General features: G+C 38.0%; 2 protein-coding genes across 2 annotated transcripts; both read left to right on the forward strand.

Annotated features, from left to right (window-relative positions):
• Positions 1 to 28,643: 28,643 nt before the first annotated feature.
• On the forward strand, positions 28,644 to 32,025 carry LOC100891202 (low affinity immunoglobulin epsilon Fc receptor-like). The gene is made up of 5 exons (XM_003729482.1): positions 28,644 to 28,713; positions 29,298 to 29,452; positions 30,118 to 30,233; positions 31,299 to 31,453; positions 31,904 to 32,025. The coding sequence occupies exons 1-5, from the start codon at positions 28,644 to 28,646 to the stop codon at positions 32,023 to 32,025; spliced, it is 618 nt and encodes a 205-aa protein (XP_003729530.1).
• A 2,582-nt stretch (positions 32,026 to 34,607) lies between these two features.
• LOC115925005 (collectin-12-like) lies at positions 34,608 to 42,696 on the forward strand. The gene is made up of 4 exons (XM_030988119.1): positions 34,608 to 34,803; positions 40,767 to 40,918; positions 41,650 to 41,765; positions 42,693 to 42,696. Exons 1-4 carry the CDS (start codon positions 34,608 to 34,610, stop codon positions 42,694 to 42,696), a joined length of 468 nt encoding a protein of 155 aa, XP_030843979.1.
• Positions 42,697 to 60,948: the final 18,252 nt, after the last annotated feature.

Genomic DNA, 60,948 nt, shown 5'->3' on the forward strand with positions numbered 1-60,948 from the left:
TAGTTTCATACTTTGGTCTACATATAATTAGTCAAAGTCTGAAATCAACTGAATTTAAAAAGAAAACTTAAAAAACGACATACATTCAGCAATTTATTATTCTTTTTCTAATCAAAAGCAATTTCCCGCATTGTTAGTACTATGAGCTAAGGGGCACTGTCAGTATATTTTATAGTAAAATGCCTCACCAATGATGGCATCCACCTTGTCTTGGTCAAGCAACTGCTTGCCTTATTCTCCTCCTTTAATCTAAATGCTGAAACTATGCTGTCTGCCATCTCCGCATAGGTAAAGAGCATACCCATTAGTGCAAGAACAGCACATGACCAGGATTGCTTGTGTAGCTCCAGCATTCCCAGCTGCACTTGGGTCAAGTATGTCCGAACCTCATGTATGGAACTGTGGAACTGAAAAGAAATGTTAAGTATTACTGTAAAGAAAAGCATGTTTACAGATTTAAATTTAATCAGACATACGCAGCCTAAATTTGACATACTCGGTATGCCACACTTCGCAACCCTACGCAGATCGAGTGTGAAAGTTGTAGTACGACACAGTTCACAACCAATTTGTTTGCATATCTGAACCAAATCAACCCTAGATTCTAAAGAGAATGATCCCATATTCCGAGTCATGTAAAAAAATAGTCGGACGAAAATGCATAAAAATAAGATATAGGCCTAGCTCACTAGAAATGACATATGTTCAATAATAATGTCCAAAAAATGTATGAAAATGTGTCTTCGTAGCGTTTCCTTGAGCTAGGAGTAGTATTTTTTGGACATTATTATTGAACATATGTCATTTCTAGTGAGCTAGGCCTATATCTTATTTTTATGCATTTTCGTCCGACTATTTTTTGCCGACAGAAAACATGTAATAAATTGTAGCAAAATTTGTTTCTTACCTGAATTGTTACATGACTCGGAATATGGGATCATTCTCTTTAGAATCTAGGGTTGATTTGGTTCAGATATGCAAACAAATTGGGAATATCTGCACTTTTCTCGGCAGAGTATTGTGATATAGGGTCTAGTCCAGAGCCTAAATGCCGACATGGGTCCCCTTTTCATAAAAAAAATCCTTAGACATGGGTCCTCTTTTTCATTTATTCCTTTCCCCTCTTTTCTCCTTCATTTTCTCTGGGATTTTGGGATTTGCTCCTAAATACTAGAGCCTACATTGTAAATGCCTAAATCTCTCCCATCTCTAAATAAATCCGGGGCCTAAACAATGCCGGGGAATCCTTCTGTGATTGCATTGCCAGTGTGTACGTAGCTCGTAAACTCAACTAGACCCCGGGTACCACATATATCAGGACCCCGTTCGCCCTATAGCGGGTACTCATATGGCATAATGCGCGCTAGGTATGGTATCCGCCCGTATAGGGGTCGTACCCCCGGGAACTTGTAGCGCTTCGCGCGCTGAAAATGATATGATCGGCAGCTATACCCTGCGTACCCTCTGCCCAGCAGCCGGGCAGCAGCGGGGCTCAAGCAGGGAGCTATATAGCCGATGCTTGAGAGCTCGTGTACGGGTACGTTGATTAAAACAGGAAAAGTCCAATTAAAACAGATGCTAGAGGTGCCAGCGCAGTATAATTATGTTGCATGGTGTTTTCATCTTTAATATGTGTAGCCTACTTGTAAACTACATGTAGTATGGTACAGTTTACTAATAAAGAATTTTATCGAGAAACTGCAAAATGATTGGCCATTGTATTATTACACACATAGGTGCATTACTATCCTGGCTGTGTATTAAAAGCTGTGCTATTGATTCTCAACATTTCAAACACCACTGTACAACACTCAACCGATTTCTCTCAAAATTGGTACTTTAGTGACGATTGATGACACCTAAATAGCAGTAAGATACATTTTTCAACTTTCTGATGTTAGAAGGAATAATTTTAAAAAAAATCAAATTGTGAGTCCACTGTCAAACTTTGCGATCAGCCGCATCGGCATAATTGTGTGAATCTGTGTGTTATGAGTGTGTTGACTATTCATGTATTTAAATGCTGCCTATTAACGCGTAAAGCAGTGCTAAAGGTCAATACGCATTAGCGTTAACTCTCTTTATGCTTTGCTGGAGTGTATTATTACACATGGGTCCATTTTTCACAAAAAAATCCTTAGACATGGGTACCTATTTACAGCAAAAGGACTCTTGGATGTGGGTATGGGTTCGGAGGTCTCAGCCGCACACCTCCGTCCGACTATAATCTGAGTACCCCCCCCCCCCCCCCCCCTCCGGGCCTAAAATGACCGATATACACTACTTAACAGTTTGTGTGTTTAACATGCTCAATTATAATGTCAAAATTGTTTTAAAAAGGGTCTTCCTAGCGTTCCCCTGAGCGAAGTACGTACAGCAAAAATGATACTCACCATTCAATGACAGCCACACAGCAGCTCGGCAGCAGCCCGTCAGCACCCTCGCATGATAGCTATCCTAGCCGTTGGGAAACTTCACCATGCAGGCCATGTCCGCCATTCCAAATGGCCCGAATTCACAAAGCAAGGTTTGAGCTCAGACCAGGGTTTGAGCTCAAACCTCCTTTTGTTTCGCCAAACCTCCTTTTGTTCTTTACAAACCAGGTTTGTAAAAAACGCGTAAAACGCGTCATATGACGTACGAAAACCAAGGTTTGAGCTCAAACCTCCTTTGTGAATTCGGGCCATTATGTTCTCATCCGTCAACATGTCTGTAGTTGTAGTGTACATATTCGTCTGATATCACGGAAACTTGTTTGGCCTCGATCCAATACACGAGTATTCGATTTTTTTCTTCAGTTGTTGTCATCTTATTTAAAACTATACCGGAACAAGACAAATTACGAGCACAATTGAGGACCACATTCCTGCCACATTCTTGAAAACGAAGAGCGCTGCATGCACGCGCACGTGGTATGCATTGTACGCTATACGGGTAGAGGTCAGTGTATACGTACACAACAGTCAACAGTATGCTCCGCGTGGTACGGTATGGTCTTTGAGCAAACACATATGCAAAATAAAACTGTTATATGATTAGGATTCACAATGTGAATGAGGAATTCAATATGTGTACTGTATTTATAACACTGACCACACTATGCAAATCTACTGTTTCATACTGTGAAATAGTTTTCAAAGAGCGGCCACATTATGAATGATACCGCTCACACTGTGAAATATTTGTCACAGCTAGAGTGGCCATACTGTGAAATTTGTACAGGGCGGCCACACTGTGAATTTTACTTTTCACACTGTGAAATATTTTTCACAGAGCGGCCACATTGTGTATTTTATAGTTCACACTGTGAAATATTTTCCAAAGGGCGGCCACACTGTGAATTCTATTTTTCACAGAGGGGCCACACTGTGAAATTTACTGTTCACACTGTGAAATGTATGTCGTAAGGTATTCACACTGTGAAAATCTATTTATCACTGTGTGAAATATATGTCACGGTTTGGTCACACTGTGAAAAAATTTTCACACTGTGAGCGGGTACATTCACACTGTGAAATCGAATTTCACAATGTGAATACTGTGTGGTTTACCACAATGTGACAGTGTCCACCCTGGAAAACACTCCGTTCACAGTGTGAACTGTGTGTTCACACTGTGTTCACAGTGTGAGCTACGTTTTCACACTGTGTTTCACACTGTGAATGAGTGTGAATGAGTGTGTTCTTTCCAGCAGGGAAGTTCTGTTTAAATGTGTTATCATTACAAATCCACCATTGCTCTCGAAGCGTTACTTTCTGACGTAGCAACATGTGAGGGTGATAGTTATAGTAAAAAGAATGAATGCAAAATGAACGGTGCATTGATAATGATTGCATGATACTGGCGCATGCTATAATTATACAAATAATACACATCAGTGAGGGCATTAGTAAGAATTACCCACACGAGGTACCTTTGGAACAGTTTAACACGCCCGAGGCGATAGCCGAAGGCGTTTGGTCTGTTTTGAAGGAACCAAGTGTGGGTAATTTTACTTACGAACAAAATGATGTGTATTATTTGTTTTATAAGATTATGTTTTATTTTTGTTTATAAAATGATGTTTTCTAACATGATTTTGATAATGACCGGTCATTACCATTTGATAATGACCGGTCATTACCCAAATTACGCGCGATTACGCGTTAGGCAAAATAAATGCCTGGTCACGTGTACGCTCAACCAATCATTTTGATTAGGATCCACGTCATCATCTTATCTTACACACGACGATTGCGCATTATGGATTGCGTCATAGAGCCTACGAAGGCAGTTAGTGTATGGGCGAGTAATACAGTGCGTCCCAGAAAAAACGAAACCGAAAATTATATATGTTTTATCATAACTTTATCATAATTATAATTAATAATTGACACATATTTGTAAAGCTTAGATTTTCCTCTTTCATGTGATGCATGAGTGATTAAAATCAATTTGAAGAGAGGAAACCAAAAAGTCATTTGGCGGACGGTATCTGAATTTCAAAGAGAAAATCACATTTCCAGAAAGTTGATTATCTGCCCTTTCCAATTTTTTAGCTTGTAGCGTGATAGATATACAGTTTTTAACTTGTTCTAGCCCAATAAACAAAATCACGTGAAAATCACGTCAATATCAAGGTATCGACTTGAGGAGAGTTACGTTCTACAAACACCGGATATTTACGTAAATGTGTTAATACGTTTATTGCACTAGGTAACTTGAAACACACGTACACTAGATCACGCAATTGTCACTGCAATATCACCATTATAATAACGTGATTATCCCTACCTTGGAGACCATGGTTTGTAAACCTAATACTCCCGTGTTTGTTTGGTTATGAAATTACATCTTCATAAACGAAATTATCGCGTCACAGAAACACGTGAAGCGTTAGTGATAGTTTTAGTCAAAATATCTGCGTGAAATTCACGTGAATATTACGAGGCTGACTTGAGATGAATCATGTTCTTCATTCACGTGAAATTTACGTCGAAGAGGAAATATGTTACCGTAACCCGCGTTCAACCCAATAATAACGCAAATGTTACACAATAAATGAACCAAAATAATGACGTTCTCATCCCGTTTCTGAACATCGTGTCTTGGATCTTCCATAATTACGTCGGAAGCAGTTTTAGATTAGAGGAGATTGGGGGGGGGGGGATGCAAACATGCCAGAAGAGAAAGCTAGTTACAACTGGTCCAGTTGATGAACCAGTTAATGCCAACTGGTAACCCTGGAAATTGAAATGGGCTAAATGATCCAGTTGATCCAGGCCAGTTAGAATTCAACTGGTCTAGCTGATCCATTAAAACCATTTCGTAAAACTTCCAACCAGTTTAACAGCAACAACACTTCAATACTGGTACGTCTGTATTTCCAATGTAAAGGCATTGGTAATAAGTAGACTTACATAATTTAATTAATCGAAATTTTTTCATATACTTGTATTTTATTGAACTTATTTAGTTCATAGTTAATGTTTCCCTTATTCATGTTTAACTAAATGTAATTCATACGAAGTAGCGAAATGTCCTAATAACTGGAAATTTATATATGTAGTATTTTCGAAATGAATTGCACATAACTAAATCATCAGTAATTAAGAAATATGCTGTTAATTCAGATGAATTGTCAAAAAAACATAGATCTGCACGCACCCCATATTCAATATGCAAATTAATTGGTGTCAGCTGGTTCAACTGGAAATATGCCAACAGTCAGTCATCAACTGGTGCAACTGGAAATATGCACACTCCAGTTATCAACTGGTGGAATTAAAAAATGCCAACAGTCATTTATCAGCTGGTGAACATAGAAATATGCCAACAGTCACGGGATTATCACCACGGAACTTAAATGGTAACTGTGAAACCATCAAGACACCAAATAATAACTCATTTTCACACCTGGAAAACACGTATGGCCAGCTTAGATTAGTAATCCGTTTGAGTCACGAGATCATCACCGCGGAATTGCTGGCAACTTTGACTACCATTTAAATAGGTGTTTTAAGACACCTAATAATTACTAATTTTCTCACCTAAATATCACGGATTCACAGCTTAGATTAGTAATCAGTTTTAACTACGTGATCATCACCAAGAAAGTTATGGTAACTTTGAAACCATTTAAAAAGGTGTTTTAAGACACCTAATAATTACTAATTTTTCACACCTAAAAGTCACGTATGCCCAGCTTAGATTAATAATCCGTTTGAGTCACAAGATCATCACCGCAGAACTGCTGGCAACTGTGACTCCCATTTAAATAGGTGTTTTAAGACACCTAATAATTACTAATTTTCACACCTAAATATCACGGATTCACAGCTTAGATTAGTAATCAGTTTTAACTACGTGATCATCACCAAGAAAGTTATGGTAACTTTGAAACCATTTAAAAAGGTGTTTTAAGACACCTAATAATTACTAATTTTTCACACCTAAAAGTCAAGTATGCCCAGCTTAGATTAATAATCCGTTTGAGTCACGAGATCCTCACCGCGGAACTTATGGCAACTTTGACCTCCATTTAAAAAGGTGTTTTAAGACACCTAATAATTACTTATTTTCACACCTAAATATCACGTATTCACAGCTTAGATTAGTAATCAGCGTGAGCAACGTGATGTCGTGATCATAACCAAGAAATGTATGGTAACTTTGAAACCATTAAAAGAGGTTTGTAAGACACCTCAGAATTACTAATTTAATATAACCAGAGATTCACGGACAGAACAATAAGACGATTAGCCGGTGTAAGTAACGTGATTATTACCATCAACCTTGGATAACCTGTGAAACCAATCGATAAAGGTGCTTACAAGACCAAATAATTACGTATTTATCACCACCATCGGTTAACGGACAAAAAACTCGTTGCTTGGTCAAGTGGTTTTTTGGTCATAAACACTTGATTTACAGAGGTAAGTGGAATCACGTTACTCCAGTCGCGTGATTATTGGTGGTTTTTAGGTTAGATGAAAACGTGAACAGGAGTACCTTTTTTGTTTAAATGAAGGCACGTTTCGATAACGTTTAAATCTAGTTCAAAAGGCACCATACTTTAAAATCACTTAAAATACACTCCCAAAAGAGGTTACTTTTTAGTGTTTTGTTTATTGGGAGGTTCTGCTGTGTTGCTCTGGAAGCGTCGCTTGCAGACGTAGGAATAGCTGCGTCGGCGACTGACACGGTCCTTTGATGCAACATGTGACGGTGATAATTATAGTAAAAAATGAATGCCAAGTGAACGATGCTTTGATAATAATTGCCTTGTTACTGGCGCATGCGATATTGTATATTACCTACGAGCGTTACGCATTATGGATCGCGTCATAACCTACGCTAGTAGTGTCTATGAAGGCAGTTAGTGTATAGGCGAGTAATATAATGCCATCTTAGCACGATTTATCCGTCAACGTAACTCGCATATGAAGTTCAAACACTGCGCCAGTCGCTGACGCAATCTTACGTCAGCAAGACGCATCGTGTCCAAGGGGTAATATTTATTTAAAAGAAAAAAGTCCGATTCTAAAAAAATGGTTCTAAATCATTGCACATGTGTACGGTTCTTCATTCGAGTAATGACACTTATATTATAGAAAGATACGGATAATATTTCACTTTTGTTAAATGGTTTCTAGTCAATTTCATGTTACGCTCAGTCCAAATATCTTTTTCTTTGTTAATTTTTATTCCACATAATTGGTTTTAGGAATGAGAATTGAGTCGTCTGTTTTGTATTTGTCAATATTAATGCAGGTTTTCTTGACGAGTGTCATCTCTCCGCCCTTACAAGATACGCGTTACTTTTGGATTGGTTGCAATGACAGAGAGGCCGAAGGTCAATTCAGATGGCTTGATGGCACACCAGTGATGTAAGCACTATAATCACGATATCGACAATAAAATAAGTGCATTTCTTTGATTAATCTTGTAGGACTAATTCATGTCGGTTGACAGTTATTTGTCATTGGACGTTGGATCTCTATGTGGGGCGATGAAGTTTGTCAGTATTCATGAGGGATGCACGTTTCTAGATTTATGTCAATTAAAATACCAGCAAACACAAAACGTTCTAAAGGCGTTCACAACACTTTTCCAAATTCGTTAAGATGGTTATGTCTAAATGGTTAGTTATGTCCTATAAACGATTACTTAACCGGCATTAGTCTTGTAGGAGTGAATATTCGACACTACCAATAATAGTATTTGCTCACCATCAAGCCTGGGTATCTCATTGTTTTTTTAATTGTCGTGCATTTTTTTTAAATTATTAGATATGACGGTTGGGGGCCAGGTCAACCAGACAATTATGGTGGAGTTGAAGATTGTGCTTCCCTTCAGTCGAGCAGAAGGATTGACAGACATGGTCAATGGGACGATGGCCCCTGTACAGCGGACAGAAACTTGATTTGCCAGAAAGGAATTTGTGAGTCAAATTACATTGATCAATAGGCTTATGTGTCTTTAGATGTCACTCTAGTCTTATGTTCATTGCACACAAGGCGTTATTAATAATACCTGACGTAGGTCTGCGTCAACGAATGAGGTGCGGTCTTCGATGCACAATAGCGAGCTTTCGATTTAGGCACCCGACGTCGGCTACTACGAGGTACTGGAGCGTGGAGACGTTGCGCAGCTCACGTCCGTTCCCTTTGCGGCAGTGCTTTCGATTTTTCACGTCGGTGCTTTCGTCGGTCACGTGACCATTTTCTTTAGATCAGGTGATTAAATCAGGTAATAAATTCACAGTGCGTGAACATCTGATAGGAAGAATAACATGAGGATGACAGAAATAGAAAGTTAAAATGATAAAACAAAAAATAACATAAGAAAAGGTGATAACAGAAAAAAACAAAGGATAGGATTGAAGGATTTTATTGATAATTATCCATTCTCGCAGTCCAAAGACTGAATTGCAATGGTTACAAAAGTTTACAATGTATATACATGATAAAAGCAATTATACAATAGTATATTAAAACGGTCTAGGCAATCAACATTTAAATTCAAATAAAAGTGATCAAATGACAATTATAATGGCAACTTTCATTAATTTCAATTAATAAGCATGAAATTCGTAACTGAAACATTCTAAAAATATACTATTGAAATTAATCATTAAAACCATTACTATTAAGAATATGACATGCCGAAGGGTTGATTATTGTCATTGGTAAAACATATTGGAAAAATTGGAATTGGATTTCATGATGGGATTAAGAAATAAAGTGAATTACATTGCAAATTCGCGAAGAATATTGAAATTTGTTGATAATAAAAAAAAAGTTAAAATAAACATATTGCACTGGCTAAATACTAGGTGAACGGTGTGAATTCATTAATATTCAAGTATTACTCGTTCTTTAAAATTCAATGCTATTAATATACATTTTAAATCACAATTAGATATGAAATAATTGAAAAAATTGATTTAAAAATTCAATGATTAAATACCTATTGCACAATTACTGGCAAATACTCCCCACATGGAGTGCATTACATTTTATATTACAGCAGAGTGAATATCAGACATACACAATTATTGGCATCAGAAAAAATGTTCGTTCAAATTCCTTACCAAGTAAGGAAAAGTGTTGTTTCTCAGTCTTTCTGTTCGGCATTTAAAGTCTCTCAATCTATCACTGTGTCTCAATCGTCGATTCGTGCTCTACATCTCTGGAAGCCAGTCGCGAAAGTGCTTGTAGAGCGATTCTGCGAACCTTAGGCACAGATGTTCCCTTCTGTCAGAGAGGGATTGTAGACCTGAAATCTGGAGGGCATGTTCATAGCTGTGGTATCGATCGTGGAAAATAATACGGAGTATTAGGAAGAGGATATAATAAAACAAAGAATAATATAAGAGAAGGTGAATCTGAGAATGGTGTCGTGCAGAGAATGGCTGCGAAATTAACAGTGCAGTACTTGTTTAGCGCAGGTAATTGACGCAATCAAATTAAATCTCGAGTACAGTGGGCTTTACATTTGAAATCATATAAACATCGAACTTATGTATCAATAAACATTTTATCATTTACTGTCATATGTATTGGTAGATTCATTATTTTATTGCCTTTTTACCACTCCCATTCTTTCTTGTATCTCATCCTACAGATAATTTCCACCTCACGACCCCTCGAACTAATCCCGGTTTCGCTAGTGTCTACTGCGCCGTCGACGTCGAAATCGAAGGAGAAACACTGTCTCCTGATAACGTCACGATATCCATCGGTCAAACTCTTTTGTCATCGAGACCGATTACTTTCTCATCGACGAGTCTTGACGGTGAATTCCGTAATAATAGTTTCCTCCTTTACAACGTGACCGAAGGTGACCAAATCTTCTGCTACGAAAGTGAACTGCCGGACCAAAATAGATCCTTTTCACTGGCTACTATTTCTGCTGTCTTTGATTTTTACGGTAATACTATTTTTGTTCTAAACATTTTTTACCATATTTTTGTTAACTGATTGAGTAATATTGTATATGATAGTTAACGATGAAGGAATCCATACCCTTAACAATTTTTTTTTTTAATCGATTTGTCCCAATGAATGTGTCTTGAGAATGTGACATATTAAAGCTTACATCTAAAATTATTAAACCTAATCGCTCTTTCATTCTTGAGTTACGAAAAACAAAATAATCATCAAAATCTTGAATCTTGAATCTTACAAGTATAGGCATAATTGATTTGTTCACTTCATGCAGTTCATAACAACATACATAAAGTCCATGCATGGATATTATACAAAATACCTATTTAAAAAAGCAACGTACTTGGAGCTTTATCATGTCAATTTAAAGTAGGCCCTAAGAGATTACATATTGGGATGGCTTTTTTGCAATTGTTTTATTTGTTTATTTCTCTTGGTTTTTTTTTCATAACATAAATACAATTTACACATAAACGAGTTATTAACAGGACAGCTTTATAATTTCCAGCTTTACCGGAGCTGTCATCCGGCCCAACAGTCGGAATGATCAGCTCATCATCAGTCTCTGTCTTCTGGAGCTCTTGGATACCTTTTCCGGACTCCGGCGACGGACCAGTTGTTGGCTACCTTATCTATCAGCAAACTATGGGAGAGGAATGGATAGTGGTTGGTAAAATCGACTCGGGTGTGGGAGAGGGCGATCTTCAACGAATAATGGAGTTTGTATTGACCGAGTTGGAACCAGGAACAGAATATTATATCAGTGTGTCTGCCGTCAGAGAAGGTCTCGGCGGAGAAGGACCAAGAAGTCCACTTGTGACTGTTACGACTCCTACCCTCGGTAAGTCGTGATTAGATCAATATTCATTAGGATGTCGTATACATATGTAATAATAATAATAATAATAATTCGTCCTTATATAGCGCATTTCAGGACCGCAGGCCCTCTCAATGCCCTTTACAGATATATATTATTACTCTGGTCATCGGATTCATGCTTACCCGCAGACAAGGTATGCACATTCTCCACTCCCTTGGGAGCATTCCAGCCAGTCGCCAACGTCCAACCATCAGCTAGACATGCATTAGTCACAGCCTCATTTTGCGGTTAATCCTGCGTCCAATTGACATTAAGCCATTGATCTTACACTATTGCCCCTACAATCGACCGACCCACTCGTCCTGAGCAAGGAGCCGGATCGAGGAGGAGGGCTGGTAGGATTTTTAAATAACTTTATCGGGTAAAAATGCCGGATCCATCACTGATTATCGACTACGATGTTGCAATTGCTCCTACAGTTACCCTCGCCTCCTATGACAATCATGGATTTGTCCTTGATCATTGTACAGAACACCTTAATCTGGTCCAAGCACTATCCTGCACACCATTATTATGCGCAGTCTAGGATCTATGGCTAAGGGAACCAAAATGATGTAGGGCCACTGATATCAAATGTCTCTATGAAAATGTATGACATTCTTTGTTGTAGCAATAGGTCTATTCTTCAACTATTTATAAACTAATACATCTTCGCGATTAACGCTTATATGTTCAATGTTGCAGAGAGTCAGCACCTAAGGGAAACTACTGCTGTTTGGATGATGATTTTATTGGTAATATCATTCTTGGGGAACATCATACTTGCTATTGCCATGGTGATTGTATGGTAGGAATCAAAACCATTTTAATATCTCGCATAAGAGTAATGCCCTTTTCGAAAACATTTTGAATGCAGAATGTGGATTTGCAATATTGACATTGTTTGTTTAATTGTCTAAATCCTAATTTTAACTAGTTTATACAACAGAGCTGTCTCCAATCTATTCCCCTTGTACAGCCTGTATTACAAAAATACATTTTTGGGTAAAAGAGTAACAAAAATCATGTTTATCATAAACCTGAATATTTGGATATTTAAATATGAAGTAAAATACCATTCTTGTATTCCCTCAAAGACCTTAAAATGTGAATTTTCTTAAACCTCTTTCTTTACACTTATATTATAGTATTTGAAAATTCCGAATATGATATTAATAGTGATGGTAATAATGCTGGTAATGACGAGGATGATGATGATGATAATGATAATGATGATTAACAACTATTTCTGTCTGTCATTTCTAAATCGACCATGCAGCAAGCGGAAGCAGAAAAAGGCAGACCTGTCTCGTTTACGTGTTGTCCCAGAAGGAGCAGGCGATTCACAGAGCCCTCATTACGAGCTGCCTCAACCGAGTGCAGTCAGGCTACATGTCTACCAGGGCCTCAAAAGAACGGGGGTTGGCAACATCCAAGAAGGGGTTTACGATGACATCGCTGATCCAGAGAAATTGGAATACGTCAATATTTCATCTCAAGTTCGAAAGAAGTAATTCCCGTTGAACGTAAGGCGTCTTGTAGTGACCCCAGACTGCGTCAACGACACGTGTGACCTTTGACACGCAATAAGTGACATCGCACAAGGAATGGATGTAGAGCTATATCACATTGGGCTGCAAAAGTATGCAACTTGTTTCAGACTCAACATTTAGAGATAATACTAGAATTAGCAACAATTTTTTACTTGGAATCACACTAAATTGGTTTAGTTTTGTTCCCCCGGCGTGTCTTTTTCACCTTTGCTATTCCCAAGTTCATTATTGTCTTCCAAGTTTCAGTAGGCAGGTGTTGATATCGCAAAACCAGGATCCAGGATAGGGGCAGATATATCAAATGCCCCCTGGCAAAATACAAGTAAAAACACTCTTTTTTAAATAAAAAAAGAAGATGGGCCCCCTCTCCTGGCCCTCAAGGGGGAGGGGCGGATGTTGACTAGCAATATATATGACAGTAAATGATAAAATGTTCATAAATACTGCACACGAGACATATTTGTGTATGTCGCACGAACTCCCCACAACATTTGGGTAAAACATTTGCCTCGAGTTCGCAAACTGCATTTCCATAATTTTATTAAACTAATTTATTTTCACTGGCTACCTGCCGTAGCAATAAACAACAAACTCCATTTCGTTGACGATCAGCCATGCATGAAGTATTTCGTCTTCTTTGTTGTTAGGGCAGACAGCCAGTGGAACGGATTCGTTTAATAAATTATGGAAATGCAAGCATTGCTTTAAACAAATAGAACTTTGTTATTTCTCGCTCATTTTTCCTGAGTGAGGTGTCATATAAAAAGGCAGAAAATGAACTTTCTAGAAATGTGATTTGTCCTTGAAATTTAGATACCATTCGCCAAATGACTTTTTGGTACACTTTCTTTAAATTGCTTTTAATCACTCATGCGTGGAATATGCATCATATGAGTTGCATCAAATGAAGGAGGATCTAAACTTTCCAAAATATGTGTCATTTATTAATCATACATGTAATTGTGATTAAGTTACGATAAAACATTGGATAATTCTTGGTTTCTTTTTTCTGGGACGCACTGTATATTCATTCATGCGCAGAGTGTTATACGTGGATGTATACGCGGATCCAGCCGGCGGCAAGATAGGGGGTCCCAAAAAGGGGCACTTCGTGCGAAAATGTGAAAATCGCGCCGGCCGATTTTTGCTCGGGGGTGGGGGGAGTGGGAGGGGTAGTGAGCACTAATTTGTTTGGGTTTGCTCAATTGGGAGGACAATGCTATCTTTTTTTTTACTCAACATCCGCCCCTCCCCCTTGAGCGCCAGGAGAGGGGGCCCATCTTCTTTTCTTATTTAAAAAAGGGTGTTTTTACTTCTATTTTGCCAGGGGGCATTTGATATCTCTGCCCCTCTCCTGGATCCTGGTTTTGCGATATCAACACCTGCCTACTGAAACTTGGAAGACAATAATGAACTTGGGAATAGCAAAGGTGAAAAAGACACGCCGGGGGAACAAAACTAAAGAAGAAACATTTGAATTAACTGATGAAATTAGTTCGGGTAGTGAACATGTGCTTCATTATTTTTCTAAAAAACAAAGGGGACTCAATATAGCACACCTCAATATATGTAGTTTGTTAGCTAAAATAGACTCTCTTAGAGATATTCTCAAACATGGAACTGTTGATTTATTTACAATATCTGAGACTGACACTGTACTCGATTCTGAGATCTGTATAGATGGTTATAAATATGAACGAAAAGACAGAAATAGAAGGGGAGGAGGAGTAGGTGTATTTATTTTGGATAACATAATGTATAACCATAGAAATGATTTGGAAGAAAATGAATTGGAATCTCTTTGGATTGAAATTAAACTACACAACACTAAATCCATCATGGTTGGAACTTTTTACCGACCACCCAGCTCAAATGTGCAATATCAAAGTAAAATTGAAGAATCAATAACAAAAGTTTGTGAATTGAATCATGAAGTTATCGTACTTGGAGACTTTAATTTTAATATGAACTCTACAAGTGAATCAAAGTTCATAAATGGTATCTGTCGGCAAAACGGTATGAAGCAAATGATAAAATCTTCTACAAGAATTACTGAAACTTCGAGTACGTTGATTGATATAGTTTTAATAATTTTTCGTAAGAATGTCAAACAAAGTGATGTCCTCTCTCTCGGACTGAGTGATCACAATCTTGTATACATTGTTCGTAAACTGTATAGACCATTGTACAACCCATGATGGTAACATATAGATCATTCAAACATTTTGATGAGAATGTGTTTTTGCGGGACTTACATGACATCGATTGGTCAATTTGTATAGGAAATGCCGACATTTCAGTTGCATGGTCTATGTGGAAACGGAAATTCAGTGAAGTTTGTGATAAACACGCTCCACTTGTAACACATAGAGTTCGGGGCTATAAGACAAAGTGGACTACAAATGAAAATGTATCTCTCACTAGATTACGGGATAGGCTAAAACGAAAAGCTGACAAAAGTAGACGGTTATTGGATTGGAAATATTATAGAGGGGTTCGAAATCCCCTTAATAATTTGTGAACAACCTTGAAAAAGAAGTATTATGAAACTGGTGTTCGAGAAAATAGAACAAACCCCCGGAAACTTTGGAAACTCCTAAAATCATTTAATGCAAATGATAAGTCTGTAAATGATATACAGGGTTTAAAGATCAATGGAGTTGTTGAAACTGATAAATCAGTTATTGTGAACGAGTTAAACAAATATTTTGTTTCTATTGGTGTAAGTAAAAATGACTCCCAGAGTGGTCATGGTGATGCTGGTAGATATTTTCAATCACTTCCTACCAGATTTATGTTTGATGAAATAGGTGATGATTTTGTCCTCAATGAGTTGAAAAGATTGCAAACCAATAAATCACCTGGCCTTGATAAAATAAGTTGTCTACTGCTAAAAATAGCTACCCCGGTCATTTACAAACAGCTGACTACATTCTTCAACTTGTCATTGCAATCGGGCAAGCTACCACCTGAATGGAAAGAAGCTAAGGTTATTCCTTTGTTTAAGGGTGGGGAGAGATCAGACTTGAATAATTATAGGCCCATTTCGATAATACCTGTCGTTATGAAGATCATGGAACGGGTAGTACATAATCAATTGCAAGAATATCTAACAAAAAATTATGTTCTCTCTCCGAATCAATCAGGAATTCGTAAAGGTCATAGTACCCATACTGTTTTAACTATTTTTCTGATTTTATTTATAGACAAATGGATTAAGGGTCACATGACAGGGGCGGTCTTCATAGACCTGCGCAAGGCTTTCGACTCTGTAGATCGTAAAATACTGTTAGAAAAGCTTTGTAAGTACGGTATACTGGGTCAAGAAGTTAATTGGTTCATGGAATACTTGAGTGATCGGAAACAAAAAGTTGGAAAATTTGAATCAGATTGGGGTACGACTTTGTTAGGCGTACCACAAGGCGCCAATTTAGGCCCGCTGTTGTTTACTGTCATGGTGAATGATCTTCCTAATGTAGTATCAAAATGCCAAGTAATGTTATATGCAGACGATGCTGTACGATTTTTTAGTAGTAAAAAATGAGGACATTGAATCGGCCTTGAACTTTGATTTGAAACTAGTTTATGAGTGGGTAAAAGAACAAAATCTGGCATTAAACCACAAAAAACAGAATTTATGTTATTTGGTTCACAAATAAAATTGGCTAAACTTGAAAAATCTATATGCATTCAACTCGAGCAACACCAAATCTCTCAGGTTTATATCTATAAATACTTAGGAGTCTGGCTAGATCCAACATTGAGCTGGAAAGAACACGTGACAAAAACAAGTAAAAAGATAGAGTCAATGATAGCGTTACTTGGTTGTTCAAAAAGATACCTACCTTTGGAGGGACTGAAGCTTCTTGCCAATGCATTAATTTTGCCTTTATTTGAATATTGTTGTTATGGTCTAATTGTTCACAAAATCACAAGAAAATGGCCAGAGTAATCTTGGGGGCCAATGTAAGAACCCCAACTCAAGAAAATTTAAATAAACTCAAGTGGGTAAGCATTCAAAGTAGGTGGAATTATTTCAAATGTAAAATGATTTATTCTGTTTTTGAAAATCAAACTCCCGTCTATATTTTACAAATGTTTCAAAAAACCCAATCTGTACATAACATTAAAACACGCAGTGCACAAAACGCAGGATTAATTTTACCCAAAATAAAAACCCAGATGGGGAAACAAAGTTTTTCATTTAATGGTGCGGCTTTCTGGAATACTTTACCTAATTTTTAAAAAAATGCGCCATCAAATTCTTCATTTACTCTTTTGTTTTGGCGCTATAATAATTTAAATCATTGAACTGGTCTATTGTGTTGTGCTTGTTTCTTTTCTTTTGTTCGAAAATGTTGTAACTTAATTCATTTTGTTTCGATTTGGATTGTTTGTTTTGAATATGTTTGTTAATTTTGTATTTATGTTGAAGGGCCTCCACGAAAAACAGTATTGAACTACTGATGGAGCCACCCTACTAAAAAAAGACTAATACATAAATAAATAAATAAATCCGCCACTGTCATGTATCTCCCCACCCCCTTCCCATGCTTATGATAGTTGGCCTCTGCATTTATCTTGATTCTTTGACTTACCTCCATACTTTCAAGTTTTTCAATTATACATGTATATAAGCATTTTTTTATTGGAGGGGGGTATATTTTATTCGTCACTTTTTATGTAATTCAATTATGTTATATACTGTTATTGTTTTTTGAATATTTTGTATTTGATTTTTCAATAAATGCAGAAACATCTGCTAAAAAAAAATGTATCATGGTTTAAATCAACGTGTGTGTGCGTGCGTGTGTGTGTCTGTGTAATTTTTGTACATGTAGTTATATCGTTATGGTTTTTTTCGGGTAGGTGGGACGCGGTCTTTGTTAGGCCCAGAGAATTACATTTAAAATATTAATAATAGTCTTCAAAGCTCTAAATGGTCAAACTCCTAGTTAAGTTACTGAATTGTTGCATATCAAATCTCAAACTCATGGTCGTAACCGTCGTAGTACACAAGACACATTTATGTTGCAAATACCCCCATATAAAACCAAAGTAACCCTCGGGGACCGGTCATTTCTCTGTTCTGCCCCTAGATTATGGAATAAATTACCACTAGAAATAAGGAAAGTCCCATCACTAAATAATTTTAAATCAAAACTGAAAACTCACTTGTTCATATAATATGTATAGCACAGCATTTACGAGCTCTTGCAGCGCAATAGAATATATCCACATAGTTATTGCGCTTTACAAATGAATATTATTATTATTATTATTTCGGTCGGAAATCTTTTTTTCCCCTTCTTTTTCTCACCTTTTTTTTCCTCCCTCTTTGGGCTGATATTGTTCAGTTTTGTATTGCGATAAAAAAAAAATCTTCAAAAAACGGTTAAAAAAAAGAACTTTTTTAAAAAGCCGATCGTACATTTCAAGATTTTGGGGTCGGTCGCAAATGGTAATACATCTATTTTGTTTAGGCCTTATAATAATGAATCGGAGACATCTACACACAAAAGTTCGGAATATGATTAAATTTGAAAAATTCGAAGAAATTCTTCATTCCAAGAATAATACCTTATAGATAAATAGTTTATTGGTTTCCACAATATATCATTTTGCAAAGAGTGTAACAAAACATATGGAAAATTATTATAATAAACATGTACATACAATACCGGTACACACTATTCAGAATATTGTCCATTAAGTTGACTTAAGAGATATAGTGGCGGAGCCTATGGAAAAGCAGAGCTTGTTGTGGATAGGCTCCTTAAAGATAAACTTTAGTTCTGGTTAAAAAAAAGAAAATCAATTTTCACAGAATCTAACGAAACATACACTGAATGTTCAAGATTACAAATAAATGTCATGTGCCAAACAATTTTGGAAGAAAATGTATACTGGCTGAGTAATGAGCATAAAAAGATAAGAAAATCAAGTAGTACCAGCCCCGACACCATTTGTGTTGTCCCATATACATCTTTCTGTGTAGTGTGCTTGTTATTTTACCAAGACTGAGCCAAATTTGTTATGAATTTGATGACTCCAGAACCTTGCAGTGCACACCAATACTTACATGCTACATGATCAACTTTTTCTGATGCATTCCACACCTTTTCTTTCACAATGTAATGACATGACCAGAACTCAAGTTTATCTTTAATCTACAAATGACATAATTAACTAAAGTAAAGTTTATAAACTACAAATACATGCTATAAAAACGGGGAGAGGGAGATTACAGGGATACATGAACCGAGACTTATTAACTACAAAAGACAAGGAAAAGGGAACGGAATATATCTGCAGCTTATTAAAACAATATTACAATATAGTTTGTTCTCGATATAAGTATATTATAAACATAGTTGGCATGACTATACCGTTATTTACTCATTGTAATGAACAAAAGTATACAGCTTGGAAACAAGAATAGTCAGGAATCAGGAATGACAATAGGCCTATGTATTCAAATAATAACATTTAAAATTTCTTCTGAATACATGAACACTTACAAACCTTTTAATCACAGAATCGAGAGAATTCCAGAACTTAGGACCTGTATATATTAAGGTACTTTTAGCAAAGCTTGTTCTCGTTCTAGGAAGGTGATAGGAAAACGCCCGTCGGGTAGGATAGTCGTGGACTTGATTTCTTTTCTTTAACAAAGAAGATAGCGCCTGGGGCAGTTCGTTGTTATTCAGCTGAAACATATATCCCGCACTCTCTGTACTTTAGTACTAAAGAAAAGAGGGCTCGAGTGAGTACGAATAGGTACATTGCAGAACGAAAAAAGGGTGACGCTTTTTCGCCCCCCTCCCCGAAAAAAAATAGCAGTAAAGGAGTAAAAATGGTTTGTATTTTTAATCAAACAGAAAATAACAAATAATACAACCTGAATTGAATTACATAAAAAAATCATTTTCCATTCAAAGACAAGGAGAGTAAACAGGAATTAAATTTCCTAAACATCCCGAAAGCCTCTATATTTACCAATGGAGGATGTTTATAATAGCGATACGCGCATATCGTAGATATATTGTGCGAGGATGGGAAAGCGTGTGTGTTTATTATTATAGGGGTGAGAAGACATTAGCCCTTGAACACTGGCGTATTGATATGGGTAGGGTAGATGCCCCCAATTAAAATTCAAACGTGGCTTATTTCTAAATCGATACCAGTGATTTACAAAAGTTGCTGAAATTACATGATTTTCCGGCACTTTTTCTCCATTTCTGTTGTAAAACATTCTTTTGTATGCGTTTGTTGAAAAATTACAAATTCCTATATTTATAGTCAGACAAAAACTATGCCTTTTTAAAGCTCTCATGTTAAGTCCTGCAGAACGGCAGGGCTCGGGGGTTCGAGGCCCCTCACTTTTTTGAAAAAGTATGTTAAAGAGAAAATGAAAGAAAGAGAGAAAGGATAAGTGACCTGCCAGCGTCACAAATGAGGTATCAAAATATGCTCATCTGACCGTAATCAATTGCCTCAAACCCCCGAGCTAACGGGGGGCTCCACCCCTGGATGCTCATCTGACCGTAATTAAAAACCTCGAACCGCTGAGCTTTCGGGGGCTCTACCCCCTGGACCCCACCAATTAAGGGCCCTAAGACGGGCTCCTGAATGCTCATCTGTCCATGATTAAATGCCTTAATCCTTTGAGCTTCATGTGGCTTAGCTCCCTGAACCCCACGCAAATTATTGACCCGCCAGTGTCACAAATACAGTATCTATATATGCTTATCTGACCTTAAATTAATGACAAAAACCTCTGAGCTACCGGGGGCTCCGCCCCTTGACCCGTGCCGGGCCAAAGCCCCTGGACCCATGCCAATTAATGCTCAACTCGTTTCGCTGGCTTTACTCTACCTGATCGTTAATACTCCACTTGGAAAAACGTTTCGCAGGGCCTGCATGTAACATGTAAGAGTGGTGGTGTTTCAGATTTTTCTTCTGCCCCCAAACGTTTTTGTTCATTACGCCACTGCCCGTGAAAGGTGAGCCGCCTGGAATACCCCCCCCCCCCCTCAAAAAAAAATGCCTCAAACTGCTTCCGGCAAGCCTGGGTGTCACCGTGGTCTAGTGTATACGTCACCGGACTGTGGATTACGTGGTTCGCGGTTCGAGTATTGCCGCAGCACTAAGGTCATGGAAAAACATTCATCTACATTTGCAACACTCGACGAAGGTGAGGAAAATGGGTTCCTGGCAGGAATTAATTCCTTGAAACGTTAGAGCACAATTATGGAGCGCCAGGAGTGTCAAGTCTGACAAACATGAGCGCTACTCAAGAACTCACTAGTAATAGTTGGTTGCTCCCAGATATAGCCCCCCCCCCCCCCCCCCCCCCCCCCCCAAAAAAAAAAGAAGATGTTCTGGATTATCCAAATATAAGATACAATCACGTTGGTAAATTTTAAACAATGTAACGGTAGGAATTGATCTAATTTGAATAACTCTGCACTCATGAGGTAACAGATAATCCCGGCCTCTACAATATATTTACTTAGCCTATAGTTATACATAATTTCCAACGCCAATCTGAAAGGAAAAAATAACACATTCCCACACCAAATTCAGTATTGACAAACATGTATATGTAGTATTAGCCGGTCAAACGCGATTTCAATGTGAACATAAAAAGGTCATGGCTAGGCCATCTAATAGTCTACTTCAAAAACATGAGCTCATTCTTTCTTGTATCTTCAATACTGAAAAGATGGAAGTCTAGAAGTCCTCTCCTTCTGACTTGTATAAATATTACCAACTGACAGTACTAATATGAAAATGAAAGGGATATCTGATATTACTATATATAGGCTATCTCACATCTTCAATTCAATTTCAACTTAGTATTGACTTCACAATTTCTTCAAAAATGTCAGTTGATTTAATAGCTTATATGCATTCTTGTTTATTTAAATGACCTCTGTGGTGTTACTAACATCACATTTTGAGTAGGTATAACTGATATGTTTTGTTTTTTTAACGAAACCGAACTTTTTCAGCTCGTCTTTTGCTAGCATACCCTTTCTTTTTGTCGATTACAATTCAAATTTAGAATAGGCTAAGAAGAACCATATAATCCTCATCTTATTTGTCATATTTTCGAAAACTATTGCAGGATTTCAAATACAGATTTCGCTGAAAATTATGAAACTGAACCTGACAGAAAATCTTTAGATATTTACAAAGATTGGACATTAAAGTTTTCATCATAAGACCTAATACACGAACACACAATATATCAGCAAAATCACATTGAAAGGAACTCAGTGGTAAACAAAACAAAACGAAACAAAATTACAAACAAAAACAGGCTCTGTACATGTATGTACCATGATATCTGTTTGTCATGATGCATTTTTTTTACATTTCGCGGACTACAATATGAATATGATAATCAAAAGTATATGAAGTAACTATAAACATGAGCGTTAGTAGTAGACAAATTGTTAATATCTCCTAGGATGGTGTTTATGTCTCATCCATTCTATCTATTTATTTATTTATTCTCTCTCTGTTTATCAGTTTCTTATTTTAAGTATTATATTTGTTGTTATTATTATTATTATTGTCATTATTATTATCATGATTGTTAGGATTATAATTATTATTGTTATTATTATTTTTATTATTATTATTATTATTATTACTATTATTATTATTATCATTTTTTTTTCTTCCAAATTTTTACAAAACATTACAAAAACAACAATCATACAAGAATTAAATAATTGTATACCATTAAAAGAACAATAATCAAATACGAATCACTGTAACAATTACCAAAAAAAAAAAAAACAATCAAACAAACAAACAAACAGACCTGATGTAAAAAACTAAAAAATCAGTCTCGGGTGGTTTGAACTGTATCATTATCAAAATATAATTATGGATAATTAAAATAAATTCTCAATAGGGGACCATTTTCTATAGTGCATGTTTTCTTTGTGCTTTTGTTTAGCAATTACCAATTCTATATGTCTGATTTTGCAAATAAACGTTTCAAAACCTATGAAACTTACTACTAAATTCCTGCATTTCTGAATATAAATATATCTCTTCAATGAGATAATTAAGTGATTTAATAATATTTTATGTGGTCCCTTCCAATCCTTTATGAATCCAAACATCATTCTTTTCCTAGATAGATCCTCATATCTGATAGATAGCTTTAGACCAATTTTATCAACAAAAGCTCGTCTTAAATCTTCAGCAACCTTACACTCATAAAAAAGGTGTAAAGGAGTTTCAACAGAGGTCTCGCACAATGTGCAAAGTTCTGTCTGAACTTGCTTCATTTTAAATAGTCTCTCATTGGTGTATAGAATATTATGCAAAATTTTAAACTGGAAGACTCTCATCTTAACTTCTATTGTTCATTTAAATGGGAGTAGATACATTTGTGGCCATTCCTCCTTTTCTATCCCATATTTAGTGGAAAATAGGGGTTCACAGACAGGTCTACATGTCAATTTACTAACTAAATCAACATAAATATTTCTAGTTTTTAGTTTTTGAATTTCTACTGTCAAAAGGTCAGACTGATCATGTTCATAATCTATTTTCTCCAATAACATTTGTATCAATAATTGATTAAATGAACTTCCCCATTTCTTCCTGACTAGCGATACTATTGCCAAATATATCATGTAGTATTTACCTGGTACTCCTCTTGCTTTCCAAAAATTAAATTGCACAATGTTTCCATGTAGATCAAAAAGTTGATATACATAAATAGACCTGCCTCATGAAAGGCCTTACAGTAAACTGATTTATTATCAATAAGAATATATTGATTGTTCCAAACAATTTGACTAAGTACACTTGCTTGGGCTCCTTGATCATCAACAAATTGATTATACTCCTTTCTTTTGGACCATGCCAACAACAAGTTATGATAAATATGGGAATTCCAAGAGAATTCAACTGGCTCGTAGAATAATTACTCATAAAAATCAATTTTCCACCAAATCGTTTACTATAGTGGTCAAAGAACAACTTCCAATGATGATCTGATTCTGTATAATATCTCTGAATCCACTTAACCAGCTGTGTCTCTATCATGCATTTTAGTTTCGGGAATTTAAGACCACCTTCAGTATAATCTGCAATCATTGTTGCCCGTGATATCTTATCTGGACCTTTCCATATAAACTGAAACATCAACTTTTCAACCTCCTTAACAAAATCATCGGGTATTTCAATATTGGAAACTATATACATAATCTTAGACATAACAAATGTTTTCAACAGTTGAATTTTTCCTATTAAAGTTAACCCCCGATTCTTCCATCTTAAAAAAGTACATTTTATTTCATCCAGTCTCTTATCAAAGTTCAGTTTCCTGACTACTTCCTGATCATATGAGAAATGAATGCCTAAAATTCTTATGCTTTTGTCTGCCCAATGTATATCATTTGTTTTTTCTCTATTGTGCCTATCTTTCCCAACCCATATACCTTCCGTTTTTGTTTTATTCAAATAAAGACCTGATATGATTGAGAATTCTTCAAAAACTTTGAAAACCATCTTCATTGATTGTATATTCCTACAAAAGCAAGTTATGTCATCAGCATATGCTGTATACTTTATTTGTTTTCCACTAAATTCAAAAGCCTGAATATTATCATTATTATTAAGTCTTGTAAGAACAACTACCAAGCTCAGTATAAACAGTAAAGGAGCCAGAGGATCACCTTGTCTGACTCCTCTAGACACTGGAAAATATCCAGTGGTAAATCCATTCACCAATACACAACTACTTATATTAGTGTGCAATGTTCTAACCCATTGTATGAAAGATGGTCCAAAATTGAACGCTTCTAAACAATTTAGCATGTACCTGTGGCTTATTGAATCAAATGCTTTTGTTAGATCAAGGGCTAGCATAATACCTCTCAAATTCTCCTCCTTAGTATATTGTAAGAGGTCTGATATTAATCGTATTCCTTCCCCTATGTATCTGCCTTTAATAAAGGCAGTTTGTTGACTATCTACTAACTTTCCTATCACTTTAGCAGCTCTCTTCGCCAAGCATTTAGAAAGTATTTTAACATCTACATTTAAAATAGTTATGGGACGCCAATTGCTCAGTGTGTGTTTATCTCTATCAGGCTTAGGGATGAGTTTAATTGTACCTTGTCTTTGTGACACAGACATTACACTATTTTCATATGCAAAATTGAAAGAATCAATAACTTCTTTTGATATCAAAGGCCAAAACATCTCATAAAACTCCACAGTTAACCAATCGTTCCCAGGTGTTTTATTTCTAGCCATTTTTAACAATTCTGCCCTAGCTTCAGAGCAAGTGATATTTCCTTCACATGAATTTCTTTCTTCGTCTGTGAGTTGCTTGATGTTACTCTGACTTATGTAATCTTTGCTCACCTCATCTTCCACCTTATCTTTGTTCTCAAACAAAGTTTGATATGATTTCTTAATGAAATCCTGTATTTCAGACTGTTTATCAATACGTCCTACATCTGAAGTCAAAACATCAATATTGGAATTTGCTGCTTGACCTTTTTCCAATGACAAAAAATATTTAGTACTCTTTTCCCCTTTCTCATACCATGTACACCTTGACCTCAAGATTGCCCCATCTGCAAAATAGTCATATATTTTAAACAACTCCTATTCTATTTCCCTTTTCTTTTTCATTAATTCTTCATCTATATCTTCTGCTGCCATCCTGTCATCTAATTTTTTCAATTCTTTTTCAAGAGCCTTTCTTTTCTCTTCCCTTTCATATTTCTTCTTCTTAGAAAATGGTACAGTAAATTCTCTAATTTTAAACTTTAACCAATCCCATAGCCCTCCTTTATCATTACTATCTGTAAACTCACCAATCCATTCTGAGTATTTATTAGCTAAAGCATTAACATACTCCACCTCATTCAATAGACTATTGTTAAATTTCCAGTAGGACGGACCAGAATTTTTTGTCTTAATTTTCATGTGCAAACTAACATGATCATGATCAGACAAAACACACGGTATGATATCATTTTCACTAATTGTATTCTGTAAGGATTCATGGATTAACCAAAAATCCAATCTAGATTGCACCAGTGGGTTATACCTTCTCCATGTAAATCCTTTTTTGCAGGGGTTTCTGATTCTCCAAACATCAACCAAACCAAAATATATTTTCAGATTTTCTATAAGATTCACAGAGTGCTTCCAAATGCTTTTCATTGAGCCACCTGCCCTGTAAAGATCAAGGTTTTGAATTAAATTAAAGTCCCCACCAATTATTAGAATTTCCCCATTTTCAACGTTATCTTGTATGGTCAATTCTACCTTCTTAAAACACTCAACCTGATCCTTCTCATTATTTGGTGCATATATGTTGCATATCACATAAACTTTCTTCTGAATTTCAACTTTTACCAATAAAAATCGTCCCATTATATCTTTAATGGAGTCTAACAATTTAAAATCGGGTGTCTTTCTTAATATAATGCATACTCCTCTGCTCTTAGAAGTTCCATGACTGAAAATAATATCAGATCTAACTTGATTTCTCCATAATGATTCTTCCTTTTCTACAGAATGAGTTTCCTGTAAAAGGATAATATCTTTGTTCTGTTTAAGCATATAATTAAAATAACGTTTCCTTGCTTTAAAATCCCCCAATCCGTTAACATTATGTGTCATCAGCTTCAAATCCATAGTTGAGATATGAATTTCTTTAAAATACCACCATTATAAGATCAGGTTTAACATATATTAAACATTCAGGTTCAACAAACAAACAACACAAAAAACAAATCATAACAAAGGCTAGTTCTTCTGTATGCCTTAGGGAGATCAAGGTGGCGCTCTACATCGTGGTCTTTCCTTTTTTCCTTTGAGTGCTTTTTCCACATATTCACCTATAAAAGTTCACTCTCAGAATTAGTTCATGAAAGATAATTAAACAAATAAGAGTTTAAGTTCTTGTCATTAACCTAATCTAAGTATTCCTTTTTCACTTTTCTTCTTGTTTTTAAGTAGGCAAGGTAAGTCCAGTTCTATAACATTATTCATGTTTTGTTTTTTTTTAATGTTTCGATGCATTTCGATGTGGAATGATAATATTTTCTTTCCTTTGACTTTTTGAGTTATTTCATCTTGTATTCTATCTCCTTCCCGTCTTTTCCTTCTTTGTAGAAGATGCGAGCAGGATACTTGAAGTACACTGCTCTCCTTGTATTTTCCTCTTTCAGCTTCTTCTTGATGTGAATCAGCTTCTTCCGTTGTTCACGAATTTCCTTGGGCAACATTTCATCCACGTAAATAGGATGCTTTCCCTTGTGCTCAAAGGGTTTCTCCTTCAAGAAGCGACGTGCGTTTACCAGGATCATACTTTTTGTCGAGTACCGATTAAAGGCTGCAATAATCGGCCTTGGTCGAGGTGATGAGGTGCTTCCGCTGCGATGTGCCCTTTCGATGATTACTTCAGCTTCAATCTGCAAATGCGACTTGGCAAATGACTGGATCAAATTTTCACAATTCTTGTTCTCAGCACCCTCTGGAAAGCCTTGGAACACAAGTGTGTTTCTCATTCCCCTGGCGGATAGGTCTGTCAGACGTTCGCGCAACTTCTTATTCTCCTTTTCTTGTGTGTGCAATTTCTCTTTGATTGAACCAATGTCAAACTCAATCCCTTCTTGCTTTTCCTTCACTTCTTCTATCTCTCTCTTATTGTTATCAATCTGAGTAAGGGATAAGTCTAATCTGGCCACTATGTCATTGAATTTTGAGTTCATTTGATCCATTCTGTCAAAAAGCTTTGCTAGTAAATCTTCAGTGGTAGTACTTGCCTGCACCTTTTGATCTCCATTGATCTTTCGCTTCTTCTCTGCCCGCGGTTCGTCTTCGTCTTTTTCCCTCTCCTTTCCTCCGACAGCTTGGGGGTGCGACTCCTGCGAGTCCTGGCCTGCTTCGCTGATTCCAGTAAGCACTGACTGCTGAGTGAGATTTTCAAGTTGAATGTCCGAGTTTTCATCGATATCCATCTCTGTTCTGCCTGAAATTGAGCCAGAAGGGGTGAAGTATTGGGAAATCCTTGGTGAATCGTCCATTTTGTCCATCTGTCTTTTCTTTCCACTCATTTTTAAATGATCTTACAGGAATTTTCCACGATGAGAAAAAAATACGGTTTGACTTAGTAGGGCGCCATCTTTCTCCTTTATTATTATTATCATTACTAGTATTATTATTATTATATTATTATTATTATTATTATTATTATTATTATTATTATTATTATTATTATTATTATTATTATTATTATTATTATCATTATTACTACTACTACTATTATAATTATTATTATTATTATTATTTTCTTCTGTACATTATTATTATCATTCATCAAAATCGTCATCATTATGATTATTTACCTCCAATGTGCATTTAGGAAACCATACAGAAAACAAATAATTAAACCGGAAGTTATTATTTCGCTTACAAATAGTCTTTCCGTCTTTGAGAAAGATCGATTAAATTATTTGATTCCCAAATATGGAAGCGTGACCATGGACGGAAACGGCTACTTCTATGTTAAGATAAGACAGGGTGATGAAGCATTTTTTTTATTTGAAACTGAAAGAGGAAAGTTAATGTCAACAAGCCCAGAAAACAAAACAGAAGGCTCCTAGTTTGTCTTAGGTCATTTCAGCGCGAGACACATCAACGTTCATTTCTTCTCCAGTCTATGTACATACATTTTGAAATACAATCATAAACGAATAGCATCTGTTACTGACATCAACTCCATCACTTTGTTGATTTAACATGAAGTTCGCCTCCGAGGAGACAGTGTTCGTAACTATCGCCATTGCAGCCATCGTGTCTTTACAAGGTGGTAAGTATACTTAGACATATTCATGATCGTCATAAAAACTCATCGCATTTTTGTTGTTTGAATTTGTTTTGTTTACTTTGCTTAATACTTGTAAAATATTATTCAAGAACGATTGGATAGTTTTAGGGTAGTTTTAAAAGACAGACCGAATACCATGTTACAAACCTTAATGTATCCACTGTTACGTGCATTTGTTCTCTTAATTCTCAGTTTAATTATCTTTATTCATCTTGGGAAACGGAGGTGCTAGGGACGCTGCAGCACCCTCCCTCAGTTTTTGTTTTTCGGGGTAGCACTTCATCCCCTATATTAGATGGTGCTGAAGGGCTGCTGCACCGGGAGCCGTCTACTTAGTTTGAAGAGAAAGGGCACCCAGAAATGTAAAGACGTTATTTTCGTGACAGGCCACCCTTCAGCGCCCTGTTAAAAAGGGAAAAAATCACTTTCAATTTAACCTACCTTGGGGTGCTGTTATTAACTGTATCTGCTGTTTCAACATTCCGCTGCGTCAGGTATTACCATACGATTCAGAGAAAGCAGCCGTCTTATAATTTCGAAACTGTCCCTTTCATATCTTAATACAGTAACAAGTCAGACATCCTCTTCCGAATGGCACCGGCTGGATGACGCAGTCTATCTAGTGGATGGCATCACCCGAGTAAGGTACGATGAGGCGCAGTCTCTCTGTCAAGATTTATACGGAGCAAATCTAGCAAGGGTTGACTCAGACAAGATCCAGGTATGATTAATTTTGATTTAGGCTTAGCTCTGTTTAAATGTGTTTTCATTATAAATCAACCGTTGCTCACGAAGCGTCACTTTCTGACGTAACAACATGTAAAGGTAATGGTTATGATAAAAATGAATGCAAAATGAACGGTGTACTGATAAAAATTGCCATGTTCCTGGCGCATGCGATAATATCTATTACACACGAGGATTGCGCATCATGGATTTCGTCAATACCTGCGCTAATAGAGCCTACAAAGGCAGTTAGTTTATGGGCGAGTAATATAATGTAATCTGTGCACAATTTACTTCTGGAACGTCACTCACACAGGATAGGGCAAACACCGCGCCAGTCAAAGATACTGCCTGAAGTCAGCAATGACGCCTCGTGTCCAAATGGTAATATTCATTGAATAGGAAAATGTCAGATTCTTCATAATAAAAAACGATTCTAAATCATTGTACATAGAATGTTGTGTACGATTCTCCATTCGAGTGATGTCACGTATAGAGAGATGTGGAGAATGTTTCACTTTGGTTTAATAGTTTCTAATCAATATCATCTTACGCTCAGTCCATAAAACTTTTCTTTGTGATTTCTATTCCGGGTAACGGGTTTTAGGAATGGGAATTTAGTCGTATATGTATGTTTTGTATTTGTCAATATCAATGTAGGATTTCTTGACGACTTTCATCTCTCCGCCATTAGAAGATACGCGGTGCTTTTCGATTGGTTGTGATGACAGCGAGGTCGAAGGTCAATTCAGATGGCTTGATGGCACACCAGTGATGTAAGCACTATAATCACGATATCGACAATAAAATAAGTGCAATTTTTTATCAATCTTGTAGGACCAGGTCATGTCATTTAAACCGTATCAGGACAATTACCCCCTGGGCAATCACCCCCCGGAAAATTACCCCACACGTGTGTGCATAGCACTTGACGACAGCCAGAGTCATGCAAAATTAATAGTCTGTAAAGACTTTGGGATTTGGGAGAAACTTTTCATTTTTTAAGAGGGTACCGTGACTAACAAAAATTTAAAATAACGCTGCTCGAGAGAAATGTATTTCTATGCATTTTGAAAAGCGCTGGACAATTACCTTAAACTTACATCCTTCGTGGTAATTACCAACCGCACTGGCGTTGCATAAATTATAATAAAAGGGAAATGTGTAGTAATGAGAAAGACAACGTGCTATAGGATTTTAAAGAATTGGGTTCATGCAGGGGATCTTATGGGCTCGTAGCCATCTCTCAATGTGTCAGATCGTCTTTTGTTATTGAATCCTGATTGTCCACGGTAGTTTTCCTCGGGGGGGGGGGGGTAATCGTCATCTGGGGGTAGATGTCATCGGGGGGTAATTGTCCTCGGGGGGTAGCCGTCCTAGGGGTTAATTGTCCTCGGGGGTAGTTGTTCTCGGGGGTAATTGTCCTCGGGGGTAATTCTCCGGGGGTAATTTTCCAGGGGTAAATGTCCTTGGGGGGTAGTTGTCCTCGAGGGGTGATTCTCCGGGGGTAATATTCCAGGGGGTAATTGTCCTTTGGGGGTAATTGTCCTTGGGGGTAGTTGTCCTCGGGGGGTGATTCTCCGGGGGGTAATATTCCAGGGGGTAATTGTCCTTTGGGGGTAATTTTACGGGGGGTAATTTTCCGGGGGGTGATTGCCCAGGGGGTAATTGTCCTAGAACCGTTATTTATGTCAGGAAAAGATTATGTAACCGACATTATTTTTGTAGGGTTTAATAGTATACAATGTTATCATTAGTATTTGTTCACCGTGCCTTGAAGCCTGGGTATTTCATTGTTATTGTAATTGTCATGCATTTTATTTTTCTTTGTTTTATATTAGATATGATGGTTGGGCGCGACGTCAACCAGATAATAATGGTCCGGGAGATCAAGATTGTGCTTGCCTCTGGTCGAGCACAGTGAATTACAGACATGGACGTTGGGACGATGCCGTCTGTTCACTGGACAGATATTTGATTTGCCAGAAAGGAATTTGTGAGTGAGATCACATCTATCAATATGCTTATGTGTTTTCAAATGTCACTCTAGTCTTGCACACAAGGCGTCATTAATTTTGCCTGATGCAAGACTCCGTCAAAGAGTGAGGTGCGGTCTTTGATGCGCCATGTGAGCATGGCGTCGTGCAGAGAATGACCGCGAAATGAACAGTGCAGTATTATATTGCGCATGGGCTAACTACTTAATTCACTGACTTGATAAGCGCAAGCAATTGACGCAATCAAAACTACGTTTCGTGTGCAGCGGGCTTTACATTTGAATTCAATTCAAATTCAAATATATGTGGTTATAAACATCGGATTATAAGGAGCTTAATACGTCGGGAATGTCCGAGTTTCTAAGCGCTTTACATTATGGAATGTTATTGTTCCTAAAAGACCAATGCCTTTCTAACACTCTCATTCTTTCATGTATCTCATCCTACAGATAATTTCCGACTCACAATCCCTCGACCCAATCCCGGTTTCGCTAATGTCTACTGCGCCGTCGACGTCGACATTCAAGGAGAAGCACTGTCTCCAGATGACGTCAGGGTATCCATCGGTTAAAACTCTTTCGTCATCGAGACCGATTTCCTTCTCATCGACGAGCCTTGATGGTGAATTCCGTAATAATAGTTTCATCCTTTACAACGTGACCGAAGGTGAACAAATCTTCTGCTACACAGGTGAACTGCCGGACAAAGATAGATCCTTTTCACTGGCTACTTTTTCTGCTGTCTTTGATTTTTACGGTAATATTATTTATGTTCCAAACTTTTCTCACCATATTTACAGTGAATAAGTATTTTTGTGTATTGTAGTTAACGATGAAATACCCTTAAAGGGCCCATGACATCGAAATACAAGTGTATTGCTGTTGGTCTGCAGTCCTGCATACGTCTCATATTTTGATATGTAAACTTGGGAATTTGTTTCATAGATTTTTAAATATTTTTGAAACATTTGTTTTTCAAACTTGCTAAGCTCTTCCCCCAAAACCTCCAGATCTCATTCTCCGTATGACATCATCTGTCAGTCATCAATGAGCTATTTTGAGAAAGTGGCATGTAACTTTGCCAAAGTTGACCCCCTGTTACAATATCACAAGCAATAGCAAGATATAAGTTGCTATGTCAGACATGTCAGACTAAACTAATATTCTAGAATAGACAATGGTATGTAATTTCCCCCCAGTTTAGCACACGTTCATAATTGAATTGCATGCTTCCATACATATTTACAATACATCATCATTGCCTTTGGCTTCCTGGTGATGCTAGGGCTGACATAGCAACTTGTATGTTGCTATTGTATTACGTCTTGTAACAGGTGGTCGACTTCGGTAAAGATACATACCAATTTCTCAAGTTTCAAGTTAGCTCATTGATGACTGACAGATGATGTCACAAGGGGAATGAAATCTGGAGGTTTTGGGGGTGAAGCTTAACAAGTTTGAAAAACAAATATATTTTTAAAAATATTTAAAAATCTATGAAACAAATTCAAAAGTTTAAATATCAAAATATGAGATGTATGCAGGACTGCACACCAACAGGAATACACTTGTATTTCGATGTCATGGGCCCTTAAACATTTTTTTTTTTAAATCGATTTGTCCCGATGTATCTGTCTTGAGAATGTGACATATTAAAGTATGCATCTAAAATTATTCAACGTAATCCCTGTTTCGTTCTTGAGTTTCGAATAACACAAAAATCATTACAATCATCAAATTCACAAGGAGTAGGCATAATTCAGTCGATCACTGTGTGCATTATATAACAACATACAACAAGATTGCGATTGATTTGATGGTTATTTTACCTGACCGCTGAGAGAGCATTAATGCTTTAAAGCAGGCCCTAAGTTAATGCTTTAATGCTTGTAAGTAAGCAACCAGACTCCGAAGGACCTGGTAGTAAGGATTAATGCCTTACCAAAGGGCACTTGCGCATCGTCTTGGTTTCGAGACCACTGCTCTACCAACTGAGCTATCGCGCCTCCATGCATGGACATTATCCGAAATATAATACCTACTTTGTATTTAAGAATGCAACCTACTTGTAGCTTTATTAAGTCAATTTAAAGCAGGCCCTAAGTGAATTCAGATTGGGATGGGGGTTTTCACTTGTTTTATTTCTTTGTTTTTCATGAGATTTCTTTTCATAACACAAAGGTAATTTACACATAAACGAGTTCAGGCGCGTACGCAAGATTTTTTCGAGGGGGGGGGGGTTAAAATTTGAAAATTGCGCCAAAAATTTCACAACGACTCAGCCAGCTGCTGAATAAGCGGGGGGGGGGGGGGGGGTAAAAGCATATTTCGTTCTGGTGGGGGGGGGGGTAAGGTCACTTTTTTTATGACCCATTAACACAATTTTTTGTTAACTATTATTATCTATATAAGTAATACGCTAAGGCTCCGCGGGGGGCGCGACGTCTCCGCGAGCCTTTGTATTCTATTGTTTTTTAATGAGATCGCCGACCGAAGTTGGTGCGGCTATCTCCTCCTGAACCCTCCCCTCGGGGTACCCGTGCCCGGTGCCATCGTCCGTGGGAGAGTCTACTCTGTGGAATTGGCTATACTCCGCCCGAGGTCCTCCTCCGTGTCGACGTCCAGGGCGAAAACAGACGCGATATGCATAATGCAGGATATGCGTGACGACAGAGATACCTCATGGATATTCAACATTACATCCGTAGACACACGACCGATGACTATCCACTCACATTAAGTTACGTATTAAATGCACGATGCACAGGGTCGGGATTACCCGAGTAAAGCATCTTTCTATAGGATATCCTTTGTAGTAGCTGCGTAAGCACAAAGCAAGAGAGATACACGGGCTTCCCGTCTAGTTATTATTATATTTTTTTAATGAGGGTTTTTTTTTTTTCTCCTCAAAAACACACAATTTTTTTTTAGGTGGGGTTCGACTCCCCCCCCCCCCCCCCCCCCCCCTGCGTACGCGCCTGATCGAGTTGTTAACGGGACTGCTTTATCATTTTCAGCCTTACCAAAGCTACAATCCGGCCCGACAGTCGGAGAGCTCAGCCCGTCATCAGTCACTGTCTTCTGGAGCTCTTGGATACCTTTTATGGACTCTGGCGACGGACCAGTTGTTGGTTACCTTATCTATCAGCAAACTATGGAAGAGGAATGGATAGTGGTTGGTAGAATCGACTTGGATATGGGAGAGGGCGATCTTCAACCGAGAATGGAGTTTGTATTGACTGAGTTGGAACCAGGAACAGAATACAATATCAGTGTGTCTGCCGTCAGAGATGGTCCCGGCGGAGAAGGACCAAGAAGTCCACTTGTGACTGTTACGACTCCTACCCTCGGTGAGTGGTGATTAGTAAAATAATAATATATAAGATTTATAAGGCGCCAAATTCACTTAACAGTCAAATGCTCAAGGCGCAGCTTGTGCAAAAGATGAAATACATGATACATTTATACAAAGTGCAATAGAAGGTCCAGACATGAGAGGTTATGGTAATCAATTATAAGCTAAATAAACAGATATTTCTTAAGATTGTTTTTTAACACTTCAGCAGAGCTGCTATTCTTAATCCATTGAGGGAGAGTATTCCATAATGAAGGCCCAGCATGAGCGAAGGTTCGCTCCCCCACTTGTTTTAACCCTAGGAATAACAAGTAAGCCAGAGTTTTGAGAACGTAGCTGTCTAGAAGGAAAGTAATGCTTAATCAAGCCGATGTTGTACTGCGGAGCAGACCTTTGTATACAGTGAAATAATAGCAAAATAATTTTGAAAACAACACGTTCAAGACCAATATTGATGATGATTTCGTATACGGATGTAAACAGAAACATCCAACCATCAGAAAAACGCATAAGTCCTAGCCTCAATAGTCCTATGTCAGTTGGTGGATTTGGCGGTTGATCCTGCGTGTACCCCTTACGCTGAGCAAGGCGCGGAGTTGGGAGGCGGGTCGATGGGACTTTTTTAAATAATATTGTCGAGTTAAAATGCCAGATCCTTTGCTGATTATTTTCGCCTCAGATAATTCCCCTTTTACTTCGGCTGCCCTTTTTTCCTTTCTAATTAAGGTCCTTTCCCTTCTGGATAAGTGCCCTCTTTTCTATTTAACATGAAAACGTGCTCCTAATTTAAAACGGCTAAGAATAACGTTTTCTTTAATTTCACTCATAGGCGCCGGGAGTGGGGGAGGGGGGGGGCACTCACGCCCAACCAAAAAAGTTTGGGGGCACAACGCATTCCCCCCTCCCCCTCCAAAAAAAAGAAAAAATCAGTAAAGGAGTAAATATGGTTTGTATTTTTAACCCAAAAGAACATAACAATAGTAAAAAAACCCTGAATTAAATCACATATAACATTCCAATCAAAGAAAAGGAAAGTTAACAGGAATTAAATTTCCTAAACATTCCGCATGCCACCTATAGTTATCAATGGAGGTTTTATCATAGCGGGACGCGCATACCGTGGAAATATTGTGAGAGAATGGGAAAGCGTGTGCTTTTTTTTTGTTATAGCTGGGGTGAGAAGACATGAGCCCCTGAACGCTAGCATACTGATGGGGGGTGTATTTCTTATTCGATACCAGTGATTTACAAATGTTGCTGAAATGACATGATTTTCGGTATTTTTTCTCATTTTGTTTGTAAGTCATACCTTTTTATGCGTTTGTTGGAAAATTAGAAATTCCCAAATTTACAGTCGGGCGAAAAAATGCTTATTTAGAAGCATTCATGTCAAGGCCTGTAGGGTGGCTGGGCTCGGGGGTTCAAGCCCCCCTCACTTTTTAAAAAGTATGTTACAGAGAAAAAGAAAGAAAGAGAGAGAAAAAAAATAAGTGACGTGCCAATGTCACGAATGAGGTATAAAAATATGCTCATCTGACCGTAATTAAGTGCCTAAAACCCTAGAGCTTACGGTGGCTCTGTCCTCGGACCCCACCAAGGGTCCTAAGGCAGTCCACTGGATGCTAATCTGACCGTTATTAAATACCTAGAAACCCCGAGCTTCGGGGGCTCTGCCCCCTGGAACCCACCAACGGCTCGAAGACGGGCCCCTGGATGCTCATCTGACCGTAATAAAATACCTAAAACCCTTGAGTTTCCGGGGGCTCTACCCCTGGACCCCACCAAGGGCCCTAGGGCGGGCCTCTTGATGCTCATCTGACCGTAGTAAAATATCTAAAAACCTCTGACCTTCCGGGGGCTCAGCCCCTTGACGCCCTGCTGGGCGCAGGCCCTGTCCCCCACAACAATTTACGCTCTACCTGGTCGTTAATACTCCACTTTGAGAAACGTTCTGCGGGGCCTGCATGTAACGTGGAAGAGTGGTGGTGATGCAGATTCCCCCCCCCCCAATCCCAAACTGCTTCCGGCGCGCCTGATTTCACTCAAATTTGATAACATTGAAATCGTCCCTGATCATGTAATCACACTGTTATAGGGGAACATACCAATGTCTAAAAATGCTATATTTTTCCTTTGAGATTTCCCTTTGTTGGTGCTCCTTTTTTTTTTTTTTTTAGGAAGTGCCCTTTTGGGGCTGGTCCAACCCCCCCCCCCCCCCCCCCCCCCCCCCCCCCCCCCCCCCCCACTTTGAAAGAAGCGCCGCTGCCCCGGAATGAAAAGACGGAAGTTAAGAAATCCTCTCTTTCCAACTTGTATTAATATTACCAACAGCCAGTACTAACATGAAAATGAAAGGAATATCTTTCACCTCGACATAATACAACGGTGGTAGAGCCTACACTAACAAGTTTTGAAATTACTATAGGCTCTCTCACATCCTCAATTCAATTTCAACTTAGTATTGACTTTACAATTTCTTAAAAAATACCAATTGACCTCTGTATTATTACTAATTTTAAATTTCGGGTAAATAAAACTGATATGTAAATGAAATTACATTTTAAAATTTCTTTCTTTTAATCGAAACTGAACTTTTTCAGCTCTTTTTTTGTTAGCATACCCTTTCTTTTTGTCGATTACAATTCAAATTTAGAACCGTAAAATCCTCATCTTGTTTGTCATATTTTTGAAAACTATTGGAGGATTTCAAATACAGATTTAGCTGAAGATTATAAAACCGAACCTGACAGAACGTCTTTAAATATTTACAAACATTGGTCATTACAGTTTAAATCATAAGACCTTACACAAACATAAAAAACACCAGCAAAACCATACTGAAAGGAACTCAGGAGTAAACAGAAACAAAATGACGTGAGCCATGAGGGTTTGTACAAGTATGGACCATCATATATGTTTGTCATGATGCACTATTGTACATTCTGCGTACTACAATATGAATATGAAAATCAAAGGTATACTTATCTGGAGTAACTGTGAACATGAGCATTAGTAGTAGACAACAATTTTGATATCTTACACCGAGAATGATGTTTATGTTTTATCCATTTTAATAATTTGTATATTTGTTATCTATCTATTCATATATTTATTATCTATCTATTTATCGATTTTTAATTTATATCATTTTATTCGTTATTATCATTAATATTATTATTATTATTATTATTATTATTATTATTATTATTATTATTATTATTATTATTATTATTATTTTTATTATTTTATTATTATTATTATTATCATTATTGTTATCATTGTAATTATAATTATTATTAATTATTATTATTATTAATATTTTCTTTTGGAGATTATTATTATTCATCAACATCGTCGACATTATTATGATTATCTACCTCCAATGTGCATTCAGAAAAACACACAGAAAACACATAATTCAACTGAGAAGTTATTCTTCAATTTACAAATAGGCTTTCCGTCTTTGAAAGAAATCAATTAAATTATTTCAATGCCTCATATAGAAGCATGAACATGAAAAGGAAACAGTTAGTTTTATTCTAAAATAAGATTGGGTTATGTAGCAAATTTATTATTTGAAACTGAAAGAGGAAAGTTAGTGTCAACAAGCCCAGGAAACAAAAAATAATCATTTTTAGGTTATTTCAGCGCGAGACACGTCAACGTTTATTTCTCCTCAAGTCCATGTACATACATTTGAAATACAATCATAAATGAATAGTATCTCTTTCTGACAACAACTCCCATCTTTTTTTGATATAATATGAAGTTTGCCTACGAGGAGACAGTTGTTGTTACTATCGCCATTGTAGCCATCGTGTCTTTACAAGGGGGTAAGAATACCTAGAAAATGTAAATGTTCGTCTTAAAAACTCATCGCATTTTTCTGTTTTAATTTGTTTTGTGTGCTTTAGTAAATTTAAATTTAATAAATTTAAATAGTTTTTAAGGTACTTTTAAAAGACAGACCGAATACCATGTTTCAAACCTTAAGCGAGTTTTTGCAACCGGCGACGCGGCCTTCTACAACGCTTATCTTAGCGGGGGTCGCACTCAGAGCGAAAATTTCCGCATAGCGTCCAAACCTACGAAGGTATTCAGCTGTATCAGCGTCGGGAGTCGAGCTAGTACAGGGTGGCGAGCTCATTTAATACCCCGTAGTCAGCACTTGCGTCGCCGTGCGAAAACTCCCTAATGTATTCAGTGCTACGCGCATATGTCTCCTTAATTCTCAGTTTAATCATCTTCATTCATCTTGAGAAACGAAGGTGCTGGGGACGCTGCAGCACCACATAACTGTTACAGTTACGTGTGCAGCACCTCCCTCATTTTTTCTTTTTGGGGGGAATGCACTTCATCCCCTGTATTGGATGGTGCTGCTGCACGGGGTGCTATCTACCAAGTTTGGAGTGAGAGGGCACCTAGAAATGTAAAGACCTTATCTTCGTGAAAAGCCACCTTCAGCGCCCTGTTTAAAAAGGGGAAAATCACTTACAATTAGACCTACCGTGGGGTGCTGTTAACTATATCTGCTGTTTCAACATTCCGCTGCGTCAGGTATTCAAATAGGACAGAGACGCCGCACCGGGGACTAGGGGGGGGGGGGGCGGCATAATGCCCCCTACACTTTTTCAATTACCCAAAAGCGCCCCTTTTTACAAAGGAAAAGTGCCCCTAAATTTTTTTAAGTGTCCCAATTCCTTTCCACTTCTCATAAGTGCCCCTTTTATTTTGACACGTTCCTCTTTTCCTTTGACAAGATCCCATTTTCAATTGCAATAAGTGTCCATTTTCCATTCTCATATGTGCCCTTTTTAATCTCTAGTAAGTACCCCCTTTTCAGGTACGAGAAGCGCCCCTTTTCACTTTTGATAAGCGCCCCCTTCATCTCTGATTATTTCTTTATTCAAATTTGAGAGGTTCCCCTTATAGTTTGCTTTGACAAGTACCCCTTTTCCGTTTCCCCCCTTCTCATAATTACCCCTTTTTATCTTTGATAAGTGCCCGTTTATTTTAACATGTGCTTCTTATTATTTTAAATAAGAGCCACTTCCCCTTCTCATAAAAGCTCCTTTTTACCTCCGATAAATGCCCCTATTATAATCTGATTATAAAGTGCCTCTTTTCATGTATGGTCAGCGCCTCTTTTCAGATGCGATAAGCGCTCCTTTTCACATCTGATAATTACCATTTTAACAATTATATTGTGCCCCTTTTTTCTTTATAGTAAGGAAACTATCTCTTTTTCATAAATGCCCCTTTTCACTTCTTATAAATGCCATTTTTAACCCTGGTGCGTGCCTCTTTTTTGGGGTGTAAAAAGGGCCCAATTCTCACCTCTGATGATTAGCCTCTGTTCTTTAACACGTGTTCCTTTTCTTTTATAATAAGTGTCTTAACCCTTTGGATTAGTGTCCCCTTTTCCTCTCATCTTTAAACGTGCCCCTCATTTTACGAGACTAAGAGCAATTTCCCCCAAGGCTCGCTCGCTAAGCCCCCTCGTAGTTATAGATGTTATAATTTAATATGCGTGTAACATATCGAAGGACTTTTCAGTCTTGCGTTATGAGTATGTGCTTATAACCCCATCAGGATTGGGTTTTTCCGCTTTATAAGATGTCATTTTTGCACTGCGACCTCACGAATCTTTAAAAGTTTTCCTCGTTCCCTTTCCTCGCTCGCAAATGAATTTTCAGATCATATGATGTATAAAGAGAAACAAATATTGAAACCATCCCCGATAATGTAATCATAATATAGGGGTATATACCAAAGTCTAAAAAAAAATACATTCTCGTTTTGAGATTTCCCTTTGAAGGTGCCCTTTTTGCCTGAAAGTGCCCTTTTTTGTTAGTGCCATCCCACTTTGGAAGTCGCTCCGCCGCCTCTGAACAGAAATGCTCGGAGGAAGCAGTCGCCTTTTAATTTCGAAACTGTCACTTTCGTTTCATTATACAGTAACAAGTCAGACACCCTCTCCTGAATGGCACCGGCTGGATGACGCAGTCTATCTCGTGGACACCATCACCCGATTAGACTACGATGAGGCGCAGTCTGTCTGTAAAGGTTACGGAGCGAATCTAGCAAGGGTTGACTCAGACGAGATCCAGGTATGAAAACGATTCAACTAATGGTCAGCTAGTAATCACAATACATTATTTAGCTTGTAGCGTGATAGATATACAGTTTTAACTTGGTCTAGGTTCTGTGTGTGTTGCTCTGGAAGCGTCGCTTGCTGACGTAGGAATAGCTGCGTCGGCGACTGACACGGTCCTTTGATGCAACATGTGACGGTGATAATTATAGTAAAAAATGAATGCCAAGTGAACGATGCTTTGATAATAATTGCCTTGTTACTGGCGCATGCGATATTGTTTATTACCTACGAGCGTTGCGCATTATGGATCGCGTCATAACCTACGCTAGTAGTGTCTATGAAGGCAGCTAGTGTATAGCGAGTAACATAATGCCATCTTAGCACGATTTACCCCGTCAACGTAACTCTCACATGAAGTTCAAATTCTACGCCAGTCGCTGACGCAATCTTACGTCAGCAAAGACGCATCGTATTCAAGGGGTAATATTTATTTAAAAGAAAAAAGTCCGATTCTTAAAAAAATTATTGTAAATCAATGCACATGTGTACGATTCTTCATTCGAGTGATGACATTTATATACTAGAACGATAGGGAGAATGTTTCAATTTGGTTAAATGGTTTCTAATCAATATCATGTTACGCTCAGTCCAAGTACCCTTTTCTTGGTCAAATTTTGTTCCACATAATTGGTTTTAGGAATGGGAAGTGAGTCGTATGTTTTGTATTTTTCAATATCAATGTAGGTTTTCTTGACGAGTGTCATCTCTCCGGCCTTAGAAGAAACGCGTTACTTTTGGATTGGTTGCGATGACAGAGAGGAAGAAGGTCAATTTAGATGGCTTGACGGCACACCAGTGATGTAAGCACTATAATCACGATATCGACAATAAAATAAGTGCATTTCTTCGATTAATCTTGTAGGACTAATTCACGTCAGTTGACAGTTATTTGTCATTGGACGTTGGATCTCTATGTGGGGCGATGACGTTTATCAGAATTTATGAGGAATGCACGTTTCTAGATTTATGTCAATTAAAATATCAGCAAACACAAAACGTTCTTAAGGCGTTAACACAACTTTCCAAGTTCGTTAAAATGGTTACGACTAAATGGTTATTTATGTCCTATAAACGATTATTTAACCTGCATAAGTCTTGTAGGAGTGAATATTCGACAATACCAACAGGAGTATTTGCTCACCTTCAAGCCTGGGTATCTCATTGTTTTTTAAATTGTCGTGCATTTTTTTTAAAAATTAGATATGATGGTTGGGCATCAAGTGAACCAAACAATAATTTAGGAGATGAAAATTGTGCTTCCCTTCAGTCGAGCACAAGGAATGACAGACATGGACAATGGGACGATGGCCCCTGTACAGCGGACAGAAACTTGATTTGCCAGAAAGGAATTTGTGAGTATAATTACATTTATCAATAGACTTATGTGTCATCAAATCTCAATCTAGTCTTAATTTCATTGCACACAAGGCGTCATTAAGTCTGCCTGACGCAAGACTCCGTCAACGAATGCGATGCGGATTTTGATTCGCAGTGTGAGAATGACGTCGTGCAGAGATTGCCTGCGAAATGAACAGTGCAGTATCATATGGCGCAAGGGCTAACTACGATGCACTGACTTGTTTAGCGCAGGTAATTGACGAATCAAAATTAAGTCTCGTGGGCAGTATTTATGAACATTTTATCATTTACTGTCATATATGTTGCTAGATTTTGGTATTGTATTGCCTTTCTACCACTCTCATTCTTTTTTGTATCTCATCCTACAGATAATTTCCATCTCACGACCCCTCAAACCAATCCGGTTTCGCTAATGTCTACTGCGCCGTCGACTTCGAAATCGAAGGAGAAACACTGTCTCCAGATGACGTCAAGGTATCCATCGGTCAAACTCTTTCGTCATCGAGACCGATTTCCTACTCATCGACGAGTCTTGACGGTGAATTCCGTAATAATAGTTTCCTCCTTTACAACGTGACCGAAGGTGACCAATCTTCTGCTACGCAGGTGAACTGCCGGACCAAAATAGATCCTTTTCACTGGCTACTATTTCTGCTGTCTTTGATTTTTACGGTAATACTATTTTTGTTCCGAACATTTTTTACCATATTTTTGTTAACTGATTGAGTAATATTGTATATGATAGTTGACGATGAAAGAATCCATACCCTTAACGATTTTTCGAAAAATCGATTTGTCCCGATGAATGTGTCTTGAGAATGTGACATATTAAAGCTTACATCTAAAATTATTCAACCTAATCGCTCTTTCATTCTTGAGTTACGAAAAACAAAATAATCATCAAAATCTTGAATCTTAATTCTTACAAGTATAGGCATAATTCATTTGTTCACTTCATGCAGTTCATAACAACATACATAATGTCCATGCATGGATATTATACAAAATACCTATTTAAAAAAGCAACGTACTTGGAGCTTTATCATGTCAATTTAAAGTAGGCCCTAAGAGATTACATATTGGGATGGCTTTTTTGCAATTGTTTTATTTGTTTATTTCTCTTGGTTTTTTTTTCATAACATAAATACAATTTACACATAAACGAGTTATTAACAGGACAGCTTTGTAATTTTCAGCTTTACCGGAGCTGTCATCCGGCCCAACAGTCGGAATGATCAGCTCATCATCAGTCTCTGTCTTCTGGAGCTCTTGGATACCTTTTCCGGACTCCGGCGACGGACCAGTTGTTGGCTACCTTATCTATCAGCAAACTATGGGAGAGGAATGGATAGGGTTGGTAAAATCGACTCGGGTGTGGGAGAGGGCGATCTTCAACGAATAATGGAGTTTGTATTGACCGAGTTGGAACCAGGAACAGAATATTATATCAGTGTGTCTGCCGTCAGAGAAGGTCTCGGCGGAGAAGGACCAAGAAGTCCACTTGTGACTGTTACGACTCCTACCCTCGGTAAGTCGTGATTAGATCAATATTGATTAGGATGTCGTATACATATGTAATAATAATAATAATAATAATATAATAATAATAATAATTCGTCCTTATATAGCGCATTTCAGGACCGCAGGCCCTCTCAATGCCCTTTACAGATATATATTATTACTCTGGTCATCGGATTCATGCTTACCCGCACACCAGGTATGCACATTATCCACTCCCTTGGGAGCATTCCAGCCAGTCGCCAACGTCTAACCATCAGCTAGACATGCATTAGTCACAGCCTCATTTTGCGGTTAATCCTGCGTCCAATTGACATTAAGCCATTGATCTTACACTATTGCCCCTACAACCGACCGACCCCCTCGTCCTGAGCAAGGAGCCGGATCGAGGAGGAGGGCTGGTAGGATTTTTAAATATTTTATCGGGTAAAAATGCCGGATCCATCACTGATTATCGACTACGATGTTGCAATTGCTCCTACAGTTACCCTCGCCTCCTATGACAATCATGGATTTGTCCTTGATCATTGTACAGAACACCTTAATCTGGTCCAAGCACTATCCTGCACACCATTATTATGCGCAGTCTAGGATCTATGGCCAAGGGAACCAAAAGGACATAGGGCCACTGATATCAAATGTCTCTATGAAAATGTATGACATTCTTTGTTGTAGCAATAGGTCTATTCTGCAACTATTAATAAACTAATACATATTCGCGATCAACGCTTATATGTTCAATGTTGCAGAGAGTCAGCACCTAAGGGAAACTACTGCTGTTTGGATGATGATTTTATTGGTGATATCATTCTTGGGGAACATCATACTTGCTATTGCCATGGTGATTGTATGGTAAGAATCAAATCATTTTAATATCTCGCATAAGAGTAATGCCCTTTTTCGAAAATGCCCTTTTTGAATGCAGAATGTGGATTTGCAAAATTGACATAGTTTTTTTAATTTTCTAAATCCTAATTTTAACTAGTTTATACAACAGAGCTGTCTCCAATCTATTCCCCTTGTACAGCCTGCATTACAAAAATACATTTTGGGGTAAAAGAGTAACAAAAATCATGTTTATCATAAACCTGAATATTTGGATATTTAAGTTTTAAGTAAAATACCATTCTTGTATTCCCTCAAAGACCTTAAAATGTAAATTTTCTTACACCTCTTTCTTTACACTGCATAGTATTTGAAAATTCCGAATATGATATTAATAGTGATGGTAATAATGCTCGTAATGACGAGGATGATGATGATGATAATGATAATGATGATTAATCACTATTGCTGTCTGTCATTTCTAAATCGACTATGAAGCAAGCGAAAGCAAAAGAAGGCAGACCTGTCTCGTTTACGTGTTGCCCCATCAGCAGGCGATCCACAGAGCCCTCATTACGAGCTACCTCAACCGAGTGCAGTCAGGCAACATGTCTACCAGGGCCTCAAAAGAACGGGGGTCGGCAACATCCAAGAAGGGGTTTACGATGACACCGCTGATCCAGAGAAATTGGAATACGTCAATATTTCATCTCAAGTTCGAAAGAAGTAATTCCCGTTGAACGTAAGGCGTCATGTAGTGACCCCAGACTGCGTCAACGACACGCGTGACCTTTGACACGCAATAAGTGACATCGCACAAGGAATAGATGTAGAGCTAGTATCACATTGGGCTGCAACAGCTTGCAACTTGTTTTAGACACAACATTTAGAGAAAAATGTTCACTTGGAAACACACTAAATTGGTACTTACGACACATTTGTATATGTCGCACGAACTCCCCGCAACATTTGGGTAAAAAATTTGCCTCGAGTTCGCAAACTGCATTTCCATAATTTTATTAAACTAATTTATTTTCACTGGCTACCTGCCGTAGCAACAAACAACAAACTCCATTTCGTTGACGATCAGCCATGCATGAAGTATTTCGTCTTCTTTGTTGTTAGGGCAGACAGCCAGTGGAACGGATTCGTTTAATAAATTATGGAAATGCAAGCATTGCTTTAAACAAATAGAACTTTGTTATTTCTCGCTCATTTTTCCTGATTTGAGGTGTCATATAAAAGGGCAGAAAATGAAATTTCTAGAAATGTGATTTGTCCTTGAAATTTAGATACCGTTCGCCAAATGACTTTTTGGTACACTTTCTGTAAATAGCTTTTAATCACTCATGCGTGAAATATGCATCATATGGGTTTCATCAAATGAAGGAGGATCTAAGCTTGACAAAATATGTGTCATTTATTAATCATACATGTAATTGTGATTAAGTTACGATAAAACATGGATAATTCTCGGTTACTTTTTTCTGGGACGCACTGTATATTCATTCATGCGCAGAGTGTTATACGTGGATGTATACGCGGATCCAGCAGGCGGCAAGATAGGGGGTCCCAAAAAGGGGCACTTCGTGCGAAAATGTGAAAATCGCGCCGGCCGATTTTTGCTCGGGGGGGGGGGGAGGAGGGGGAGGGGTAGTGAGCACTAATTTATTAGGTTTTGCTCAATTGGGCGGACAATGCTATCTTTTTCTTACTCAACATCCGCCCCCCCCCCCCCTTGAGCGACAGGGGAGGGGCCCATCTTCTTTTTGTATTAAAAAAGGGTGTTTTTTACTTGTTTTTTGCCAGGGGGCCCGGCCCCCCTCCTGGATCCGCCACTGTCATGTATCCCCCACCCCCCTTCCCATGCTTATGATAGTTGGCCTCTGCATTTATCTTGATTCTTTGACTTACCTCCATACTTTCAAGCTTTCAAATATATATCAGCATTTTTTTATGGGGGGATATATTTCATTCGTCACTTTTTATGTAATTCAATTATATTATATGCTGTTATTGTTTTTTTGAATATTTTGTATTTGATTTTTCAATAAATGCAGAAACATCTGCTTAAAAAAAGATGTATCATGGTTTAAATCAACGTGTGTGTGTCTGTGTAATTTTTGTACATGTAGTTATATCGTTATGTTTTTTATCGGGTAGGTAGGACGCGGTCTTTGTTAGGTCTAAACAAAGTTGTTGTATTGCCCTTTAAAAAGCCGACCGTACATTTCAAGATGTTGGGTCGGTCGCAAAGGGCAATTGTTTAGGCATTATAAAATGAAGCGAAGACTTCTCCGCATCTACGCAAAAAAAAATCGGAATATGATTAAATTTGAAAATTCGAAGAAATTCTTCATTCCAAGGATAGTACCTCATAGATAGATAAATAGATGGTTTCCACAATATCTCATTTTAAAAAGAGTGTAACAACATATTGAAATTTATTATAATATACATGCAATACCGGTACACACTATTCAGAATATTGTCCATTAAAGTGAACTTAAGAGATATAGTGGCGGAGCCTATGAAAAAGCAGAGCTTGTTGTGGATAGGCTCCTTAAACTACAAATGACATAATTAACTAAACTAAAGTTTATAAAAAAAAATACACGCTAAACCAGGGAGAGGGAGATTACAGGGATACATGAACCGAGACTCATTGACTACAAAAGACAAGGAAAAGGGAAGGGAATATATCTGCAGCTAAATATTACAATCTAGTTTGTTCTCGATATGATTATATATAAACATAGTTGGCATTGTCATACCGTTATTTACTCATTGTAATAAAAAAGTATACAGCTTGGAGACAAGAATAGTCAGAAATCAGGAATGCCATAGGCATATGTATTCAAATAATAACATTTCAATTTTATTCTGAATACATGAACACTTACAGACCTTTTAATCACAGAATCGAGAGAATTCCAGAACTTAGGACCCTTATATATTAAGGCAGGGCGTACGCAGGATTTTTTCAAGGGGGGGGGGGGGGGTTTAAAATCGGCCCAAAATATTTTGCTCCCGAAAAATTTAAAAATCGCGCCGGCCGAAAAGTCGCTCAGTGGGGGGGGGGGGGGGGGCGGGGGTAAGCGGGACACTTTTGTTTTTAGTCCAAAAAAAAATCGCAACGACTCAGCCAGCCGAAAAGTCGCTCAGTGGGGGGGGGGGGGGGGGGGGGGGGGGGGTAAGCGGACACTTTTTTTTTTTTTGGGGGGGGGGGTCTCGAAATTTGAAAAATTAACATTTTCTTCGTTGGGGGGGGGGGTAAGGTCACCTTTTTAGGTTAGCCGTGGGCATATTTTTTTTTTTTTTAATAATAAAAAAAAAAAAAAATCCAAAAGGGGGGGGGGGGGTTTAGGATTTTTTAGAGGGGTTTACACACATAAAAATACAAAAGGGGGGGTTTGAACCCCCAAACCCCCCCCCCCTGCGTACGCCCCTGTATTAAGGTATTTTGAGCAAAGCTTGTTCTCGTTCTAGGAAGGGGATATGAAAACGCCTGTCGGGTAGGATAGTCGCGGACTTGATTTCTTTCTTAAACAAATAAGATAGCGCCTGGGGCGGTTCGTTGTTATTCAGCTGAAACAAATATCTCGCACTCTCGGTACTTTAGTATTCAAGAAAAGAGGACTTGATTGAGTACGAATAGGTACATTGCAGAACGAAAAGGAGGGACGCATTTTCGCCCCCCCCCCCCCCCCCCGACAAAAATTAGCAGTAAAGGAGTAAAAATGGTTTGTATTTTTAACCAAAAAGAAAATAAGAAATGATAAAACCTGAATAGAATCACATAGAAATTATTTTCCATTCAAATAAAAGGAGAGTAAATAGAAATTACATTTCCTAAATATCCCGCATGCCCCTATATGTATCAATGGAGGATGTTTATAATAGCGAAACGCGCATATCGTGGATATATTGTGAGAGGATGGGAAAGTGTGTGTGTTTATTATTATAGGGGAGCGAAGACATTAGCCCCTGGACACTGGCGTATTGATAGGGGGAGGTTAGATGCCCCCCAAATAAAATTCAAACGTGGTTTATTTCTAATTCGATACCAGTGATTTACAAATGTTGCTGAAATGACATGATTTACCGGGAATTTTTCTCCATTTCTTTTGTAAAACATTCTTTTGTATGCGTTTGTTGAAAAATTACAAATTTCTATATTCATAGTCAGGCAAAAATTATGCTTATTTAAAAGCCTTCATGTAAGTCCTGCAGAACGGCAGGGCTCGGGGGTTTGAGCTCCCTCACTTTTTTGAAAGAGTATGTTAAAGAGGAAAATGAAAGAAAGAGAGAAAGGATGAGTGACCTGCCAGTGTCACAAATGAGGAATCAAAATATGCTCATCTGACCGTAATCAAATGCCTCAAAACCACCCGAGCTAACGGGGAGGCTTCACCCCGGATGCTCATCTGACCGTAATTCAAAACCTCGAACTGCTGAGCTTCCGGGGGCTCTACCCCCTGGACCTCACCAATTAAGGGCCCAAAGGCGGGCCCCTGGATGCTCATCTGACCGTAATTAGAAACCTCAAAACGCTGAGCTTCCGGGGCTGTACCCCCTGGACTCCATCAATTAAGAGCCCTAAGGCGGGCCCCTGGATGCTCATCTGACCGTTATTAAATAGCTAAAAACCGCTGAGCTTCCGGGGGCTCTACCCCCTGGACCCCATCAATTAAGGGCCTAACACGGGCTCCTGAATGCTCATCTGTCCATGATTAAATGCCTTAAACCCTTGAGCTTTATGGGGCTCAGCTTCCTGAACCCCCACGCCAATTATTGACCCGCCAGTGTCACAAATACGGTAACTAAAATGTGCTTATCTGACCGTAATTTAATGCCCAAAAACCTCTGAGCTTCCGGCGGGCTTCGCCCCTTGACCCGTGCCGGGCCAAAGCCCCTGGACCCTCGTAATTAATGCTCCACGTACCTGATCGTTAATACTCCACTTTGAAAAACGTTTCGCAGGGCCTGCATGTAACATGTAAGAGTGGTGGTGTTGCAGATTTTTCTTCTGCCCCCAAACATTTTGCTCATTACGCCACTGCCCCTGAAAGGTGAGTCTCCTGGAATATCCCCCCCCCCCCAAAAAAAAAAAAAAACACAACACAAACAACACACAACAACAACAACAACAAACAAAACCAAAATTTAAAAAAATGCCTCAAACTGCTTCCGGCAAGCCTGCCAGGGTGTCTCCGTGGTCTAGTTTATACGTCACCGGACTGAGGATTACATAGTTGGCGGTTCGAGTCTCGCTGCAGCACTAATGTCCCTTGGAAAGACATTCATCTACATTTGCAACTCTCGACGAAGGTGATGTAAATGGGTATCTGGCAGGAATAATTCTTTGAAATGCTAGAGCACAATTACGACAGCCGTGCTAAAGGCGGGGTAATAAAAGAATTATTGTGGAGCGCCAGGAGTGTCAAGTCTGACAAACAAGAATGCTACACAAGAATTCACTAGTAGTTTGTTGGTTGCTCCTTGCTAACCCTAAAAAAAATATAAATAAAAATATTAAAAAAATGTCCCGGACCATTCACATATAAGGTACTGTCACTGGTGAATTTCGAACAATGTAACCGTAGGAATTGTTCATTATGTAAAACTCTGCATCCACGACGTAACATATAATCCCGACCTCTATAATGTCTTCACTAATAGTTATAACATAATTTCCAATGCCAATAAAATAAAGTCATGGCATGACTACGCCATAATTATAATCTACTTTAAGAACATGAGCTAATTGTGTCCTGTATCTTCAATACTGAAAAGACGGAAGTACAGAAATCCTCTCCTTCCGACTTGTATAAATATTACCAACTGACAATACTAATTGTCACCTTCAGTGGCGTAGACAGGTTCGTACACCTGGGGGATGACTGGGCTGCCAACGCTAGTGAGGGCGCGAAGCGCCCGAGCGAGGGAGGGAGTAGGGAGCTTTTGCAATTTTAAACTTGAAATCGTGCAATCTGATGCATACTTAATGAGGTAAAATAACACACAACACATACTCACACTCACACACATACACACGCACACATACTACGCTTTGAATGGACAGACATACATCGACAAGATCTACACACCGTGGCATACGAATACAGAATGGACTGACACATAGTATTACATATTGAACCACAATACGTATTTATATATCTCTGTGAATTTTGCTGTTACACCTCTTCAGAAAAAAACCCATTGTCAACTGTGTACACGCAGGTATAGTCTTTGTTGTCTTGATAGGGGTATGTGGTCATGAATGAAAACAGCCTCTGTGGCCATTTGTGAATAGAACACATAAACAACAAACAAATAACGATTAAACTTTGAACAATATGTCTGTTCATTATAAAGCATAATGAATACGTACATACTATGCTTTTTTTTACCTCAAAGAAACAGGCATAGTATCCATAGATGGATATTGGCTGGCGGCTCATTAACATACAGATACAAAAACATAAACAGTATCACTATGATCCATGGAGTAACAATACTGCTTTGTAAGTTTGTGAAGAAATCGGAACCATAACGGCATTGCATCGTTTCAAATTAGGGCAATTTACTTCTATTTGATCTCAGTCTTATAATAGTAATAATAATAATAATAATAATAATAATAATACAAAAAAAAATAATGCTAATACAAATAATAATGCTAATACTAATAGGTTCCTTTTATCTCGCATTTCAACATACTTTAAATGAATACAAAACAAAGTGCATCTTAAATAAAACAAAAATAAATAAATAGTTAACAATACAGAAAAGATGTAGCTGCTGCAAGCTGCAAACTAATGTATACCAGTCAGTCCTGATATCAGTATTAGTGTAACAATAGTCATATAGTGGGAGCATGAAGTTGAACAATTCATGATTATACATAATTATATATGTTTGTTTGAATAATACTTGTTATAAAGATAGTAGTATGGTACTCTCTGTCACGAATTTTATGTATACTGTTGTATCACATTCATTTTCTATTCTGTTTTAGAATTGGCTTCACCGTGTGAATGCGGCTAACAATAAACACAATTACAATAATGATGAGGATTATATTATCATCATCATAATTATTATTATTATTAATATTAATTGTTATCATTTTATTATTATTACTATTATTATTATCATTATGACTTATTAAGTAAGCAAATATCATTCCCAAAACCTGGGGGGATGATTGTACATGCCATCCCCCCACCTCACAAGGTGGGGGGGGGATGCATCCCCCTCATCCCCCCTGTGTCTACGCCCCTGGTCACCTTAACTGAATACAACGGTGGTAGAAGCAAAAACCAACAAACTTTGATATTACTTTATAGGCTATTTCACATCCTCAATTCAATTCAACTTAGTATTGACTTTACAATTTCTACAAAAATGCCAGTTGATTTAATAGATTATAATTATGTTAATTTAAAGGACTTCTGTGGTGTTATGAACTTTTTCAGCTTGTCTTTTGTTAGCATTCCGTTCTTCTCTTCGATTACAAGTCAAATTTAGAATCAGCTCAGAAGCACCATATCATCCTCATCTTGTTTGCCATATTTTCGAAAACTATTGCTGGTTTTCAAATACAGATTTCGCTGAAAATTATGAAACCGAACCTGACAGAAAATCTTAAATATTCACAAACATTGGACATGAAAGTTTTCATCATAAGACCTGATACACGTCCATACAATATACCAGCAAAATCATACTGAAAGGAACTCGGTGGTAAACAGAAACAAAATTACAAACAAAAAACAGGTTCTGTACATGTATGTGTACCATGATATCTGTTTGTCATGATGCACTATTTTACATTCGCGAACTACAATATGAATATGATAATCAAAGGTATCTGAAGTAACTATGAACATGAGCGTTAGTAGTAGACAACAATTGTTAATATCTTACGCCTAGGATGATGTTCTTGTCTCATCCATTTTATTCATTTATTTTTATTTATTATCTATCTGTTATCAGTTTCTTATTTTTATCATTATATTTGTTGTTATTATTATTATTATTATTGTCATTATTGTTATCATTTAGGAAAACATAGAGAAAACAAACTATAAAACCGGGAAGTTATCATTTCGCTTACAAATAGTCCTTCCATCTTTGAGAGAAATCGATAAAATTACTTCAAAGCCTCATAATTATGGAAGCATGAAGATGAAAAGGAAACGGTTAGTTTTATTTAAAATAAGACAGGGTGATGTAGCAAATTTATTATTTGAAACTGAAAGAGGAAAGTTATGTCAACAAGCCCAGGAAACAAAACAGAAAGCCTTTTTAAGGTCATTTCAGTGCGAGACATGTCAACGTTTATTTCTCTTCGACTCCATGTACATACATTTGAATACCATCATAAATGTATAGCATCTCTTTCTGACACCAACTCCCATCAATTCGCTGATTTTAAAATATGAAGTTCGCCTACCAGGAGACAGCGTTCGTTACTATCGCCATTGTAGCCATCATGTCTTTACAAGAGGGTAAGAATACTTATAAATATATCCATGTTCGTCGTAAAAACTCATCGTTTTTTTGTTCTGTTTAAAAAAAATTGTTATTGCTTAGTTAATGAATTTTTGTGTTCAAAATGGGAAAATCACTTCCGGTTTATCCTACCTTGGGGTGCTGTTAATTATATCTGCTGTTTCAACATTCCGCTGCGTCAGGTATTACCATACGAATGCTCGGAGGAAGCAGCTGTCTTATAATTTCGAAACTGTCACTATCATATCCAAATACAGTAACAAGTCAGCCAGAATGGCACCGGCTGGATGACGCAGTCTATCTAGTGGATAGCAGCAACCTAGTAAGGTACGATCAGGCGCAGACTCTCTGTCAAGGTTATGGAGCGAATCTAGCAAGGGTTGACTCAGACGAGATCGAGGTATACAAACGATTCAAATAATGGTCAGATGTTAATCACACTTACTTTCTTAGCTTGTAACGTGATATATATACAGCTTAAAGTTACGGCTAAGTTCTGTTTAAATGTGTTATCATTACAGATCCACCATTGCTCTCGAAGCGTTACTTTCTGACGTAGCAACACGTGAGGGTGATAATTATAGTAAAAAGAATGAATGCAAAATGAACGGTGCATTGATAATAATTGCTACTTCATGATACTGGCATGATACTGGCGCATGCTATAATATCTATTACACACGACGTTTGGCGCATTATGGATTGCGTCATTACCTACGCTAATAGAGCCTACGAAGGCAGTTAGTGTATGGGCGAGTAATATAATATATTCACGATTTACTTTCTGTTAACGTCACTCTCACAGCAATGACGCATCGTGTCTAAGGGGTAATATTCATTAGATAGGAAAATGTCCGATTAAAAAAAAAAAAAATGATTCTAAATAATTGCAAACTTAAAGCCCCGACTTGATAGAACTTTTTCGATCTCACCAGAGCGACATGTGGATGAGAAACAGTGGGGGGTCTGATCGTAAAACACGGGGTGAGCGTTTGGACACCGTCTTAATCAGCCATCCGCAAAAAAAACCTCACCCGGGTGGGTTACCATAACAACCGCACCTCCCCCATCGCGATCAGCTGGCGCGCGCTGTGAACATGTATACATTTTTTCACGGCGATGACGTCATTTAGCCGGGTAGAGTTCCGCGCGCGTCTTAATAGGCCGTTTGTCAGGATGTCGACCGGACGACGTCCGGACAACATCTCGATATCACCCCGGCCCGACTAGGGTGAGATTTAACTCGATGTCACCTCAATATTGTCTGGACGTTACCCCGATTGACGCGTCTTAATTGGAAGGGGGTAAACGTCATCCGGACAATGTCCGGACGACACCCCGACTTTATTTCCCAGTTAAGACGGGGTTTAAGTTGTGTACGATTCTTCATTCGAGCGATGCAACGTAATAGAGAGATGTAGAGAATGTTTCACTTTGATTGAATAGTTTCTAATCAATATCAGGTTACGCTCAGTCCATAGAACTTTTCTTTGTGATTCTTATTCCGGATAATTGGTTTTAGGAATGAGAAGTGAGTCGTATATTTAATATTTTTCAAAATCAATGCAGGTTTTCTTGACGACTTTCATCACTCCGGCCTTAGAAGATACGCGGTGCTTTTGGATTGGTTGCAATGACAGAGGGGTCGAAGGTCAATTCAGATGGATTGACGGCACACCAGTGATGTAAGCACTATAATCACGATATCAACAATAAAATAAGTGCATTTCTTTGATTAATCTCGTAGGACTTATTCATGTCGTTTGACAGTTATTAGTCATTTCAAGTTGGATCTCCATGCATAGCGATGAAGTTTGTCGAATTTATGAGTAATGCACGTTTCTATAATTATTTCTAATCCCAATTAAAATACAAGCAAACAAAAAACGTTTGAACGACGTTCTTAACACTTTCCAATGTCGTTAAAACGGTTATTATTGTATTGTTATTTTGTCCTGTAAACGATTTTTTAACCGGCATTACTTGAAAGATTGAATAGTCTACAATCCCATTAATAGTATATGTTCACCTTCATGCCTGGGTATTTTATTGTTATTTCAATTGTCATGCATTTTATTTTCCTTTGTTTTATATTAGATACGATGGTTGGGCGCCAAATGAACCAAACAATGCTTTTGGAGATCAAAATTGTGCTTGCCTCTGGTCGAGCACAAATAATGACAGACATGGACGTTGGGACGATGCCGTCTGTTCACTGGACAGATATTTGATTTGCCAGAAAGGAATTTGTGAGTGATATCACATTTATCAATATGCCTATGTGTTTTCACATGTCACTCTAGTCTTGCACACAAGGCAGCATTACTTTTATCTGACGTAGGACTGCGTCAACGAATGCATTTTATCATCTTATCATTTTATCATCTTATCATTTTTATCCGCGTTCTTCTATCTTTGTCATGTAAAGAACTGTCTTGTTTCGTTTTCATCTCTGTTGGCACCCCCCTTTCCCCTATTTTGTAGTTCCTTTTGTAGTTATGGACTTGTTAAAATAATTACTCATTATCCTTAAGTATCATTTGAGGTGTTCACACTTTTACAAGAACTGCTTTTTAGTGGACCCCTCTGTTTCCAATATGTATTTCTACATTTGTTTTTTAATGTTTATAATTGATTTATAATGTTTTGTTGGAAACATAAATAAATTGAAATTGAAATTGAAAAATTCACTGTGATAATGTTGCTAGATTTGGTATTTTATCGCGTTTCTACCACTCCCATTCTTTCTTGTATCTCATCCTACAGATCATTTCCATCTCACGACCCCTCGATCTAATCCCGGTTTCGCTAGTGTCTACTGCGCCGTCGACGTCGAAATCGAAGGAGAAACACTGTCTCCAGATGACGTCACGCTATCCATCGGTCAAAATCTTTCGTCATCGAGACTGATTTCCTTCTCATCGACGAGCCTTGATGGTGAATTCCGTAATAATAGTTTCCTCCTTTACAACGTGACCGAAGGTGACCAAATCTTCTGCTACGCTGTTGAACCGCCTGACCGAAATAGATCCTTTTCACTGGCTACTATTTCTGCGGTATTTGATTTTTACGGTAATATTTTGTTCAAACCAATTCTCATCATATTTAAACTGATTAGGTGATTTTGTATATCAAATGTAAGTAGTGAATAATAACATACACAATGTATATGCATGAACATTATCGGAAATACCTATTTAAATATGCAACGTATTTGGAGCCTTAATTCAATTCAAAATAGGCCCTAAGATTGAGATTTCAGATTGAGTTTTATTTTTACTTGTTTTATTTGTTGGTTTCTTTGCTGGTGTGTTTTTTCTCATAAAGTACTCTATACATAAAATCAGTTTTTAACTTGATAGCTATATAATTTTCAGCTTTACCAGAGCTGTCATCCGGCCCAACAGTCGGAGAGATCAGCTCGTCATCAGTCACTGTCTTCTGGAGCTCTTGGATACCCTTTCTGGACTCCGGCGACGGACCAGTTGTTGGTTACCTTATCTATCAGCAAACCATGGAAGAGGAATGGCTAGTGGCTGGTAGAATCGACTCGGGTGTGGGAGAGGACGATCTTCAACGAATAATGCAGTTTGTATTGACTGAATTGGAACCAAAAACAGAATACAATATCAGTGTGTCTGCCATCAGAGAAGGTCCCGGCGGAGAAGGACCAAGAAGTCCACTTGTGACTGTTACGACTCCTATCCTTGGTGAGTGGTGATAGGACTAATGCACTGTCGCTTATAAAGTTGGAATATTTTTGTTTTACCCCAATTTATGGAATTATTTTAAAATAATTTAAAAATAATAGATCTAGATAATAGTATACATTCTCAGATTTTATTGAATAATAATTTGACAATGTTTGTTTTGCGTGACTGCTAAAGCATGTGTATGCTACTATGCTTATCAACTAGGGAACCTACGCCCTTAAGTCATAAATGACAGTAATGAGGATTAATGTACGGAAGCCCATTAGTGCCACCATACGAAATAAAATTTAAGAGGAATTATCTGGCGGCCGCCACTTAATTATCTGGCGGCCGCCAACTTAATTATCTGGCGGCCGCCAGATAATTATGTATAATTCATGTAATTATGAGTAACATTATAATCAAAACATCTATAAACGCGCAAGCAAGCACTATAATTATAAGGGCTTTCAGATGCCTTGAATTATAGAGGTGCATCATGGAGAAAGAAAAAAATAGGCACTTATCAGAAGGGAAAAGGACATGTACATGTAAACAGTGGAGGCACAGTGTCCCCCCCCCCCCTACCAAGAATGCCGCTTCTGACTGTGGGCAAACGTGCGAAACTAACCCAGAAAATCTAGAAATAAACCACATTTCAATTTCATTTCGCGGGTCAACTGCCCCCCCCCCCCCCCATCAGTACGCCAGTGCTTCCAGTATCCTTCCATGAAAATATATAAATTCCTACCATTAAAAATTATCAGAAGGGAAAAGGCCCGCCCCCCCCCCCCCCCCCCCACTCAGAGGTCGGAATGACCGCATGCGTGTTGCCAAAATGTCCGGTAAAGGGGTAATTTATGTGCGACAAAGTCCGGCCCGAGAATTGTAAAAAAAAAAAGGGTGTATTTGACTTTTCACCCGGAGATTTCTTTAAAAAGGGGGTGTTTTTTCTTTTTTTTTTTCTCATCTCTTTGGACTCCTGAGAAATTATTCCGAATTTAGGGGGGTACATTGAGCATTTTCCTGATTAAGGGGGGGGGGGTCTCCAAGGCAGGAAAAGCCCGCGAAATGCCCACAGAAATATTGGCAGTCCTCAGATAGGGGTGCTTTCAAAAAGAGGGAACGAGCATATGCGTACCCTAAATAACATTGAGTGGGGGGCCGGGGAAAAAGGACATGTACAAAGGATAAGGGGGCACTTTAGGGGAACCTGAAAAAGTGGGGGCACAGTGTCCCCCCTCCCAACCAAGAATGCCGCCTCTAACTGTGGGCAAAAGTGCCCCACCCCCCCCCCCCCCCATCAGTACGCCAGTGCTTCCAGTATCCTACCATTATGCAGCTGTTATAGACCTCTAAATATCTGGCGGCCGCCACATAATTCTCTGGCGGCCGCCAGTTAATTAAGTGGCGGCCGCCAGATAATTCCTCTTAAATTTTATTTCGTATGGTGGCACTAATGGGCTTCCGTATTAATGCCCTACAAAAGGGCACTAATATTGCACATCGACACGGTTTTGATCCTGGGGCCTCACAGTTACGAGGCCATTGCTTTGTCACTGAACCATGACTTTACGCAGCGGGGGCTAGGTTAGGGGCAGTTTCCATCAATAAAATAAAACATAGAAAATGCAATAAATTTTCAATAATTTATTGCATGTTACCCCGGTCCCCAACATAAAAAAAAAAATCCTCTGGACGGCCATGCATTATGGCTCAAGGCATGGGCACGCAGAGGATTTGTTTATGTTGGGAACCGGGTTAAAATGCAATAAATTATATCAAGTGTTGCTAGGTAGGTCAATTCATAATGTTTGTCCAACCTGGCAACAACTAATGTATGCAGTTTGAATTCTGTCTATTGAAATACTATTATTCTTACCAGGTGAATGAAATAATTTGTATTGAGGCACTTCACAAAGACTTATGCATTACATTTGGTTACATTACGAAAATGGCCTATTGGTGACATACAGTCCTCAAGAGGGCGACATGCATTGATTAAAAATATATTCATTTCACCAGCTGGTTAATATAACACCGAAAAGTAACCGGCCAGGAAAATATAACAATTTGGATCCTCACAATTGATATCACGTGTCGAGCTCTGCACAAATCACATCTCGGTATCTGTCTAAGCTATCTAATATTAACATTTATAGCATTTTTTGTTGAAGCAATAGGTTTATTCTGCAACTAGCAATGGACTGATAAATGTTGGTGATTTACGCTTATCTATTCAATGTTGCAGAGTGTCAGCACCTGACGAATACTAATGCTGCTTCAGTGGTTTTAATCGTGACATTATTCTTGGGGAACATCATACTTGCTATTGCCATGGTGATTGTATGGTAAGATAACAAAACATTTTAATTTCTCGCACAAGTGCCCTTTTCGAAAAACGTTTGAAATGTAGAACGTGGATTTTCAATATTGAAATTGTTTTTTAATTCTCTAATTCCTAATTTTAACTAGTTTATACAACATAGCTGCCTGCAATTTATTCCTCTTGTACAGTCTGCATTGCAAAAACGCATTTCTAGGGTAATTGAGTAACAAAAATCATGTTAATCTCATCATGTTTATTTTAAACCTGAATATCTACATATATAATTATGAAGTAATATACCCTCAAAGACCTTGAAAGACAAATGTTCTTATACATGTATCTTTTAATAGTATTTGATTATTTGCCGACTAAAATGATAATGATGATGATGATGATGATGATGATGATGGGGAAGATGGAGATGATGGTGATAGGGAAGATGGAGATCATTATGGTGATGATGACGATTGTGATTATCCACTATTTCTGTCTGTCTTTTCTAAATCGACCACCAGCAAGCGAAAGCAAAAGAAGGAAGACCTGCCTCGTTTACATGCTGCCCCATTAGCAAGCGATCCACAGAGCCCTCATTACGAGCTGCCTCAACCGAGTGGAGTCAGGCAACATGCCTCCCAGGGATTCAGTGGATCGGGGATCAGCAATATCCAAGAAGGTGTTTACGCTGACATCGATGATCCAGAGAGAGTGGAATACGTCAATATTCCATCTGGAGTTCAAAAGTAATGACTTAGGACTGCGTCGATGACACGCGTTATATTTGACGCGCAGTGAAGTGACATCGTACAAGAAGCACATATAAAGTTGGTATCTCACTGGATCGCGACTTGTTGGAGACACACAATTTCGAGAAGAAGAAAAAAATCATCGAATAAGCGACAATTTTCACTTGGAATCACACTGAATTAGTACTTACGACACATCTGCGTATGTCGCATGAACTCCCGGCAACATTTAGGTCAAAAAATCGCATACCGTTCGCATACAGTCATGTCTTGATTTTTTTTGTTAACACAATTTAGTCGCGCTCAGAGGGGTTTACGCCTCTCTCGATCTTGAATTTGTCAGATTCTCATTTTCGAGAACGGTTCCAGACGGCTTCGAGACTCCCGTGACAACCCTGTGGCTACTTTGAGAGAAAATTTGTCGCACGATTTTATTTTTAAAGCCCCTGTAAAGTGTTGGGAGCCCCGAATTCGCCAAAAATGTGATGGCAAAATTTCACTTAAATTGTATCATGATGTGAAATAGGATGTCATTTAAAACACAATTCTGCAAAGACCCCCCCCCCCCCATCCAAAAAAAAAAGGGAAAATGTGTTCCCCAATAAAATATTGATCAAAGAAAACATAATTTTAGTTTTCTTTTGTCCGCAGAAAACCTAAATGTTGTATTCCTTCATCAATATTCGACTTAAAACACTTTTTTTTTAAATCCTCTTTCTCATTGTGATTCAATCTAAATATAATTTTACCATCAAATTGTTAGGAGTCCCAACACTTTAGAGGGGTTGTAACTTTTTAATGATAGTGTTTAAAAAAAAAAGTTAATTAAACTAGCTTGGTAAATAATTTTGTTGCTTTTTCCTTGAAAAGAGGCCGTTTTTTCAGCCTGTTCTGTTAGTTAAATATTATACCACTAAATCAATGAATACAAGAGTAAATTGTGTACATTGCCATCATCGTCATCATCACCATCGTCGTCGTCGTCGTCGTCACCACC

This window comes from Strongylocentrotus purpuratus, unplaced genomic scaffold, assembly GCF_000002235.5.
Source record: "Strongylocentrotus purpuratus isolate Spur 01 unplaced genomic scaffold, Spur_5.0 spur5_contig_840, whole genome shotgun sequence".
NCBI lineage: Eukaryota > Metazoa > Echinodermata > Echinoidea > Camarodonta > Strongylocentrotidae > Strongylocentrotus > Strongylocentrotus purpuratus.

What these genes read in the sequence shown, in the direction of transcription:
- LOC115925005 (XM_030988119.1), top strand. Translation starts at nt 34,608, where the DNA reads ATGGAAGAGGAATGGATAGTGGTTGGTAGAATCGACTTGGATATGGGA. An exon ending in TGTTACGACTCCTACCCTCG is followed by an intron (nt 34,804 to 40,766) that starts GTGAGTGGTGAT and finishes TTCATTATACAG; the next exon opens with TAACAAGTCAGACACCCTCT. An exon ending in TTGACTCAGACGAGATCCAG is followed by an intron (nt 40,919 to 41,649) that starts GTATGAAAACGA and finishes ATATCAATGTAG; the next exon opens with GTTTTCTTGACGAGTGTCAT.
- LOC100891202 (XM_003729482.1), top strand. Translation starts at nt 28,644, where the DNA reads ATGAAGTTCGCCTCCGAGGAGACAGTGTTCGTAACTATCGCCATTGCA. An exon ending in CATCGTGTCTTTACAAGGTG is followed by an intron (nt 28,714 to 29,297) that starts GTAAGTATACTT and finishes ATCTTAATACAG; the next exon opens with TAACAAGTCAGACATCCTCT. An exon ending in GATTTGCCAGAAAGGAATTT is followed by an intron (nt 31,454 to 31,903) that starts GTGAGTGAGATC and finishes CTCATCCTACAG; the next exon opens with ATAATTTCCGACTCACAATC.